We start from the raw sequence: 72089 nt of genomic DNA, 5'->3' as shown, positions 1-72089 counted from the left end.
CCAAAATCTATTTGTTTTTGGGGTCTTAGTTCTGTACTTAGTGGTATATTCCAGATGAGCTAGATTCTTTGCTGTGGAGTGACACACTGCCCCCTGCTGGTGTGATGATCTGGGGAGCCATGGCATATGATAGCCACTAGTAGTGATATGTACAGGCCATCCTGCAGCCACATGTGTTACCTCCATGGCTTCCAATGTCATCTGTCTGTAGGATAATCCAGCAAGGGTTTCCTAGGAATATCTCTACCCGATTGTTACACTTCCATAGCTGCCCTGTCACCAGGTTTTAAGCCAATTCTGTGTGAATAATGAGCCAGCTTTGGAACCTACAAGTGAGAGCAGGATCTACAAATGCAACAGGCTACATTGCTGTGTGCAGATCTGATCATATTCTTATACTGTGGGTGATACATAGTAGTGTATCACCCAGTTACCAGAAACAGCCATAGATCAATCGGCTATCTAGATAAATAGAACCCAGTATTACACATTACACTATTCTGCTCTGGGATATAGCACACAGTGGTTTATACTGGAAAACTGTTGAGAAGATGATATTTTAAGAGAAAACTATTTCTGAATGGCTGAATTATAAATAACCTAGCTATAGTAAAAAAACTAAAAGAAATTTAGTATAGTATATAAAATATAGTAAAAAAGGAATTATGATTCACCAACAGGGGCAGCAATCTACCTTCTCATTGAAGCATCCATTTGATATTGAAAAAATTCCAGAGACATGAAAGGGGACATACTGTTTATAGCATATGGCCTAAGCTCCTCACTGTAACCTTGGTTGGTATGTTGCCATCTAGTGGTCATAAGCAGCACTGCATTTTAGACCAATAATTTTTTTACACATCTTTAGGCCGGGTTCACACTACGTAAAAAAAAACACGGCCGTTGTTATGAAATACGGCCATGTTTTTTCTTTAGTGTGAACATAGCCTGATGATGTATGATGAAAATATAAGTTCTGGGCGGCTATTTGTTCCTGCTGTATGACATTTTTTCAATATGCCAACATGCATGCGCAATGGAAGGCTATTGCAGAACAGTAGATGACAGATGCCCAACATTCTGCAGTGTAATGCCAGTCCAGCACTAAAGTATTAATAATATCATTATTACTCATCAAAACTTTATATTTGTCTATAAAGATCACATGACCCCCAGTGGGTATGACCAAGAGCTTCTGTTTGTTTCTCACATACTGATGTTTAATCAAGTTTATGCTATAGTTATTAATTAAAGTGTGGCTACATTATCTGAGTCCTTACATATCCATTCTCCATAGCATTAAAGCGACTCTGTATCCACAATCTGCCCCCCCCCCCCCCAAACCACTTGTACCTTCAGATAGCTGCTTTAAACCCAAGATCTGTCCTGGGGTCCGTTCGGCAGGCGATGTAGTTATTGTCCTAAAAAACAACTGGCGTGCCTAGAGTGACTATGCAATAGGCTGGCACAACCTCTCTGTCCCTCCTCCTCTTCATCATTAGGAATGGGGTGCAAAGTTAGGGCACATATACTCTAGGCCATGGCAGTTTGGCTCAGGGCTGCAAGTTTTAAAGTTGCTTTTTCTAGGACAATAACTGCATCTCCTGCCCAACGAACCCCAGAACAGATCTTGGATTAAAAGCAGCTATCCAAAGGTACAAGTGGTTTGAGGGGGGGAGGGGGGGGGGGAACAGATTGTGGGTACAGAGTCGCTTTAAAGGGGATATCCAGCACTACAAAAACATGGCCACTTTCTTGCAGAGACAGCGCCACTCTTGTCTCCAGTTCAGGTGTGGTTTGCAATTAAAGGGGTACTCCACTCAAACATATATAGTACCTCCTATCTTTTCCATTCTACCTGCAGGAGCAATGGTGAGTGACAAGACCATGTTCACACTTGTGTTGCTTGGTGGCAGCTTTCTCTGCCGACTGTGCCTGCTGGGTTTTTTTTTTGGGGGGGGGGAGGGGCCTTGGGGATTGGTCTGTGACATTGGGGTTGCAGGGCCGTTGTAGGCACTCATGTGAACCATGGGACCTGCACGTGGTACATGAGGCAATATGGTTTGATCAAATTATATACCAACATCCTGGCGTTGGTTTTTAAATGTAGCCGAGAGAACATAGATGTGAGGTGCAGCGCTCCATTTTCTCCTTGTCCATAACTTATGATATGTTGATGGCCATTTTGAGACTTACAATTTCTTCCATACTTGTTATTATCTATTCAGTCTCCTTCCCCCAGTTCTGATGGAATGAATTGTTAAGGCTTATCATGGGCAGCAACATATGAAAAGTTATGTTTAAATGGAATACCATTTTAAGCTCCACTTCAATGGAACAGAGTTACAAAACCCCACGCAAACTGGATTACCTCTTTAAAGGTGAACTCCAGGTAGAGTTAAAAAAAAGATGAAACTTCTGCAGAAGCAAATAGCATTACTTACCTATCTATTCCAGTTTTGAAACTACCAAAAATCCATTTGTTTTGGGGGTTTTGTTCTGTATTGTGTGGCTGTACTTCCTGGTTTATCAGCTGTACACAGTACTACAGGTTCCAGAATGCAATGCTTTCCCTCAGCTGTTCATCACAGTCCTCCACCCTGCCTATTCTTTGCCCAAAGCTGTTGCAGAACATCTAGGCTGTGTTCAAACATTGCAGTTTCATAGTGTTACTGAATTATTTGCAGTACTTTTATCATTTTATTGTGTTCCCACCCACACAGCACACAGTTACTACCTGTAACACCACACAGCACACTGTATTCTCTACCTGTAACACCACACAGCACTCTGTATTCTCTACCTGCAACACCACACAGCAAGCTGTATTCTCTACCTGTAACACCACACATATATATACACGTGCTGTATCCTCTACCTGTAACACCACACAGCGCGCTGTATCCTCTACCTGTAACACCACACAGCACACTGTATTCTCTACCTGTAACACCACACAGCACACTGTATTCTCTACCTGTAACACCACACAGTACGCTGTATTCTCTGCCTGTAACACCACACAGCACGCTGTATTCTCTACCTGTAACACCACACAGCACGCTGTATTCTCTACCTGTAACACCACACAGCATGCTGTATTCTCTACCTGTAACACCACACAGCGCGCTGTATTCTCTACCTGTAACACCACACAGCGCGCTGTATTCTCTACCTGTAACACCACACAGCATGCTGTATTCTCTACCTGTAACACCACACAGCACGCTGTATTCTCTACCTGTAACACCACACAGCAGACTGTATTCTCTACCTGTAACACCACACAGTACACTGTATTCTCTACCTGTAACACCACACAGCACACTGTATTCTCTACCTGTAACACCACACAGCACTGTATTCTCTACCTGTAACACCACACAGCACGCTGTATTCTCTACCTGTAACTCCACACAGCACACTGTATTCTCTACCTGTAACACCACACAGCACTGTATTCTCTACCTGTAACACCACACAGCACGCTGTATTCTCTACCTGTAACACCACACAGCACTGTATTCTCTACCTGTAACACCACACAGCACGCTGTATTCTCTACCTGTAACACCACACAGCACACTGTATTCTCTACCTGTAACACCACACAGCACTGTATTCTCTACCTGTAACACCACACAGCACACTGTATTCTCTACCTGTAACACCACACAGCACGCTGTATTCTCTACCTGTAACACCACACAGCACTGTATTCTCTACCTGTAACACCACACAGCACGCTGTATTCTCTGCCTGTAACACCACACAGCACACTGTATTCTCTACCTGAAACACCACACTGTATTCTCTACCTGTAACACCACACAGCACGCTGTATTCTCTACCTGTAACACCACACAGCGCGCTGTATTCTCTACCTATAATGCCGATATTGGACTAAAGTAAATAATTTTAAAACTTTATGTAATTTTTTTCTTTTTCATCTTCATACATATATATTATGATCGACCATTTTTTATCTTTGAGGTTGAACCCCACAATAAGGACTTTATCCAATATTCTCTTATATGCTGTTTATTCCTCTTTTTTTTTTTTTAAGCAGGTGGGATTGGCAGTGCCGGCTCTGATCCTCCCTCTGCTGTTCAGCATCATTTTTGTGAATACGCTGCAGTACTGCAATGAAACGCCAACATGTGTTAACACAGCCCTAATTTCACTGCAGAGTTTTGCACAATCAGGGTATGTGCACACTGAGTAATTCTGACAGAAACTTGGTTGCAGAATTCTCAACTTGCGCCCGCTCGCGGCATGTGGCAGGCGCACGCGTCGCCGCCCTTATCATAGACTCCATTCGCCCTCCATCCAAAGAATGAACTTGATAATTCTTTGGACAGATGAAAGAATCCGCCTGTGCATAGAATGGAGTCTATGACACGGGCGGAGACGCGCACGCCCGACGCGAGCTGAGAATTCCACAACAGAGTTTCTGTCAGAATTACTGAGTGTGCACATACCCTTAGCAAAGTTTCAGCAGCTGCTTCTGTTCGGTCAGAGATGGTGAATCACCATCCTGTGACATCACGCCCTGCCCCCTGTCTGCATCATCAGCCTGATCTCAGCAAACACACACAATGTGAGACAGAGGCATGGAAGATTTGTCTCCTAAGATGGGAGAGCAGAGTGATTAAGAGACAATGTGGATTGGCACAGGGGCCATTTTTCTTCACTTCCTGGATGTCAATTAACTACCAGTGTGGCAGAACTGCACAGATATGGTAATACATTGTATGGACACATCTATTTAATGTACTTTTAATAGAAAACAAGTTTTCCTTATGTGGAGTTCCCTTCAATATTATTGCATTTTATAATGCGCTCACCACTGATTAAGAACACATTTTTGCTCAAAAGAAATCACCTATAGGTGGCGATGTAGCTATGCAAATTACAAACAAATGTTCAGTATGTCCCTTTTGCTTTCCTTTCACAAAACCAAGTTCTCTACTACTGAATGCAGCTTTGATAGTTTGAACAGTCTGTCACAAGAGACACAGTCCTTTAAAGCGACTCTGTACCCACAATCTGGGGGGTGGGGTGTCAGAATGTGGGTACAGAGTCGCTTTAAGAAACCCCATAACCAGAAGTCACACAGAGTGATATCAGCCACAGGCCATAGTGTTGGGAAATAATGGTTGGTCACCCACACATCTGCCAAAGCCTCAATTTATGCAAAAAAAGCAGTTACTGTTACAGCGCCACCTATCACTGGATTCTTGTACTAAAATTTAATATATGGTGAATACATTTCCATATCATTTAGAGGAATAGAACGTTCCCCAGAGCCCTCTGAGTTGGGGAAGTTTAATTTCGCCATCCCTGTATGAAAGAAAATAGTATACCTCTCCATTGTACAGGCATTTGCTTGTAAAATTATATTGTAACCCTTTGATTTCTACAGCAATTGTTCCATTATTATCTGGTTGTATATACACCTACAGGGACATACTGGTCGGATTCTTCTGAGGTGCAGAACATACCCCCTTGTACAGCACTGTATTCCCGAGATCTTATGAAAGCTTATAAGTCATCAGGCATAGCTCGCTATGAATAGATGACATGCACACGTACTTCTTACACACACACAAGCAGCCACCACCTCCCTCTCTGCATGTACATGACAACACTGCAGGAATACATTTCAGAGTAATGGCTGCGAGCAACATTCCCACACACATCACTAGTCAAGAGAGCGCTGCAAGCCAAATGAAATGTAAATAAGTCAGACCGCCATCCGAGGACTGGAATAAAAATAAACCTTCTCTTGAAGCACTGCCAACCCAAAGTGGTCCCATGAGTGACGTGGTAGAGGACTGGCATGTGAAAACTCGAGGCTCAGTTACATTAAGCAGATAAAAAAAAAAAAGATTTTAGGATTTGCTAACAAAGAAAATGTCCATTGTTGACCTTCAGAGGCCAATCACCCGCCCATTGCATCAATGACTTGTTTCATGTCAGGTGATTTTACCTGCCAACATTTTCCTCATGGCATCACTTGCAGGGAATGCAAACTAACCTGGTAAAGGATTATAGCTAGCTTTTTTTCCTTTATTCAAGGCAAAGATTAGGATCGCTATGCAATTTTTTTTTCTGCATACATTGACAGAGATAAGGTCTGAGAATCAGATTAGAAAGCAACTTTGCATCTCTTTGATGAGAGATGGATGAGCGAATCTTTCATTTGTTCAGTGCTCCACTCAAACTGCCGGCCTTTCAGCGCTGCTCCGCCCCCTGAAACCCCTCCACGCGTAGCAAGGAAAAGCTGAATCCAATCCAGGGAAACTGGGAGGAGTGGCAGGGAGCGGATCAGCACTGAAAGGCCGGCGCAGATCAAACAAAGCACTTTGTTTTATTTAGATGAGCGATTCGCTCATCTCTCTCTCTCTATCTATCTAACTAACTATTTTTAATAGTGACTTTTATTCAGTGACTCACAGGTGACATCTCCTCTGATGAGAGTCGCCCTTTTTTTTTCCCTTTTCCATCCGACCCAAGCCATGACTTTTCTCTTCAGCATCTCCCAGAGAAACATTTTAGGTTCTTGGCTTAAGCACATATAGTAAGTGGGTCCTCTCTGTGCCTCCTTATAGTAGTTAGACCCCTCTTTAGTCCCATATAGTAGTCAGGTCCCGGTGTGCTTCTATATAGTAGTTAGGACTCTCTGTGCAGTCCCCCCCCCCCTGGCGCCCCCTCCCCCCAAATAATTTTCCTGTAATTCTCCCAGTACGCCCTCCCATGTAGACATCCCCCTGTAGGTAATTCCCCAGTAGGCAGCTCCCCCTTCCCATGTAAGCATCCCCCTACAGGTAATCCCCCAGTTGGCAGCCAAGTCAATGACTCTTTACAGGTTCTGCACCCATTTAGGGTGCGTTAACACGTACAGGATCTGCAGCAGATTTGATGGTGCAGATTAGAATCTGCAGCAGATTTGATGGCCCAGACTTGATTTGCTTTGAATCTGCACCATCAAATCTGCTGCAGATCCTGTACGTGTGAACGCACCCTTACAGGAAGTTATTATAGCTCTGTATAAATTACAGGTTGTATGGAACCGTACTATACCCTTGCACATGCCATGGCAGTTATTGAGCCAAAGCCAGGAGTAGATTCTTTTGTGTAGTGCCCCCGCCTCCAACATACATAATATAATAAAATTCCATTAAAATGCATGTTTTTAAAAAAAAAAAAAAAAAAGAAAAGAAAAAAAAGCATATGACCATTATAAAATACTGTTATTTTCACATGTAGTTTAAGGCACCAGAAAAACACAGTCATGAGGTCTTAAAAGCACAAACCATAGCTGCCATTATTTTGACATTATCTCTTTTTTATGTTTGTATTGCGGAGACAATTGTCTGATCCGATTTACCCGCTCGCTCCCCAGCTGCTGTGGCACAATTAGGCTCTGTGTATGTGATGGGCTTACAGCATTTGCATGTGGCTCAGGTCCTCGGAGGAAATTTGTGTACAGCGTTTTAGGTCTACTGCCTCCTGCCACTGCTCAATCTGCACCCTCCCTCAATAACACTTATATGCTTCCCATAATAACACCCTCACAGTGACATACCTTCTATAATGCATATTACTATAATCAGGCCTCCTAGTGGGTAATGATAGATCTCTTTTCCATGTAATAATAGCTATAGCTGCAGTTATAGAGAAGGATCTGTGCCGGGAGACCATTAATGTTAGGGAGGGCAGTATTTGGAAGGCACAGCTCAGCATGAATGGAGACACTGGATTTTTATGTTGAGCAATATCAAGCAAATATGATTGTTTTCAGTCTACAAACATTATACTAAATTTGTATACAATCACTACTTGTATACACCTATAGTTTTCTGTGGCCCATAATACAGGGCTATTGTTAAAGGGGTATTCCACTCAAACATAACTTTTCATTTGTTGCTGCCCATGGCGAGACTAACAATTCATTCCATACTTATTATGCATTTAGTCTCCTTCACCCAGTTCTGAGCTGAGTTTTTTGCATTTTCAGCAGAAAGCAGCAGCTGAGAACTGGGAGAATGTGGAATGTGAATTGCAGCTGATAGACTCCCTTTAGGGTAGCTTCACACGTACCGAATCCACAGTGGATTTCATGCTGCGAGTTTGCAGCAAAATCCGCTGCGGATCCTGGTAGTGTGAAGGTCTATGGGGTTACATATCCACAGCGGAATTTTCATTCCACTGCGGATATGCAACCAGGCCCCTTTAATCCCCGCTGCCCCCGGCCCGGAGCATACATTACCTGCTTGAAGTCACGGCTTCACACTACCATGATCCGCAGCGGATTTGGTATGTATGAAGCTACCTTTAATCTAAATCTGTATAGTCTGGAGGGAAGAAGGGAATGGGGGGGGGGCACATTATCAAAACCTTTAAATATGTTAAAGAGGGAAATATTTTTAATAAGTAAAAGGTCCATTTACACAGAAAGATTCTCTGACAGATTATCTGCCAAAGATTTGAAGCCAAAGCCAGAAATAGATTTGAAAAGAGGAAAAATTTCAGGCTTTCCTTTATGACCTGATCTCTGTTTATAGTCGATTTCTGGCTTTGGCTACAAATATTTGGCAGATAATCTGTCAGATAATCTTTCTGTGTAAATGGACCCTAACTGAACACAAGAACAAGGACACACAATCGAAGGTTAGTTGAGTAGTAGATGCTTAGAACAGGGCTGTATTAACAGCTGCTGCTGCCCTAGGCACTAAACCTGAAGACGCCCCATCTACACAAACCTATTGGCGATACCAGACCTGACCAATACCACCATACCCCCCACCCCCTGGAAAAGACACCAGATTTACTAGCAAGTCTGAACGGGAGGAGGGAAACTAAAAAAAATAAATAAAAACAAAAAAATTAGTTTTTTCTGTCCCCCTGCAAGATGCTGCCCTAGGCACCGAACCACGGGTGCCTAATGGTAAATACGGCCCTGGCTTAGAACACACTTTTTAGCAGATGTGGTTGATAAATGTATAGTAACTGAATGTAAACCTGCCTAGGATAAACCTAGATCTATCCAAAGATAATAAGAAAAAGGAAATATAAGGGTAGACCAAGTGAACCTTTTCTGTGTCTAGGTTTCCAATCTATGGGAGCTATGCATATGGGAGTATAAAATTTGTGAATGTTAATAGAATATACATTATCTTCATCCATACAAATTTACATAAAGATTACAATATGGATTGCATGATTTCTTTTTATTACATCTGTTTTTCAAAGTAGATTAGCTTCCCATGTCGTATAGAGGCAGCAGTATTAGTGATCAGTAATACTGGTACAATTATTATGTAATACTGATGACATGCTGATGCAATCTGATCCGTCATACACTCCTGTGCTGGAGGTTTAGGTGTCTGTTTCATATATTGGTAAAATTACCCATGAGACTTATTTAGCAGGAAAGCAAATTGATGCCAGTTCTGACCATGTGATTACAGAATTAATGACATCTGTATTGTGTATGTACACATCATGTAATAGAGTTTTATCAAAATGGACCACAGTACTCTCTGTATGCAGCTCTATTCATGGTTGGATCACTTAAGAGCTTCATACAAGTAGATCCCAACCTGTACAGGGTATACATTTCTTATAGGTATGCCAAAATACAGATCTGTCTCCACTGTTCATAACCCACCTTTGTGTGCAAAGTAACAAAGCCATGTTATAGTCGCCCCCCCCGGCTCACATGCCCAGTACCTGTTTCCAGCCTGTGCTTCTCAATTGTTTCACACAACCACAATGAACTGTGATTAATAAGCATTTGGATAAAGGGCTGGAAAAGCTGGCACAGGCTTTGTTACAGCAAATCGTACAGCAGCTGTTCAGACGGGCACATGCCAGGAGCTGGCAAAGCAGAGGGTTTCCCCACCACGAGGATTTAATCTTTGTTTTGTCACCAAGACCCAGGCTGCAGAGAGAGAACCTGGGCAAAAGGGTCAGGAAAACAGCTTAAACCTTACACATAGCAGCAGGTAATCTACAGAACGAGGGATTATCAGTATACGAGCGTCAATGGCTGTCCTCGACGGCGGCTGTCTACCCCACCAGACAGAATTCATAGAGCTCTTTCTCTGTATAAATAGAGATTGATCATTTGGGACCAGTGGGGGCAGACAGAAGCCATTAGGGCAGGGGCGTAACTACCACCATAGCGGCTGCTATGGGGCCCGCCGCATCAGGGGGCCCCATGGCCTGCTCCTGCAATACGCTGGGCCCCCTGAGCAGTCATCATTTGCAGCACCGGGTGGCCCTGCTGGTCTCCTGGGTTTTGCAAATGTCCCTTTAACTGCAAGCACTCCGGACCAGAGCTAGTAGTTATGACTTCACTTGACCGTTTAGTGGTCAGTCGGGGGGGGGGCGCAATCAAAAGTTTGCTATGGGGCCCAGCCATTTCTAGTTACTCCCCTGCATTAGGGATCATGTTCAGGAAGCATTATAAGCTGCCATCGGCATTCATGGGTATTACAGAAAAAGTTAGCTATGGAGCATAAAGTCAATTTAGCTAGAAAAGAAATTGCTCTACAGTGACACCTAGTGAAGCTGGCTGAAGCTCACGGACTAAACATGTACAGTAGCTGAAAACGGGACTCGCAGCTTCATAAATCATAAATGTAGTGAGCTCCTGAACGGCCAGAGGATCAAACTACTGAACTGCCACAGCTTTGTTAGTTTAGTAGGGTAGTGCTCTGACTGTTCAGGAGCTCACTGCTTCATAATGAATTAGGATACAGCGAGTCCCTTTACGGATGACTGTTTAAACCATGATATGCGGCCAGCACGTTGGCTGTACATGGCTGTGTGTCTAAAGGGCTTTTTACACGGCTAGGAGAGTTGCCAGAAACTCTCCTTTGGCTGATAATTGCCCAGTGTAAAAGCAACAGCGATCAGCTGATTACATATATATATATATATATATATATATATATATATATATATATATATATATAAAGATGCTATCAATATGTGATGCACATCTCCCGCTGTAAACAGGTGGTGTGGCTGATAGTAAAAAGCTGACAGTACACATATGCATATATCGTGCTATCAGTTTCCAGATCACACTAGCAGTGCAGACTTCTGCGCTGCTGTGTGATCCGGCAATAGTCTCTTCCTCCTCTTCTGTCTGCTGCTGTGTCTTTAGGCTGCTTCCTCCCCTAGAATGATTGACAGCAGGAGGAGGGGGCAGCCTGAAGACAAAGCAGTGGTAAGAGAGCAGGATGAAGGAGTGGGATGATAGATCACACAGCAGTGCAGAAGGTATGCATACACTGCTAGTGTAATCTGGAAACTGACAGCACGGATATATTCATATCTGTGCTGTCAGTTTCCATGACCGCACAAATTATAAGGATTAAAGTGCGCAGCCTGGCTGCTCGATTGTGCCACGTAAGGGTGCTGCAAATGAGCAAATGTTGCCAGTGGTTTCAGCCACATGTGGTGACCACAATGTGGGAACATGCAAGGCAGCATGAGCCATCAGAGACCCCCTGCTTTTGGCCTGTTTGCACTCCTAATAAAATAGGTAAGACATAAGACTGCGCTGAAAACCCATATAATAAACATGACAGATTCCATGCTGATTTTTATATGGATTTTCCAGCAGTTTCTTGGATACAAGAACCAAAGAAAGTCAGACATTTTTGTACAACAACCAAATTATTTTAGATTTTTTTATTTTTAGCTTAAAAGAAAGTGAGGCAGAAAAAAAACAGTCACAATAACTTATATAAATTAAAGAAAAATAAGAGATTGGTATAAAACAATAATAAAAAAAAAAACACACAAGAAAAAAAAAAAGGTAGAGGGAATAAGAGGAGAAACCTGACAAAAGGATATTTTCCTGGTTAGCACCATCTTAAGTGAAAGAGCAAATAAAAAAAGAAAAAAACACGCATTGGAAATTTAAAAATAAAAACTAAACATTTTACACAAATAAAAATATATATATTTATATAAAACAGCACAAATATAAACAAAAAGGAAGAAAAAAAAAAGATAACACAAGGGGCCATGGATGGAAAGGTCACATCGAGTCAAACTAGTCAATAGTCCCTAATTACATAGACTTCCAGATATGCAGCTTAAATAAATGGACTTACTCCCTGATATAAAAGCTAATAAAGATAGTAGAGTTGGTATTCTGCTTCTGGATCAGTGCATTAACACATTGCTGGGATATTGATCAGAGAGCCAAGATGTGAGGTATTCTTGTAACCCCCTTTACCAGTCTTCCTGCAGTGAATGACATCATATCCGCTGGTGGTATAGATGCATAGTAAAGGGGTAGCCCATACAAGATACAGAAAAAAAAAAAAAAATGAACACAAGAACAATGGTAATCTACAAAGAGGAATAGCAACTCAAAGGAAGAGCAAGTTCAGAACCCTCCACAGCCTGGGAGAGAATGAGGCAGAGAATGAGGCAACAGTTCCGCGGTATTTCATGACCTTTACCTGTAAGGCCAGAGGCAGCAAGACTCAAGGAGATTTCTAATACTTGGGATTTTTGAGGCTCATGTGGGAAGTACAAGGTCATTCTAGAGGAGCAACCAACAAGGTCATGAAAAGGACAAAGACTCCACATGGAATAGCACCCACATAGCAGCCAACACTGTCCATCTACTTTCGGAAAGCTTGTAAGATGTCGGGCAGCATGACGTATAAGGGGATGTAGAAATGTTCTATCAGCCTTGACTACCGCAGGATGAAAGGCTGTCATATAATGAATCGCTCAGGGATTCAGAATTCTCCAGCCCAGTCTGACCCTGTTCATTGTCTCGAGATTTGGCTTCACTTGTACCCTCATCTCCAACCTCAGAAGTGCTTGGTGTACGACTGCTCACACTACCCGGGAAACAAAGAGAGGAATGTGGGTAACCAGACATATCGCAGTCTCTGTCACCTTCCGATGGGATCTGCAAAACAAGAAGTGAGAATAATTGACTATATATCTAAGGTCTATTACCTCCTTTTTACCTAGACTGCCTGTCTATCCCCACCTAAAGCGACTCTGTACCCACAATCTAAACCCCCAAACCGCTTGTACCTTCAGATAGCCTATTTTAATCTAAGATCTGTCCTGGGGTCCGTTCAGCAGGTGATGCAGTTATTGTCCTAAAAAACAACTTTTAAACTTGCAGCCCTGTGTCCAATTAGTGTGGCCTAGAGTGTGTGTGCCCTAGGCCTGCGACGCCTCTCCATTACTACTCCCCACCCCAATCATCATTAAGGGGTTATCCAGTGCTACAAAAACATGGCCACTTTTCCCCCTCTCTTGTCTCCAGGTCAGGTGTGGTTTGCAATTAAGCTCCATTTACTTCAATAGAACTGAGTTTTAAACCCCACCCAATCTGGAGACAAGAGTGGGGCAAAAGTGGCCATGTTTTTGTAGCGCTGGATAACCCCTTTAGGAATGCCCCAGGCAGGACTTCTCCTATTCTTCACTTGTCTAAACACTGCACCAGGGCCTTAACGATCCAACACATGTGCACCGCTTATGGTGCCTTCACACAGATTTATATGCAAGATTTTTGAAGCCAAAGCCAGGAATGGATTTAAAAAGAGAAGAAATCTCAGTCTTTCCTTTATAACCTGTCCCCTGTTTATAGTTTGTCCCTGGCTTTGGCTTCAAAGATCTGTCAGATAAATCTGTTTATGTAAAGGCACCCTTAGACAAGTGATGATTAGGAGAAATCCTGCCCAGGGGCATTCCTAATGATGAAGAGGGCAGGGAGGAGGGACAGAGAGGTGGTGAAAGCCTAGGGCACAGACACTAGGCCACGGCAATTTGACAGGGCTGCAAGTTTAAAAGTTGTTTTTTATTGTCCGTTGTTTTTTAGGACAATAACTGCATTACCTGCTGAACGGACCCCAGGACAGATCTTGGATTAAAAGCAGCTATCCGAAGGTACAAGTGGTTTGGGAGGGCAGATTGTGGGTACAGAGTCGCTTTAACTCTCATCATGCACATGCAAATCATAATTCTGCAATAATAATGGCCATTATTATTGAACGTGATCATTAATAGTGGCTGTTTTACAACAAGGCGGTCATACTCCCTTTTTTACATTGTGGGAACACGCTTTTACAGCTCTGCTTAAAATAAACCATACATAGGTTTGAATTATATTTCAATGTAGTTTTCCATACTTTAAATGTGGGTTGGTGAATTGATACACTTAGGGAAGCCTAAGCATTCTGGGAGAGATCCAGAGACTGCGATATAAAATAAGAACTAATTACTTTTTAATTAAGCTGTTTTCCCTGAACACAAGAGGCTCTGGGTTCTCCTCTCTGGTGACAGCTCGCTCCCTTATTTCCTCAAGGTAAACTGGAGATGTGATTATCTTAGAGTCTACGCTCTGACACTATCTTGCTCATTTGGTTGCGTGGATTGATGTTCCAGCCTGGACTGACTTATATGTGTAGACAGTGATAGAAATGAAGAGATAAAGTAGTCTGCTAAAAGCGGTCTGATAATTCACGAGAGTGCCGGGCGAGAATATCATTACTGCCACCAAGTGGTGAACAAACACCATGATACCGGTCTAAACAATGGCACATGTTATGTAACAGAGTATTATTTTAGTCATGTATATTTGCACACTATAGCTACTCATGTCTAATTATGCTATGGTAATACTATGGCCCCATAAAAGTTCAGAATTGTATAGAGCCGTAATAAAGCAGCCATAATAGTCTAAGCCAATATAGCTTACTGTATATAGAATAAATACAAATTGTCACTAGGGGAGATTTATCAACACATGGGGGGAGATTTATCAAGCATGGTGTAAAGTGAAACTTGCTTAGTTGCCCCTAGCAACCAATCAGATTCCACTTTTCATTCCTCACAGACTCTTTGGAAATTAAAGGTGGATTCTGATTTGTTGCTAGGGGCAACTAAGTGAGTTTCACTTTACACCATGTTTGATGAATCTCCCTCTCCCTCCAAACTTTTTGTAATGGTCTGTATTGGGGATGCTACATGCATCAAAGATTGTACTCACCATATTCACTGGGCCCTGATGGACAGTATACTACACATGAGCAGGGACACCTGCCTTTAAAAGTACATGCTGTACATTCACAGTTTTCACAGTAAAGTCAGGGCACATACAAATTGGAATCTGACCCAAAATGAATCTATGAGAAGAAGGTTTGCTAATCTCAAGTCTGTATGGATTTCATACGGATATGGACACATAGGAAGCAATCAATTGATGAACGGTTTTGCATAATTATGTACATGCAGGTGCGTGTTGTGCAGCCTCCTCCTTATTCAGAGCAACATTATAAAAGGAAGTATGGTTCCTAGTGGGAAAATAAACATTAGTGGAAGGGGTACTCCAGAGTAGGTGATGGAAATACAGATTTGTAAATTTCTTCTGTTTTTAAAAGTTAGGCCTTCCAGTACTTATGAATGCCAAGTACTGGGAAGAGTGGGAAGCCCTATATTCTTTCCACAGTGCTCCCCTGCTGCCACCTCTGTCCATATCAGGAATTGTCCAGAGCAGGGGAGATTTGCTTCTGCTCTGGACAGTTCCTGACACGGACAGAGGTGGCAGCAGGGAGCACTGTGCCCCACTGGAAACAATAAATGACTTCTTCTGGAGCATACAGCAGCTGAAGAGTACTGAAAGGCCTGATTTTGATTTTAAACACAAGAAATTTCCAAAATTGTATACATTTTTGGCACCAGCTCATAAAAAAAACTATTTTTCTTCGGTGTATTCCTTTAAAATTCATTTCATACAGAGTTTATACTTTTTTTTTTTTTACTGTTCACCTACTTCTTCCAGCTCATGCGCTCTAGTTCTGAAGGTCTCAGTAGAGGAAGCGCTGACCTTTGCATTGGGAAAGGTCCAGTTCTTTCCTTGCTGGGGCAGACTTCGATCTCTATTAGAATCTGCAACAAGATAAAATGGATTTCAATGCAGTTAATAAGACAGCTTTAGTTTTCAGTACATCCAGAAATATACCTAAGTACAAGTAACCCTCATCTTCAGTTTGTTTAGAGGGAACCTGACACTACGTTTTAACCCTTTGAGGACCAGGCCCAAAATGACCCAGTGGACCGCGCAAATTTTGATCTTAGTGTTTCCGTTTTTCCCTCCTCCCCTTCTAAGAGCTCTAGCACTCTCAGTTTTCTATCTACAGGCCATGTAAGGGCTTATTTGTTACAGGAATAGTTGTACTGTGTAATGGCGTCATTCATTTTACCATAACATGTATGAGGGAATCCCAAATATATTATTTATGAAGATATAAATAGGTGAAATCGTAAAAAAGAATGCAATATGGTAACGTTTGGGGGGTTCCTGTGTCTACGTAATGCACTATATGGTAAAAGCGACATGATACCATTACTCTATAGGTCAGTCCGAACACAACCATATGCAGGTTTACGCAAATTCTCTAATGTTATATATTTTTTTTAAATGAAATCCTTTTTTTTTGGCAATTAATTATAAATAAAATGGGCCTATTGTGACGCTTATAACGGTTTTATTTTTTTACCTACGGGGCTGTATCGGGTGTCATTTTTTCCGCCATGATCTCTAGTTTTTATTAATACCATATTTGTGAAGATCGGACGTTTTGATCACTTTTTATTAATTTTTTTATATATATAATGTAACATAAAATCGGTAATCCGCGCACTTTTTTCCCTCTTTTCGTGTACGCCGTTTACCGTTCGCAATGACGCTTGTTATATTTTAATAGATCGGACAATTACACACGCTACGGTATATTATATGTTTATCTATTTATTTATTTTTATATGTTTTATTTATATAATGGGAAAGGGGGGTGATTTCAACTTTTATTGGGGGAGGGGTTTTGGGGTTGTGTGTTAGTGTTTTTAACTGTTTCTTTTTTACACATTTGAAGTCCCTTTGGGGGACTTTTACATTCATTAGTTTGATTTCCACACTGATGAATGCTATGCCATAGGCACAGCATTGATCAGTGTTATCGGCGATCTGCTCATTGAGCCTGCCTGTGCAGGCTTAGAGTAGCAGATCGCCGATCGGACCGCACGGAGGCAGGTGAGAGACCTCCGGCAGTCCGTTTTACCGATCGGGACCCCCGCAGTCACACTGCGGGGGTCCCGATCGGTAAGTGACAGGGGACTCCCCCTGTCACTTACACTTAAACGCCGCGGTCGCGCCGCGATCGCGGCGTTTAAGGAGTTAATGACACGCGGCAGCGCGATCGCTGCAGCGTGTCATTACCGGTGAGGTCCCGGCTGCTCAATGCAGCCGGCCCCCACCTGCTATGAAGCGCGCTCCGCTCCGGAGCACGCTTCATAGCGGGAGAAACACCCAGGGCGTACAGTTACGCCCTAGGTCGTCTGGGGACAGACTTCCATGGCGTAACTATACGCCCTGGGTCGTCTAAGGGTTAAGATGCTAAATACAATATGTAATAAAAACATACTGGTGGTTCAGTGTCCCCTAAACTGCTAATCTGACATCCACCAGTTCCTGTAATCTTACATTTATATTACACAAGTGGATTTCCGGATTCTCATTGGGTGGCTTTGGATGCTACTAAAGCTGAAGACACTACACCATGCTTCATTGTGCATAGTGAGTAGTGAAGCAAGTCGTACTCTCCTCTGTTTTATCTGTGCAATGCACGTGTGCCTGAAGCCAATTGGACTTGTCCAGAAGTAAACAATTGCTAATCAATTCATCGAAAAATAGTCACATAATTTTGAAAAAAAAAAAAAACCCACAAACCTTCTGCATACATCCTATGACTTATGGCCGGTTCTGGTTCTGCCAATAGTGCATGGAAAGCTGGCACACTTTGGTGTTGTCCATTTGGAAACATCTCTTCTACACCACGCATGTCTCTTTCCAAGGTCCTAGCTCTTCGGGGTACCTTGGGGAAGGCAGAAAACCTTCCCACTGGAAGGACAGAAGGAGAGTCTAGCCTAGGTTTTAACTTTTGGGTATTTTTGTTAGGAGTCCCTCCACAGTAATCCGGAGGAGGAAATGTCCCAATACCACTGTCCAGAGTCCGAGTGAGTGAATCACAAGCTATAGAGTGGGGGAAATGGAAATTAGTTAAATAAGTATAATGTTAAGAGTCAAAAAAATAGATTTGCAAAGAAATGTGATATGAAGTAGAAGTAATGAAACAAAAAGAAAATATGATGGATGGAAGGAAGTGAGGGTGAAAGGAATTCAAAAGGAATGAGCTTCCATTTAAAAGATTTCAAGACACTTAAAAATTTTGCACCCTCAGGATTATGATGTATTGTTAATGGTACATCACTGCCTGCATCTGTGACATCAGTATGAAGAGCTGAGCATCGCTGCAGTCACTGACTGGCTGTCAGATACATCACATCACTGAAGATGTACAAAAAAAAAAAAAAAAACACTGGGCGGGCCTAAGAACATGGATTCTTTTAGGGCACAATGAGGTGAGAAGATTGATGCGTATTTAGTAAAACTAGTAGTTATTTATTAAAACATCTGCTCATTTTTGGGCATAGGTGTCCAATGGGAGGTCCTACTTGGTGATTGACCGCCATTTCTGCATATACACTTATATGGGCAAGGCTAGTAAGTAGTAATTAGTAAGTAGGACCGCTCACTGGACTCCTAAGCCCAAGATCAGCAGAGGTTTAAATGAATTTCTAGAACCATATATGCCATATCTCATCAGCTCATTTTACTCCATAACATGAACAAGATTGGACTTCGTTTCTAACATGATGGTTCCCTATAACAAATCAATCTTTTGTCAAGTTTTACCTTATGCATAAATGTAAAAGTATGAACAGACTAGTCATGGCTTGAAAGCCTATAAAGAGTCTTCTGAAAACACTTCCCCCTATGAGAAAGTAAATGAAAAAAAAGAGATAACAAGATACCTGCAAAGTGCTGTGACGTAATAGATTCGGAAATCCGCTCATCTGGAGGCAAGACAACCTCCCGATTCTGTTGGGAGAAGACAGGAATAAGTGACATGTTTTAGTTGCAGACACATCATTCACATCAATGAGCTTTAATTCCTGACATTACCTGCTCCATACTCTTCTGTTCACACCGCTGCACGTGTGCCACCATCCCGTTTCTCGGGGGACGGAATGGACGCACTTCTTTGTTCTCTGGCGACAATCTGGGAAAATCTCGAAGGGGTGTCTTCCCTTCCAGGCGTCCTTCAGCAGGAGCTTCTTTTCCATCCACCCTAAATAGAAGATCAATATTTTCTTGTTAGATCTACAGCCTGTCAAACATAAGCCTACAAGGAGTGCAAAAGTGAAGGATGTGTTTACAATATGGGGTACCTGTCTACTTACAGCAGGTTAGTGCACAGATTTATAGCTTGATGTGCTCTAAGATTACTACCATGAGAATATTTTATTCCCCATTTTATGTAGTCTTTATTTACACGTGGACATCATAGAACCATTCACACTATGGTGCGCTCCTTTAGTTGTGGGGACTGGTGATCAGTGGGGGTCCCAACAGGTGGATCAAAAACAATCACCTAGTTATCCCCTATCCTAATTTTAAATTAAGGGAATAATCCTTTAAGTCTTACTCAACTAAAAACAAAATGACCCCGAATGATTAATGGTGTTTAAAGGAAAACTAAAAGCGGGTTAGAAAAATCTAGCCCGCTGTTACGTTTCCATAGAACTCTATAGAAATCTATAATATAGAATTTTCTATAACAAATATTACACTTAAAGAAGCCATCCAAAAAAAGATTCATTAGGGCCCGCCTCTAAATTATGGTATGTAAAGAAAAGTATAGGTAACTATGTATTATTGCTGAGCTATCAGCTCTGTTCCGCTCCCTGTACCACGAGATCAAAGTGACTTCCTAAATCTTACAGTGTTTCAAGTGCACAGGAAGTCAGTTTCTTTATTTAAAGCAACTTTGTATCCATAATCTGCCCCCCAAGATCGCTTGTACCTTCGGATAGCTGCTTAAATTCTAAGATCTATCCTGGGGTCCGTTCGGCAGGTGATTAGTCATTGTCCTAAAACACAACTTTTAAGTTTGCAGTCCTGTGTCAAACTGGCGTGGCCTAGAGTGTCTGCTCTAGGCCTGCACCCTCTTCACTATTAGGAATGCCCCAGGCAGGATTTCTCCTATTCATCACTTCCTAATGGTGAAGAGGGCAGGGAGGAGAGAGTGGCGTCACTGACCTAGGGCACAGACACTCTAGGCCACGCCAATTTGACATAGGGCTGCAAGTCAAGAAGTTGTTTTTAGGACAATAACTGCATCACCTGCCAAATTGGGGGGGGGGGCAGATTGTGGGTACAGAGTCGCTTTAATCCTAGGAGAGGCTGGATGTGCACTGGTAAAGCCAGGGAATAATACAATGCAGATATAGCTTCTGAATAAGGGCACCAGTACCAAAGTAAACTACCATTCTTTTTGCTGGACTGGGAAAAAAAATACATTGTTGTTGTTAATTTATGGTTCTTTCCATTTTCATTATTTTACCTTGTACTAGATAGTTGTAAGCTTTTATAGGTGCTTGGCAATAAACCACAAAATTAACACTAAGACCTTCTAGCAGATTATGTAATCTATGTAATATTGATCCATTCAATGTTTGTCATTGAGTGGGCAGTTGATTTGGTTTTTTACAGAACATCAAGGCCAATATACTCACAAGGGGAATACAAATCATAATAAATAAATGAAAATTCCACTAGTTATAAACAGTATATAAAAGTATACTTCACACAGAGCACTATTGCAATGTATGACAGACACTTCTGCGGTTCCTATATCCTGCATTGCTGCACACGTACATAATTATTATTCCAATGACATTGCCTAGAAATAAGCATCTGTATCAGTTTCTCATGAGTTATTCAGCCTTTAAACATTGATAACCTATCCTCAAGATATGACATCAATATAAGATTGGGGGGGGGGGGGGGGGTTCTGCTGAAATCTCTTCAAAACAGCTGCCAGGGGTCAGACCCCCAGTGATCTCATATTGATGCCTTATCCTGTGGTTAGACTATCAATTTCTGAAGGCTGGATAAACCACTTTTAGATGGTTTTCAACCATGTAAGGTATATTTGGATGACAATAGGAATTGAAGCCTCTTTGAACAAATTGAAGTTCTCTATAAAAGCCCATTGTAAGAAACATACTTTCCCAATGTATGACTTTTCGGCGCAGTCTATACACTTGACCATCTTTCCTGACAGAGCAGTTGAGTATCCTGAACAGCTTAGGCCGGATGCACACTACGTTTTTGCAAAAAAAAAAAAAAAACGGATGCAGTTGTGTGCATCTGTTTTCATCCGTTTTTTCCATTGACTTCCATTATAATCTGTTTTTTTTAACGGACACAAAAATTAGGTAGACTATGTTTTTGTGTACGTTTTTTTTATAATGGTATTCAATGGAAAACGGATCAAAACGGATGCACACACATGCATCAGTTTTTTCCATCAGTTTTTTGCAAAAAACAAAAACAAAATGGGATAGCAAAAACGTATTGTGAACCCAGCCTTGGAAGAACATGAGATATGTAACATATGCACAATCAATGCCCTCAGATCATCATAAGGAATTATTCTTTCAACCAGATACCTAAATTTGGAGTAATCCCTTTCATAGCTAGAATAGAAGGACCAACGAAGAATAGAGAGTTATACTGCAAACCCTTCCCTAAATCTCAGTAACTGACAGAGTTTCGCCCCCAAGAGTATACAGAACCCCACATTTTGTATATCATACTGGAAGAGGTTATTAGAAAAGGAAAGATTGATGAAGCAATTTTTTAATTCTTGATTTGTGAACAGACATGTAAGAAAAGGGCACAACAGTAGAATTACGTGTACAAGTTTGTCTGTTGGCCCACATTTTAGTGTAAAATTATAGGAATAGAGCAATTCATTGTGAGTTTAATAAACCAGTGATTCACTTTTATTGGAATCATTTGTTAGGAGACATTTTACTTTTTTTTAATAAATGCTCACCGATTCAAGAGCTGTTGCATAAAGTTGTCAGCAGTCAAGGGTCTTGGATTTTCCCGTGTCTGATCTACAGATAAAGCTGTGCGATTCTTGTCAAGAGAGAGACCATTGATGTAAGCTCTCTCCTCCTGAAGAGCTTTTCGGAGATCCTCAGCTTTTTCCATCAACATGGAAATATTCAGGCTCTCGCCCTTTGCATCCCTATTCCGAGGAGAGCCACTCGTAGCTCTCTCCCTCTTCTCCTCTTTGACACGAGCGGTCTCGGGCCTACGACTAAGAGCAGGTAGTTTGCTTTTCTTTAAGCCGAACCAGCTTGCAATACCACTCGAATTACGCTGCTTAGGATCAGGGGGAGGTGCACGGTGCTGTTCCTGCAACCTTAACATGTTTTCTTTAATGCCTTTCATCACTTTTTCTTCAATAGCAGAATGCAGAGCACTCAGTGGAAGATTTTCTGTGCCCTGCGGGCCTGGACTACGGGGACATGCATACTCAGGGCAGGGGCTACCTTTCTTGCCTGCACCAGTGGAATGCATCCTCTGTTTCTCATCATTTGGAAGAGCGGGCTGCCTGGGGCTCGGTCTTAACTCTTCACTGAGGGGTCGAGATACAAGGGGTTTTGCAGTTGCCTTACTTGGGGACTTAGCAGGTAGCTTTGTTGGGCTACCATGAGGGCTTCGTGGAGACTTGCTTGGGACAGGAGGTGCACGGGATGGATTACGTGGACCATGTGGTGAGCCTGGTGGGCAATTAGAAGTTGGCTGTCGAGTCCGAGCAGAATCAGATTTTTGCCCATGGTACCTTGGGGGGTAACTCTCTGTAGATCCAGGCTCGGGAGTCCTTAAACTGCTCACACCTAAAGATCTTTTCATAGATGGACGTAGATCAGGGCCATCAGGTATAACCCGGTTTTCATCAGTCCCTGAAACAGCAAGCTCTGTCTGTTGGTTATCAGAGGCCTTTAGCTTTCCAATTCTTTCTTTGAATGGCCCAGCAGACTCCATAGGTTTTCGGGAAGTCACATGCTTTCTGATGAAAGGAGTGCTCATCTGACCATTAAGGTCACTAGAAGAATTTACTTGGGAGTGAACACAAGATCCCGGGGAACAATTAGAGGAGCACACATCCCCAACTAGCTTAGGGGACAGTTCCAAATCCTCAGCTTGGCTTGCAGTGGGAAGCACAGAATTTTTTGCAGGTACATTTTCATAATCATGTGACTTTTTGGTGTAACACTGTATTCCAGGCCTATTTAATAAATTGTTTGACCTTTCTGTTTGTCCTTGCCTACTGGCATCAGAATTAATAAATTCAGACGGAGAAGGTGGATCAGTTTCTGGACCAGGTAATTCTTCAGTTGCCTTCCTGTTGAGGCGCGGCGAGGGAAATGCCTCATAATTATTGCTCCTGCAAGGAATTTTGGAGGTTTGAGTAAGTTGAGGGCTAAGCCTCAGGGAGTTTGGATTCTGTAATTTTTCCCCTGAGCCTGGTAGTTTCAAAAACTTGAGAAACTTAGCTGGAGAAGGAATATGAGGGGTCCGGGGCTCAGAGGAAGGAATAAGTGCATCTTGTGGGTCAGGACAAGGGGGATTCGGAACCACCATCAAGGGCTGAGGACAATCATCCTGTTGCTCCTGGGCTGCACTTTTGTGGGAAAACACAGTTGCATCCCTTGGCAAACTGACAGAGGCTCCAGGGGAAGGAGGACAAGAAGAAGGCGCGTCAGAACTGTTTTCGGAAACAGATTGCTTTCCTGGCGAAGACGACAAGGAGTCCGCTCTCTCTGTAACTGCTGGTGGTGTCACTGGCACATGCTGGTTTTCTACCATATCACGAAGGCTTCTGCTGTAACATGTTAATGAGTGAAGATGCCCAGTGTGGCCCCTAGCAAAGCCAGTTCCATCTGAATGGCCCTCAATAGGGCTCCTTTTATCTACTGCTCCACGGGAGCACATACATGGCGCTAAACCCTTAGTTAAGTCTGTTAAGGGCAATCGTTGCCTAATTTCACTTGGAGGAGGAGGTGGATCTCCAATGTCATCATCTGAAGAAGATGAACTTCCCTCAGCTTGCCGTGCCGATTGCTGTGCATCATCTCCTAAGGCCAAACCAAGGTGTTCCCCTCCTCCCTCCCCAGGACTACCTGCTGGTGGCTCCCTTTGTATTGGCTTCCACTTGAGTAACTCCTCCCAACCACTTTGAGCAAGTAGCAGACAGGAGGCCCAAGGCTCATCTCCGCCATGTTCTGAGGGAGTTAGGCCTTCACCATTCACGTAGTCCAAACCTTGGTCTGGTCGTACACGCAACCCATTCCCACTAGCCGATGAGATTCCCCCAAGGAACATTGGAGGTGCAGTGCAGGATGATCCACTCTGAGATCCTGTGGCCTCTAGCCTCCGCAGGACTTCCAGGATCTGAGCCTTCTTCCTGAGGAATGGAGACATGGCATCCAAAGAGCGACAAGATGACTGTGCCCGACCAGGACGCTGTTTGTCCTAGGAGAGGAAAAATTAGATATTTAATCTAACTAGAGAAAACAATTCTGTACTATTGACATAAGTAAAAAAGTACATTCACAGAATATGTTATGTTTGAGTACTTTTCTTTTTATAGGAGAAATAATGACAACATAACTACATTTATGGTGAAAGGTTCATTTTATACTTCAGTGGCAAGATAATGGATGGTGTATATATTATCTCTTTCTAATGACTCCTTCACTGGCTGAATGTACATGTTAATCTCAATGACATAAGGGGATTAAACTGCTGGCAGACACCTCTGATGGTAGCTTATCTCTCAATGAACAAAAGGTAGACATATGTTAAAACCCTCCAAAGATTGTTGACCAATGCTGAAGAAATCAGTGGCCAGTCATCAAATGTGTATATGGGCTTTTCAACACTATTCCTACATCTGCCATCAGATGCCTGGTCATTTTGTTCTCAGGGAGATAGGCCACCATCACAGGAGTCTGGACGCAGCTTCATCCCATGGTAGAAACATGCATGCTTAGCCTAGCTGAGTGTGCATGTGTATCGGTTTATTTACCTCTCTCTGCACTCCACATTGTCCTAACGGAACGGAGACGGATATCCTATCGAGGTCACCCCCTTGGAAGTCAGACAGGGCCTGAAATGGGTGCAACTAGATTAGAAAACAAACACACAATGAGAAGGGCCTTCTAATTACAAGACACAATATTACAAGTGTCAGAGAGGGACCAGTTCACACTGCAGCCAAATACATGAAACTGAAGGCTGTGATGGGTGCCTAACAGTGGCATCTGTCACCCATAAATTAATGTGGGATCTATTTAATTGCTAATGCGTGGGGCCCCCCTATTGGATCCAATGGTATATTCATATCAACCAATGCCACTATAGTCTAGGGGGTGATGAATGCCACTGTTGTCCATCAGTCATCAAAGTGAATCAAAAAATTACAAAATAGACGGGCCAAGACCATTTTACTAGAATAAAATAACTTTCTGGGCATGCTCTGTGACCTGTGCATTCCTCAGGTTGAGGGAGGCTGAGCTGTGAGCTTTAGCTATTATGTGCAACTCTTATCTATCTACTGCTGTTGCTTTTCACTGTAATCCTGTCAATGAGAACAATGATGACACTGCTACAAAATAATCTGTACAGAAAAGGGAATCTCATCCAATTATTAGACCTAGTGGCCACAATGAAAACTGCTAAATTTCAGGATTATTTTATAAGATTATTCGTAAAATGGAAAATTTGTAAAATGTCTAAATAGGTTTAGCATAAAAACACTAGGTCATTTTCTAATAACATATCTTCCTTTAAAATGGATACCTGTAGCAGATGGCATACAGTGGCACCCATTACCCATGGGCTAATATGGTATTTCATTCAATGGATTTTTGAATATTGAAATATTATAATAAGCTTTTCTGTACTTGGAAAACAGCAGTGTGATCCCAGCATAAGACAGACAGATTCCTATTACAGGTTTGCGAACCAACAGCACAGCTGCTGGGCGTCTACCTCCTAAATCTAATCCAGTGCGATAATCTGCCCTTGGGGCTCCTGTCTCTGAGCAAAATAATGTTTCATACTAATGCAGATGTGAACAAAGGCTTAAAGGGGTTGTCCGACAATGAAACCTTTTTTCATGTATCTGCTAAAAAACAAAAACTATACATTGGCAAAAATAGCTATTTACTACCTTTCTGTGGTCATTCTGCTATTGCCAAAAATGGTCTGATCTGTTCTTTTCATTGTCCCACTTCCTGTCTTATGTATATCCTGCTAAAAATTCCTGCTGTACAGCCTAGTTGCACTTTTAGCCAGCCCTATTTCCCTCTAACTTTATGGGAAGCTCCTATGGCTGAGGTTATAATAAACACTGTATAGTGGAGATAGCTGGCTGAAATTTGAGCTAGTGTGTACAGCAGGAACAGGAAGTTCACTAGACAGGAAGTGGGGCAGTAAAGATAAGTAAACAGACAGTATTAAAAGCTGAAGAAACAAATAAAAGACCACCAACATGTGTTCATTTAATACATTGCTGAATTCAGGTTTCATCCTGGTAATACCCTATTAACCATTACTAAAGACAGATAAGTCAGATGACACCTAACTGTGCTATAGGAACTAGATGTAATGAGAACATTTTCTAATGTATTGTAGCGATCCACTAAGCAAAAGAATGAATGCACAGAGACTACAGGAATGTAAGAAAGTTTGACCATGTGAATGCCTTAGCGTGCTGATCTATGAATAGATACAAAGAGAACAGTCACCCAAATGGACTGATTTCAGCAGTCTATATGTCTCTGAGACAACTTGGGATAGGCTTGCATCACATTGGAGACATCTGTTCTCCTGTACATCGTGTTAGATCAAAGGGAGAATGATATGTTAGCATAAGGAAAGGGGGAAACATTCCCCTATATTTCCTTAGGGAATATTTCCATCTGTCTAGTATTGTAAACCAATGATGTAAACCTTGCGTTATCCCAAAGATATGTGGGAAGGCAGCACATAGACATGTACATGAGTGCGCTAACAAATTCCTTTTTCTATGTCATTCACCGCTTTGTCTAAAAATACAAAGGCCTTATTCACACATCCCGTAAAGTTGTCCGTAATTGCGGATCCGTAATCACGGTTCAACTTAGAGCACGTTGACTTCTATTGGGCTAGTCACACAGTCAGTTTTAATTTTGATCCGTAAAAAAAAAAAGGACATGTTCTAGTGCGGATTGTTACTGCGGTAAGGATTACCAATAGAAGTCTATGGGATCCAGATTTTTTACGGACGTCACAGATGTCACGCCCGTAAAAAAGACACGGATCAAATATATGCAAACTAGTACTGTTCACATTTTACGTTAACGGATGCAAATACAGATGCAAATACGGATGAATTTACACAGACCACGGAGTAAAAATATAGAAAAATTACTGAACGTGTGAATAAGGCCTAAGGCTATGTCCACACATGCAGTATTTTCTGGCTTCTTTCTCAATATTGCAGCCTTCCTATCACTGTCTCCTCTGATTTCTGTTTGCTCAGCTATACAGTATGCGGGGGAAGTTTTTTTAAGACCGGCCACGGAAAAGTGTAAAATCTGTGGCTTCTCAGTGGCGTATGCCCCTATGTGTTCATTAAAAGAATACATTATGACTTATTCCAATAGCAGAATAACATGAGACAACATAAATGACAATATCATTTTCGAAGGCAACTCATTTCAGGGCAACAGAACAAAAGATAGACAAAGAGGTGTTGGTGTAGTAACAGATATACATGACGAATGACAGCAACTCAGCCATGTGCCTCATACGCAACCTGTTCTCCATGGTAACGGCTCTTACCTCAGGGGATGATCCTGAGGAGCGCTGCAACTTCTGGTGAAAGAGGTCACTCAACGCTCTGTTTTGACGCTCAAGGTCAAACACCCTTTTTTTCAGTTTAATACATTCTTCCCGAAGATCCTGAGGAGGGAAAAAATGTTAGTTATCAAAAAAAAAAAAACCCAGAGTAAAAATAAAAAAATTAAGAAATATAGATTGCTTTATTTCATCAGATATAATAATATGGAGTGAATGGAGTCAATTATTGGTAGCATGCATCTTTTATTTAGCGTATGTGTATAAACGCTGAATATATATATATTTATTTTCTTTATTATTATTATTATTATTATTATTATTATTATTATTATTATTATTATTATTATTATTATTAGTGTTTTATAACAGGGAAGAAATTATAGTCCTGTAATCAAACTTGCTTGCAACATAAAAGAGGTAACCAAGCTAAGTCTCTACATGACTATTCCAGAACATCCAATGTACGCAGTATGTAAACATGTGCAAAACAGGTCTCTGCCACATATAAGGAAAGTCACAAGAATAAAAAAAAAACTCCATGTAAAAAAAACTACTTACTTTTTGATTTAAAAGTGCCTGAACAACATGGTTGGCAACCTATAATATGAAATAAAGCGTTAATAAGATAAAAATATATATATTTATGGTACCTCAAAATAAGTAGTTTGGAGTAAATTATCCTTTAAGGTAACTTTTCAGGATAACCCATCATGTGTACACAAGTAGCAGTACTATTTCTGGCCATTATATAGCTTTTATATGATCTTTTCTATCAGATTTCTGCTCTACTGGCTCAATCTCAATTTTTTAGTTGTTGCTATGAGGTTTCCCTATACTGTGCACACAAGATCTTGCTCCCCCTTAACTCTATGGCACATTCTTAGAAAAGGACATTATAGGGCAGTACTGAGTAGTCAAATCGATCAAGCATTAAGGTGAGATTATAACTCACTACAAGCTCCTGCGGTATCTCAGGTTACTCCCTCTTTCCGCTCCTCTCAATAGACCCCTATGGGCAGCATGTAATATAAACTCTCAGTGTGCAGACAGTCCTGTCTCTCTCAGGATGGACTTGAGCTGTTTTTCAGAGTGAATGACAAGCTTAGGATAAAGGGGAGAACAGGAAAGGAGCCCTATAACGGAAGAAAGATATATTTTATTCTAGTATTAGGGGCTTTTATTATTAAGACGTGTTCATTTACACTGTCCAATCCTTATAGAATACATGAAGACACACTGTTACACTGCTATGATTCATCCAAAGCTTTTGACATTTTGAATGAAGTCACCAGAAATAAATCTAAGACACCACACAATTGTGTCCACAGGCTTTTCCGTAGACTTATAATATTAATACCAATTGTAAAGTGCCACTATACAATATAAACGGAATAGAAATGGCACAAATTGTTTTAAGCTGTTCCCTTACAATCCTGCCATGGGACAACTTTGAGCTCAGGATTTAAGAGCGGCGCTCGCAGTCACACACACACACACACACACACACACACATATATATATATTTATTAACTCCTATCTACAAGACTTGAATGCTGGACGAGATTTCTGACATTCCATATGGGTGACATAATAATTGAAGCCAGCCGTGGGTTGTAAAATATTTGCATTCCCCCAGCTGTTCGGAGCATACAGCTATCTTAGCATTTAACCATGTCATCGAAATGCAGCCCCTCGTGTTTCATAAGCGATGCATTGTATGGCTTGTCCTCTGGCTGCACTCACTGCTGGCCTCACTTTTCCACAATGTCATATCTGGCCATTACATTATACATTGATATAGGACGGATCTTGTAAACTGAAATCATCGGGACTCTCATCAAGCATCAGTTCAGGTGTGCAAGGTTAGAGCACTCCAATGGCTGCCACATTACAATAGATTCTATTGAATTGAGCAGTGGATTCCTGTTGAACCAGAAATAAAAATTACTGGACCATCTTTAGACCGGAATTGGCAGGACTCACCTCATCAAGGCAGCGCTCATAGGTCTCCCGTTGGGTTTCATTGGCTTGAGCAAGAGCAGTGTTTTCGGCCTGCAATAGACAGATGGTAATCATGAGAATAGAGGGGGGAAAAGAGGTTAATAGTCTATATGGGGTATATGATCAATGCAGATTTCTGTAAATTGGGCTGAATCTGCTCATTCAGGGATCATGTAGGGGTCTTGTGACTAGTCTTAGTGATTAACAGACAACTTAAAGGGGTTATCCAGTGTTACAAAAACATGGCCACTTACTTTTAGCGACAACACGACTCGTCTCCAGTATAGGTGCGGTTTGCAATTAAGCTCCACTCACTTCAATGGAACTGAGCAGCAAAACCCAGCGCAAGCTGGAGAAATGAGTTGGGCTGTCTCTGGCACTGGATAACCCCTTTAAAGAGACTCTGTACCCACAATATGCACCCCACCCCCCACCTTCAGATAGCTTCTTTTAATCCAAGATCCGTCCTGGGGTCTGTTGGCAGATGATACAGTTATTGTGCTAAAAAAAAATCATCAACTTTTAAACTTGCAGCCCTTGTCAAATTGGCATGGCCTGGAGTGGTTGTGCCTTAGGTTTGCCCCACTTCTCCATCCATCCTCCCCGCCCTCCTCATCATCATTCAGAATTCCCTATTCATCACTTGTCTGAACACTTCACATGTGCTGGATTGTTAAGGCACATTTGCAGTGTTCAGACAAGTGATGAATAGGAGAAATCCAGCCCAGGGGCAATCCTAATGATGAGGAGGGTAGGGAGGAGGGGTGGAGAGGCATTGCAAGTCTAGGGCACAGACACTCTAGGCCATGCCAAACTGTCACAGGGCTGCAAGTTTAAAAAGTTTTTTTAGGACAATAAGTACATCACCTGCCGAACGGACCCCAGGACAGATCTTTGATTAAAAGCTCTGTTGGTACAAGTGGTTTTGGGGGGGGGGTCAGATTGTGGGTACAAAGTCGCTTTAAAGCTATTTTCTGGGCAAAATGTACTGATTGGCATGGTGCCAACACCCAGCACCTATGCCGATCAGCTGTTCAGAGCCTGTAGTGTTAGTTTCTGTGTACCAGTGGTTTCCTGCAAGTCAGCTCCTATTCACATAAACAGGACCTGAGCTGTAGTAACAGGTCATCACTGCTACACAGTAATGCTATGGTACCCTGACGCTCAGAGACTGATGAACTATACTGTGGATTGCTTAGGAGTATATTTCACCCACAAAATGGAAGTCCTACACACCACTATTCTAACACTAGTCATGTGAAAACCGTGAGGCAACAAGCAACTGATAGTTCAACACTATTAAAACTTAACCAGACTCCAATACTTTCACTCCAGTTTTTACCATTTTAAATACTTTTTCTACTAATATCCAAGCACAACCTCGTCGCACTGGCTTGTTTCTGGCTTTAGTCTTGCTAAATCCTTATCCAAGCGATGTTACGTAATGTTTGTGCATTGATAACATTTCTATTTCTATGTGGATTCAGGTCATTTGTTATGATTAGATAGCCGCTTTCTTCTCTCCTCTTAACTACTTCATCCCTATTGTAAAAGTGACAGCTCTGGCTCAAGCCGATTCTGGAGAGACCTAATCAGGTTGCAAGTAACACTCAATGGAGAGATGCAGACAAGCTGCTGCCAGACACATCTGGCAGCTGCTTATCACCCAGCAGAACAAAAGGATCAAGTATACTGAAAGTGAACATTCCTGATCTTCATTTTTCCTCAAATCTGTCAACAGGGGACACGGTTGATGCTAACCTTTGATTTAGTTGGTGATGGACTAATTTAAAAGGGTTATGCAGAGTTAGAAAAACGTGGTTGCTTTCTTCCAAAAACAGTACCGTACCTGTCGTCAGGTTGTGTGGGACATATGTGTGGCTCTATTCACTTAAATGGAAATTCAATACCACTCAATTCTACTCTATATAAAACATTAAAAGTATAACAGATTATTCGAGACCCCTGCACACAGGACGACACTGGCATCATTGGCGTACCATAGAGGCAGGGTAGGCAGCTGCTATGGGGCCAATGAAGCAGGAGGGCCCTGGGGGCAGGGAGAAGGTAAGAGCCATCCTGTGTCCTTCTGTTTAACCCCTTTTGTACTGAAGTGTGTAAGTGACCCAATGTTCACTTACATTCTGCAACACAAAAAAGGTTAAAGTTAAAAACCAGAAGACAAGGAAATCCATGCTTCACCGTTCTGATAAACCTTGACCTTTGTTCTCCAGCTGCCACACATATATACACATATATATACACATACATACATACACACACACACAAACACACACTACCGTTCAAAAGTTTGGGGTCACATTGAAATGTCCTTATTTTTGAAGGAAAAGCACTGTACTTTTCTATGAAGATAACTTTAAACTAGTCCTAACTTTAAACAAATACACTCTATACATTGCTAATATGGTAAATGACTATTCTAGCTGCAAATGTCTGGTTTTTGGTGCAATATCTACATAGGTGTATAGAGGCCCATTTCCAGCAACTATCACTCCAGTGTTCTAATGGTACAATGCGTTTGCTCATTGGCTCAGAAGGCTAATTGATGATTAGAAAACCCTTGTGCAATCATGTTCACACATCTGAAAACAGTCTAGCTCATTACAGAAGCTACAAAACTGACCTTCCTTTGAGCAGATTGTGTTTCTGGAGCATCACATTTGTAGGGTCAATTAAACGCTCAAAATGGCCAGAAAAAGAACTTTCATCTGAAACTCGACAGTCTATTCTTGTTCTTAGAAATGAAGGCTATTCCATGCGAGAAATTGCTAAGAAATTGAAGATTTCCTACAACGGTGTGTACTACTCCCTTCAGAGGACAGCACAAACAGGCTCTAACCAGAGTAGAAAAAGAAGTGGGAGGCTGCGTTGCACAACTAAGCAAGAAGATAAGCACATTAGAGTCTCTAGTTTGAGAAACAGACGCCTCACAGGTCCCCAACTGGCATCTTCTTTAAATAGTACCCGCAAAACACCAGTGTCAACATCTACAGTGAAGAGGCGGTTGCGGGATTTTGGGCTTCAGGGCAGAGTGGTAAAGAAAAAGCCATATCTGAGACTGGCCAATAAAAGAAAAAGATTAAGATGGGCAAAAGAACACAGACATTGGACAGAGGAAGACTGGAAAAAAGTGTTGTGGACGGATGAATCCAAGTTTGAGGTGTTTGGATCACAAAGAAGAACGTTTGTGAGACGCAGAAGAAATGAAAAGATGCTGGAAGAATGCCTGACGCCATCTGTTAAGCATGGTGGAGGTAATGTGATGGTCTGGGGTTGCTTTGGTGCTGGTAAGGTGGGAGATTTGTACAGGGTAAAAGGGATTCTGAATAAGGAAGGCAATCACTCAATTTTGCAACGCCATGCCATACCCAGTGGACAGCGCTTGATTGGAGCCAATTTCATCCTACAACAGGACAATGACCCTAAACACACCTCCAAATTGTGCAAGAACTATTTACAGCAGAAGCAGCAGCTGGTATTCTATCGGTAATGGAGTGGCCAGCGCAGTCACCAGATCTGAACCCCATTGAGCTGTTGTGGGAGCAGCTTGACCGTATGGTACGCCAGAAGTGCCCATCCAACCAATCCAACTTGTGGGAGCTGCTTCTAGAAGCGTGGGGTGCAATTTCTCCAGCTTACCTCAACAGATTAATAGCTAGAATGCCAAAGGTGTGCAATGCTGTAATTGCTGCAAAAGGTGGATTCTTTGACGAAAGCAAAGTTTGATGTAAAAACAATATTATTTCAAATACAAATCATTATTTCTAACCTTGTCAATGTCTTGACTCTATTTTCTATTCATTTCACAACATATGGTGGTGAATAAGTGTGACTTTTCATGGAAAACACAAAATTGTTTGGGTGACCCCAAACTTTTGAACGGTAGTGTATATACATACATACACACACACACAGTGCTTTGTGTTGTGCGTGGGGGGGGGGGGGGCATAAATAGCTATGCCCTTGACTGGCATTATTATATATGCTACCAGAATTTGAGAATAGACACAAACATTCCCAGAATACCCCTCACCTCAAGTTCCCGCAATCGCTCCACAAGCTCCTGGATGACCAATGGTTCAGACACCCCTCCACCAAGGAGCCTGATCTCTTCCTCCACCTCAGACGTCATTCTCTGAAAGCAGAGGATACACCAAAGCCAAGTAGTGAGTGAAATTTGGCATGTAGTCAAAACAATATCTAATGTTAGACACAAAAACAAAAGGAATAGAAAATATGACATTTGATACGGTCAGGAATAGAAAGCCCACATATCACATAGCCATTAAGACACGGACACAAACTTGGAACTAAAAATACCAAATAGCACATACTGTCTTGTGTTGATATGAGACTAAGAATTTCCTGCCATCTGTAGCTTTTAGCATAGCTAACAAATGAAACTGAACGGCAGAAAAATATAATATGGAGAAACATACTATAAAAAAAACTCTTAGTTAAATGTCTGAAGGCTAAATGTCTGAAGTGTGCGGGAGCCTCCCAACTATCACCCAAAAGACGACGGAGCAGAGAAGAATCAGGCATATTGGACTTCCAACTGCCCACTCCTTTTGTTCTTGGTGACAGAAGCCATCACAAGAGTCTGACAGAAGCTTCTCTCTCTATTCACAACACATGAACATTCAAACGAGCAGAAGAAAGTGAAAAAAGGTTTGATGTGTCAAGTTTTGATCAGTTGAGAACAGGATTATCAAGACCCTATAACTAAGTGTGCAGCTGAGCACTTTTCTTTCTGACTCGCTGCACAGGATGGACCCCATAAGCTATACAGTCAATCTTGGGCAGCCGCAAGTGAGACAGGGAGAACAGCTCTTAGCCAAGTGCTTTTCCAAGGTCTTCTAGTGATTGCTAGGGCCTGAAGACCCAGACTCTGGCTGATATAAAAAAAAAAAGTTTGATGGGTCAATTACATTTTTTTTAAGTGACAGGGACACTTTAAAGGGAATCAATCATCTTACAGCTGAAGACCACCATCCACTACAGGAGAGTGATGGATTTCCACTGCCCAACCCCCTTTGTTCTCAAAGAGATAAGCCAACACCAGAGCAGTCTGGCAGTAGTTTACTGCTCCATACTCAATAGGGAACAATGGGAGGGACTGAAGAGATAAATGAGGTGGATGCTTTTATTCCCCGGACCATTACCATGTACCAGTATAGATCAAAAATTATTGCCCGATAAATAATATGGTGAAACGTTGATAGAAATAATGTAAAATAATCTATATAATGTATAGTATAAAAAGTAATATAACGTAGCATGTAACCTTTAACCATTATTGAATCCTACACAAGTCTTCAGGCAAAATTAGGAGTTGTGCGCCACCAGTATACCGGAGTCCTGAATATCTCATTTTCAAGTCATATGATATCATGCGATCTTTGTGTAAGATATATGTATTCAATGTAGAATTAGAAAGCCATGTGAATCTGGTTACAGAGAAGTCTCTGTCTCTACAGCTCTCTGTATACCAGATGTATAGTAAATTCTGAATATAAATTCTGCCTTGCAAGGATTACGTGTACAAGGCGTCCTGTATTTATTCTCTATCCGGGTAATAAATTTAACTTAACCATTCGAGCTCCTTTATGTATTCTGGATACATAAACGGGCCTGCAAACTATGGTTCTGACACGAAGAGGTTACCTTCTAACATTAGCGACAAATAAGTGACTAGACATTCCCCATCTGGTGGTAGGGAGGATTATGGAGATTAGGTCATCCTCAGCATGGCCTGCCTCCGGTATAGTATGTACATGTGGGGAGGCTTTAGCTGGAGACTTGGATGCGGATCATCCTGTGGGGTTTCACTACACAACAGCTGGGGATACACAGGCAAAAGTTGACATTGCTCTCACCTCATTTGTGATGTCATACCCGGAAACTGGATGCGTACGGGGTCCACAGCATGTCACTACACCTGCGCACAAAACAAAGCCTAGGATTATATCAAGCATCAATTATAAGGGTTAGGTAAACAGCAATTAGAGTGAGTGTTCTCGTGTGATCAGCCATATTGGATACCATACCATTACAATGGAGCCCAGGGTCTGACCCAAGACCATTATACCCCGGGGAGCGTAATCACATCTGTTTGTGACCTCTTTAATGATGTGTGTTCTTTCAGCCCTCTGCACGGTACACTGCACAGCATTACAGCTCCAGGCTTCTAGGCCATTCTGTAATTAAAGTGCTTGACTCTGTATAATGTGTAAGGACCTGATCGGCACAGCCATACCAGTTACCTCACATTACCCTTGTGCTTAGAAAGGACACTGCAGATAAGAGTCTGGCACAAAGCAAAGAGGCACAGAAAAAATATGGAATCCAGCTATATAGCAATGGAGTGAAGCAAGACGCTGCCCGGTGGGAATCCCGCCTCATTACAGCTGTGGATATTTACAATACAACACTTCTCTATGGAACCTTCCTAATTGTTCCAATTTTGGATCCATTGTATAGACAAACAGGTTATTGTTAGAAGGCTCACAATGCGTGAGAAAGTAAAGTTGGTATACATACTAATATGCTGTATACTAGCAACTGGCATGGTGCAGAGTACTGAGATCTACCGACCACTACAACCCACTGCATGATCTTACCCCTAGTACCTGCTAGCAAATTGTGCATTGCTCACCTAGTACCTGCTAGCAAATTGTGCATTGCTCACCTAGTACCTGCTAGCAAATTGTGCATTGCTCACCTAGTACCTGCTAGCAAATTGTGCATTGCTCACCTAGTACCTGCTAGCAAATTGTGCATTGCTCACCTAGTACCTGCTAGCAAATTGTGCATTGCTCACCTAGTACCTGCTAGCAGACTCTGCATTGCTCACCTAGTACCTTCTGCCCTATTGTACATTACGCACTTTGAAATGTTGTTTTACCAATTTCCAGGGCACCTCTTATTAAGCTGCAGTGTACACCAGCACATACAATTAATCTCCTCTGCTGAGGGCATATGCCCGGCACCATGATCATCCGGTGATCACCCCCTCTGTAGATCCTGTTAGCAGATGGATCTGTCAAGCACACTTCAGTAAACACCGCAATAATACACATTACACACTACACCTCCTTGGTCCAAAAGAAAGAAATTTCTGACTGCTTAAAACTTAATTTTAACGCAACACTTATTGAGCAAAAGTTTTCTTAAAGTGGAGGATACTTTAGATACCCAGATAAACTGGTCTTTAGACACCCAACACAATCATGAGATAATGATGCCTGCCAAGGGGTGGGATATATAAGGCAGCAAGTGAACGGTCAGGTCATAAGGTTGAGGTGTCGGAAGCAGGGAAATGGACAACGGACTTTTATTCCAAGTCTCACCCTAACAAGTGTAACGTTCTAAAGTGGTCATACATCTTTAATAGCTGATAGCTGGCTTTGACATGGCTAAACGTCCCTGTGCTCTCAATGGAGTGAGGAGGGATAGTTGCAGAAGGGTTGGGAAAGTCCAACATGCCTGACCCTTCTCTCCCATGATACCGTCTGTTGGAGGAGAGTTGGGAGACCACCATGCACTTTGGACAGTCAGCTGGTCCTCCCAAAGACAACTAGCCAAGGAGTTAGCGGATCTGAGCAAAACAGAAGGCATGGTTTAAGGCCCTATTACACAAAGCAATTATCGTCTGTATTCGGTCGATACCTACCGTTACGGCCGATATTCGCTTTAATAGAAGACAACAATCAGCTGACATGCACAATGTGGGCTGATCGTTGTCTTTCAACACGGTGAAAAAACAACGATCACTATAGCAGCGATCTGCTGCAGTCGCTCCGTGGAATAGGAGCAGCAGACCGCCGCCATCCTCTATTGGCTGTCAAAACAATCTAGCGATCACTCGGGCAGCTCCCTGCGGCCCCCACCTACTCTTACCCACTTGCTGCGGACATGTGTAATAGCACCGGCAGCGAGCGGGGAATGAAGAGCAAACGAGCACTAACCTGACAGGTCGGTGATTGCTATCTCCCTCTTGTAGCCCCATGTAATAGGGGCTGTAGTGTTCCAGGTATACGGTAAATAGTACCTACATAAGGTTTTCCTAGATAGTATAATCTGTTAACCAGCAACATGGACACCCAGGCTTCATTTATGTGCAGAGGAAAGAAGGACAACCTGTTGCTCCAATCCAACAGAATGACAATGCTTTGGTAGCATAAACCAAAGGAAGAAGTTACTGCTCAGTAAGAAAAGAGAAAAATGGAATGTCCGTGCATAGCAGCTTTCTGTAACTGCAAACAGAGAAGAATATACATGCTGACCCTAGTGTCTCCAATGGACTCATGGGCATCAGAACTGGATCACGAAGTAATAAAAGTGGCCTGGTCAGATGAATCCAAATTGCTTTTACATCAGGGGCACATCTGTCACTTGACTGAAAAAAAGTGATGGCACCCGGATTCTCTATGGGAAGTTGTGTGATACTCTAGAGTCTAGGCTACCCTGGGTCATTGCATCCACATGGATGTTAAAGGGGTACTCTGGAGAAAAATACTCTGTGTTTGGAACTGTCGTCCAGAGAAGTTTTCCCTCTGGAGTTCCTCCCAACCACTTCTTCATAGCAGCAGTATAAACTAATGGAAGTGGTGTCTTTCAGCAGAATAACGGCTCCCGCCACACTACAAAAAATTGTTCAGGAATGGTCTAGACTAGCACATGACAAATTTTAAAGGTGTTTCCATGGCCTAAAAAATTCCCTAGATCTCATTCTACTTAAAGGGAATATGTCACCTAGACAATGCTATTTAATCGATCGCCGTCATGTTATAGAGTAAAAAGAACTGAGCAGATTGATATATATCTTCATGGGACAAGATTCTGTATAACTTGTATCTTTTTAAATGAAATCCCTTCTCATTCTGTGGTAAGGAGTCCAGTGGACAGTGTCACTCAATGATAGGATCACTCACTGGACTCCTTAACATGGAAAGATCACATATTTCAATCAATAAATTACAAGTTATACTAAATCTTTTTCCATAAAGATATATAGCAATCCGCTCAGCTCCTCCTGCTCTATGACATTATGCCGATAGCTTAGGTAGCATTTTCATGGTGACATGTTACCTTTAAGTGCCTGTTGGAAGTGATGGAAAACATTTCCAATCCATTAAGGACGCACCTCACAACCTACAGGATTTATAGAATCTGCTGCTAACACCTGAGCCTAGTCCTTGTCTTGACAGGTCAGAGTTATTTAAGCAGCACAAGGGTTTCCTGAAGATTATATATAAGTCATATCATATCTAATAAATAATAGAGTAGAAGACGGAAGTGTATGACAAAGTACAGAAATTTATAGCTGTACACATGATGTTAAAATGGGTCAAAGATTATATAATCCAAGAATAGGGATGGGCGATTAATCATATTAATTTGATTAGTTTGCCCATTGCATGGAGCAACCTGTGATCCAGCAGGAGAGTCCGCATCATAGCACAACCTCCCCTAGAATATGGCCACCAGCCCCAGCTTGCCCATGAAGGACCAGGCAGCCAAGAAGCACGTTCACAAGGTGCAAGGCCACATTGACCCCCGATGCGGGAGGCATGGTTAGGCGGCCTCCAGCTGCTGGAGCTGACGCTAAGCAGAGCCTGTGGAGGGAGAGTGTCCCCTGCTGAATCCAGCAATGCTGCATCCTCTTCATCCCAGTCGCCCGTATGCAACAGTGGAGATCTTCAGCAGCAGAAGGGCCCCAAAGAGCCCCCAGGACAAATCACACGGGGTAAAGAGGCGGAGGGGGCAGGAGAATGAGCCAGTCCCAGACCACATCACTGGAGAGCAGAGGGAGGAGGCAGCACACACACTCTGCCCACACCAGCTACTACACCCCTCATCTGTACCTGTGCTACTACCACCACACTCAGCTATACCTCTACTACTACACCCCTTATTCACTATACCTCCACTACTACACCCCTAATCTATACCTGTACTACTACCACCACACTCAGCTATACCTCTACTACTACACCCCTTATTCACTATACCTCCACTACTACACCCTTCATCTATACCTGTACTACTACACCCCTTATTCACTATACCTCCACTACTACAACACTCATCTATACCTGTACTACTACACCCCTTATTCACTATACCTCCACTACTACACCCCTCATCTATACCTCTTCTACTACACCCCTTATTCACAATACCTCCACTACTACAACACTCATCTATACATGTACTACTACACCCCTTATTCACTATACCTCCACTACGCCTCCTCTTATTTGAACATGTACTACTACTACACCCCCCATTAATACCTGTACTACTACAACAACATTCATCTATTAATGGACTACTACAGTGCCCAGTACTACAGTGTGTACTACCATGTGTTCCCAGAGTGGCACATATATTTAGCAAACCTACTTATATGGAGCCCAGAGGGGGCTTGTCTACTAGATGGGGGCACTGTTACAGGGGGAAGCAATATTTTTTTGGCCATATCACCCAGCTCTATCCAAGACTACAAAAATGAAAAAGTTTTGGAAGACGTTTGGAATAAAAAGATGGGTAGAAAGAGAGGATGAGTTTTCCTGCAGCTAGAAGGTTAAAGTAAAGCTGAGCTGTCACTTGCTGACCACAATCACGTAGCCAGCCTCTGCCCTTCCATCACTTTGGTGCTGTTAGGAATGCCAGTGATATATCTCGGAACACTGCATTGCAGACACCCCCAGCACATCCAGTACCACTCCTCCACACCATGCAAGAATACACATCAGAGGCCAGCTCCAGGGAGTTATTGCTCTGTATGCAGGAGTAATGCAGCGTGCCGGTGACATGAGGACATTCTAAAAAGGAGAGAGAGAGCGCCTTTCTATCTGACCTGAAATCTGCACGCAACAAGGGACAACATCACCGTCCAATCAGTGCCCAGACCATATGTGCCAATAGAGAGGAGAATTCCATGGCAGCGTAGCTGGCAACAATTACGTTACCTAGGGAGATGTCATGATCGTCATTGACAAAGCACTTACCGTAAAAACATGATCTACGCCCTGCATAGCCATTCGCTATCCACTGCACTGTTAAACAGTGGGCTGGATGTTACGTGTTCACGCACACTGTCACTAAGTGACTCTACAAATTCTTTATTATGGTGGATAATGCTCACTTTGTAATATGATATAACAAAACATTGATGGATTGCACATGCACTGACTTTACTGTATTACCTATGCACAACCTGCAGCAACGAAAAGCACGGTGCATGGACTCCATCAATCTTGTATACAAGATACTATAGTAAATTGGAATGGGAAAAGCTGCATATGTTCAGCCTTGGAGGTCAGGTCCACATTGACTTGGTATCACTTATATTCAGTTATAAAGCAGAGGCCTAAATAGGGTTCACCTTGAAGAAAAATGTCTCTATAGTAAACAATAGGAACCAATACCCTGGGTCAAGGATGGAAATTGAATCTGACCTAATGAAGAACTCCATCCAATGATGTTTTATATGGGTTGTCCAGGATAAGAAAGAGGCACATTTCCTTCCATCATAGTGGATGAGTTGTAATACCACACACAGTCCATAGAGTAGAGTGGCGCTGTTCTTGAAATAAAACAGGTCCTTTTAACTAATGCTCAATAGTCCTTTTCAAGCATCAATAAATAGTCCTATGCAAAATGCCCCCAGATGTATAAGAGCGATGAAATTAATGGATCCTTTGTATATATAGGTCACCATTGGCATAGACATTTTAGAGACTGAGTTAGGGGTGCTACGAGAAGTGATGACTTTGCTTACTGCAGTGTCCTCAGAGGACCGACTAAACTTCTCAGACACCGCAAAACATCACACTCACATACCACAAGTTCCAGCCTGTCACAGAGACACAAAACTAACGCCACTTTAACTGGTTCTAGAATATAATGAGAGCGTACATTGTGCAATGCTCAGTGTCACCCGTATACCTTACACTCATTACCATTAGACAGTCTCTGCTGCAATGTTAGCCATTCCAAGCATCATCCCTATTAAGAGCCGCACTGAGCCGAAGCTCCACACCATGATTAAAGTACTGTCTCATCCTTATGTTAAAAGATGAATTCTATGGATGTGACCCTATGTATCTGCGAGGCAGGAGACAGGCTTAATGGCTGAAAGTCTGCGGGATTAAGGGTGACACCATTATTGCTAGTATAATCATAATCATTGTATTGCTTAGGCACGTAAACATTAAATCACTGCCACAAGAATTGCAAAGCACTGCAACAGATGTGCTGCTCGTCCATAACATCTCCGACCTTAACCCACTGCAGCTAGAACTAGACAGGCTAACTTCACACATTCAAAGCAGCCAGGCAGAAATTGGCAAAGCGAGCGGGATCTACAAACAATTAGGTGGTTTAGGAATTAAGAATCCGACGTGTGTTACAGGCTCTGCAGCTTCAGCAGGGGCCAATGTACCCAACCAAGGAGAAAAGTAAGTGTAAGAGGCTGAGAATGCCAATAAAACAGGAATGTCTTCTTCACCGGTGGCATCAGAAAGACATGAATAAAAAAAGGAATAAGTGTGTGTGGGGATCGGGGGGGAGCAAAACTGTTATTTTATGGGTCAGAGTACTCTAAAATATGTCTCCCACCTCTTTCAAAACTACAGTTCCTAGCATGTCAGAGCACGCTGGGAGTTGTAGTTTCGAAACGAATGAAGACCACTGCTATAAGCAATACAATCTTGTTAACTTCGAATCATAGCAAACTTTATGATAAATGTCTCCTACATAGGAGTATCATAGATTTATATTGAACACGCATGACAGACAACACGTGGCAAATCTGGAAAGAAGCACACAAGTTCTGAGTAACATGTACATATATCGAACCACCAAGACCGACCCGACTTTGCTGGTATGTACCCATTACTCGGATTGCATTATAGTTTATTGTATCATTGTTTACATAAACACATCAAACGTGGCACATTTACAGCAGTGTACGAACACATGGTTGTGAACAGGGAAAACAGACGTGCAATGTTTTTAGACCACAGACAGGCTTTTCCCCGCCGTTTTCTTACCCTGTCAGCATTATTGGGGAAACACAACATAACAGAGCAAGTCGGACTATAGGTAACGTTATAAGCGGCACATGATATACAACATGCCTATTACACTACAACATGTCTGCTTTCATCACATGGCAAAACAATAAGGCCCTGACACAATACGCTGCATGAAGTTTACTATACCTAAGAGGGCTGCATTGGTGATACATATCTCATCTAGTTTCAGGGCTATTGTTAATATATAAGGAAACAGACATAGAAGTTGCCAGGGGGCACCGTTTGTAGACTTTCCAGCGGAGGGGTCTACACTGCTGAGGGGCATGCAGGGATGAAGACGTGAAGGTCATGTAAATCCAAAAAATATAAGCGGGTAGAGAAAGGAATGGGTCAAAATGGCACTGCCAACTCACCCCAGCTTGGTTGCCTTCTTTGCTCTCACTTCATGGTAGCTCTTAGAGAGCCGGCTGCCTTGGTTATTGTGCTGCATTGTTAGCTAGCACAGGCGCAGCAGGGAAGAGGGGAGGGGGTTGAGGGATGTGGTGACGGGAGGGGGGGCAAGGCTGAATCCCTGCCAGTATCAGCGTGTGCTGATCCCGGCCTGTAGCGCCTGTCCCCCATTCTCCTCTTCTATGATGTAAAAAAAGATCCACGTCACATTCACACACATGCTCTGCAGCCCCCTGAGGGAGAATCCTTATCCTACCCTCATAATAGCAAGTGCTTTCCCTTCTGTCACACAACAAAGGAGGAGGGGGGGGGGGGGTCTCCGACCACATCAGGAATGGTTTCTCTGGTCAAGGTCAGACGTTTAACATGATTCTCTAACATAATCCTCCAAATCTCTAATACTATCTGTTACATTATTATATGCGCCTGAAGAGGAATGGTGGAGTATAATCACTGCTTATCACCCACTTGGAGGATATACCTCTCAGGGCCATTACTCTATGTCTGCTGGTAAATATTAACCATCTCACCGCTCTTAAGAGCAAAGCACAATTCAGATGATACGACTGTTTCCATACATTATTCAACGTACACAAAGTAAAATGCTGACATGAAACATACATATGTATATAGGTTTCTAGACGCTCTCACATCTGAAGATATGCAAGATAAAGTGGTGGAGGCAGATTTCTTTTTTTTTAAATGCAACAGTTAGAGCAAGTTCCAAAAGATTTTTTAAAACACATTTTGTTAACCTTTTAGAAGGGTGATAAGGGGATTCTAAGTCCTCCCATTGCTGTTATTGAGCCCCTAAGAGTAGCCTCAATGGTACACAACTATTTCTCATTCTCTGCAGTCCTAAGGGGTGGGACTAGAGCTAAGCTGTTTACCAGTAGTACTCATAGGGTATTCCTTTCCCTTACTTGTCTGGCCAATCAAAGGAGAGCACCTACATCTCTTATGGCTTATGCCATGACAGAGTTGTGGAAGCACACTTAACTGAACTGGCTGGCATTGTGATGTCAGATGACTTGCACAGATAAGGCTATGTTGATATCACCTTTTCATTCCCAAGTTGGGAACCTATGAAAAAAAGGATGCTGACGTGCAGCCGATGGCTCCACTGACTTTAATGGGCAGGATGGAGTAAGTTTGTAACTAAATTTTGTCCATCTGCCCGACCGATAATTCTTTTGTACAGGATTCAACAGGACAGTCTACCACGTTTTTGAGTCTTGCACAAAAGTAGTATACATCCGGCAAATGAGCAGAACGTTTTTACAAAATGGCTCTGTCCTGCCCAATTTAAGTCAATGGGGCCGTCAGCCACACGTAAGTATGCTTTTTTCATAGATTCCCGACGTGAAGCCCAACATGGGGCTGAAAACGTGATGTGAACATAGCCTAACAAGTAGGGGAGAGAAGGGGGTTACGGATAGCCTGGGTATGTACAATTTGTGCAGAAAGGAAAGAAAAAGCAGCAGCACAGCAAGGAAGAGGTCACAATAGAGTCGTGAAATGCTGAATATTACATTCAGGAGATAGCACTCAGAAATTAGGATGCCTTGATTTACCTTTTAGGGACAGCATGCACCCTCTTCTGTGGGAATATTAAAGTTTATCTGTCTTTTAGGAACACATTTGACACATCACAGGGAAATGCCAAATTTTTAGATCTTTCAGTGCCACTGATAATTCGATCTTGAGGAAATAAGCAGACAGTAGTGTGCTGTACTCCCTGGCTTGCAGCAATCTCAATCCCGATACTCGGGAAGGCCCCCATAGCCTAATAATAGGGACCAATTCCAGAGCTTACATTACATGGTCACTGCTTAACCCTGTCTTAAATGTATAGTTCTCATAGGAACAAAACATACAGTGAGATTATGCAACTGTGGTTGTCGTATTTACGAGTATCACCTGAAGCATCAATTTTCAGATTCATTTTCTTTTCTTTGCCGACGGCAAGTAATTAATCCAGACAGGTGGAGAGAAGTCCAGAAAGGGGTTTGTTCCATCTCCCTGTATACACGATAAGACATGAGATCTGGGAAGGGTACTCCAGTTACAAAGCCCTCTGGGACATCATCACCCCCCCCCCCACCCCCACCAGTGGCTATTCAGCACAATAACCTAGGGACACTCCCTTACTGTTATTATGTACAAATCACTGGTTGCCAGAAATAAAGAATATAGAAAACTCATAAGGCCATTTTATACACAGATGAACTTCTCAGGGTTAATTGCAGAAAACAGCTGTCATGGTTAATAAAACGTCAGTAGACATCCATTCACCGTAGTAAAAAATTCTTTAAGGTAACCAACCTTTGGCTGTCACAGCTTCCTAGTCTTTTCCTGACGCAGAGGTCAAAACAATGTCCATCTCACACATTAAGTGAAGGGCAGAACCTTCACCTCACACATTTCACCCTGCGGCCTGGCTCATACGGGTGACTGTACTCGTGGGCAGCAGCTGTGCGTGGGTTATGTAAGGCAATATACCCCCTCCTATTTCTTTATCTCCAACAGAGCCTAAAGGATTCATTATTACATACATAGACATGTGGGGTCTCAGCTGTACATCTGGAGACGACCAATCCCACTGCACCTTAGCTTGGCATCCATGTGCTTCACAGTTAGATCTCATATTAGGCAAACACACGTGAACGGCTAACAGTTATCTATTATTTCTGCTCACATGGAGCGCACAAATATTTGCACATAATATAACTGGCGAGACCACCTAACGTCTGAGAACAGGAGAAAGACGACCTTAGGAAAACTGCATGGTGAACGCTGCTACCATACAAGTCACAGACCTTCGAAATCAGACATGTGAGACCACCACTACTCTTTTACTGCGTTTCCCCGAAAATAGGACGCCCTCCTAAAATAAGACACCCTTCTCTAGCCTCTAACCTAAAGTAAGGCATCCCCCCTGCCGTCACCCAGGACTCACCTAATCCCCTTGTGCACCTCCAAAACGGGCACCACAGGCAGCCTGATCAATGGAGCCCATGTCCTCCGCACGTCCCGGTGCACGTCCGCTTGATCTCCTGATCGGTACAGGCCAATCAAAACTTTTGACATGTCTCTATGAAAAAATCCAGTTCTGAAAACCTGACCTGTACGGATTCCTTTATATGACACTTGGCAGCTTTAGTTCCTTTCCAACAGGCAAAACATGGCCAACAAATATAAAGCAAAATGGTGCCCAAGCAGAAATCAAAGGGATGATTGCTTATGAATACAGCGCCCTACCTGAGCTACCAATTGTTGGACAAAAGTAGCCATTGTCTGGTCAATACCATTACAGTCTCTGTATGAAAGAGCCTATTGACAAGAAAACAGAAGACCCCCAATTGACAAAGAAATGGGAACCTGCAGCTCTCCAGCTGTTGCAAAACTACAATTCCCATCATGCCTGGGACAGCCAAAGCCTATACAACGTATCTATTTATATTCTATACATTCAAATACAGTAAAATCTATAGCAAAAGAGGAAGCATGTGATGAACAAACCATTAAGCAACAGCTCAGTGAAACCAGAATGTAAAGTGCAGGATGCATGCATGTGGCCCTTTTTATTTTTCCTTTGAACGGAAGTTAAAAGCAAAATAGGGATACTATTGTCTGCCTATATCCGCTCCATGAAGACATCCTTTGTGTTACAATGTAGCAGCAGTGCTGACCGCAGACTGAAATGTGGCGTTTTATTTTACAACCTTCATTGAAGCATCATCAAGGCCTCACTGGACTTCCTCCATAATGTATATGGTTATCATACACAGTGGGTTGGTTGTCTCCATACGCTATTGATATACTATTAAATCCCACATTAAAAGGAAAATATTGACAATAAGGGTGATCCTACACAATGCATTTACCACGTTTATTCTGCAGTTTATTCTTACTGTATCTGTCAATGTCTCAGCCATTTGCTGTGAACCGGTTACAGAGTCACTGAGAATTCATGGCAACTACAGATTAAGTACGAATAAACTGCAAGGCTACCCCCATGCATTGTGTAGGACCAGCCTAGGTCCCTCTCACACATCTGCTAAATTTGCAGATCTATTCATGTCTATGGCTCCATACACTGATCTCCTATCTCGGTGCTATTCTGTGACTGTCCAGAGAAGTAAGGGAAAGGAAGTTTAGGTGAAAGTGCTGCTGATAAACAGCACATCTGTATTTTCCCATCAGCATTTGTATGCCAAAACTGGGAGTGGGAACAAAATATAGGAGGTATAGAAGGTTATGCTATAGTGTTAAAGTGACCATAAATACACCTTCAATAACTGATGGTTGAATGATCTTCCCATAAAAAGAAACGTTTGTCACAGCTGAGCTTTCCTGGGTACTCTTTAGGGAGAGGAGGGTTAATCTGCAGCCAGAGAGCTCTGGCTGTGGCTTATCTCTCCCAGAAAAAAAGGAGTTGGGCATAGATTTTCTGTCACACCAAACCCCTATCTCCATCATCTTAAAAGCCCCATACACCTTATACTGACACCCACTCTGTAAAGCTGCCGAAAGTATAAGGTGTATACTGAATATAATGCATAAGTCTGAAAGTAGCCTTATAATTTGTATTAGTCGTTTCTTCTGACTGATGCAGTGTCTGGAAGAAAGCACTGTTAATGGGTCAACAACTCTCATTGTCTAGTTACCCCTGTAAAACATCTGAGCAGCTGATATAAGCTGGGCTAGGTCTCACTTTCTTTCCTTAGAAGTTCCTCCAAATAAAGTTTTCATCTGACAGCTAAAATTATATATATATATATATATATATATATATATATATATATATATATATATATATAAAAACACACCACTTCATGTAATTCTTCTTTACCTTTTCCAGATATCATTGTCACACAAGCCTGGGTTGTTTTACATAAAGTAATTACTTTGCATTCATTAGCTAAACACTACAGGAAGAACAAGTACTAGATAAGATGTACCTGGAGCCCTGGGTAAAAATTAATTTGCGGTATAAATATGCCGGCTTGCTGATCTTTCAGTAATCCCAATTATGCAGATTACAATGTTTTTTTGCTAATCACAAGGGACAAATTAAGTTCAAAATCACCGTCCCCACGGAGCCAGCACCTCTGTAATAAGCAGCATATAAACATTTAGACAAGGTAATCCTTACTGAGAGATAACACTGCTGTCTATTCTGGGGGAAATTCACTAAAAGCCTTTCAAAAACAATAGGTGTTGTTCGAAATTCCGTAACATCTCAGTAAAGGGGGAGGCCTGCCGTACAGCTTTCCTAACGTGTCAGTCAGTACTCTGAATTTTAAATCAAACGACTACATCTATATTTAGGTGAAATTGGTTCAAATAAGCTTGTGACTCCCAAACGCCATAGAGCATTGCATTTTGACTGCCGTTAAACTACAATGTTAATATTTCTAACTATTAAAAATTTTTTTTGCTAAAAATAAAATTACGAGTATGAACCCTGGACCCTAAAAAAAAAAAAAGTGTCAGACTAATAGGTGCCCATAGTAGTACAAATCTGATATATATTTCATTATACAAACCATATTAGGAAACGTACATCGCATTTTAAATAGGATTTTTCTTTTCTTTTTAAACAAACCCAGGTTAACAATAAACTGATCAAAAAGTGTCAGCAATGCTAGAAAACCCCAGTGATCATTTGCAATCTGTGGAGAAACCTAACGGTAACGTTTCAGCTTGCTTACAGCACCCCCACAGGGGGTATTCGGTATTGCACAGTGCTCATTCAAACCAAGGCATTGTCTGGGTAATGCAGGACAGGACCTCCAGAAAGATAGATGCTCTCTGTAGCTACTTTGTAGTCTGAACAAAGGATGAGGATCCTTAACAGAAGGCCCCCCCCCCCACTTCCCTTTAAATACATCAAGTACTAGAAAAATCTGCCATCGCATTCTAGCTGACACATATCTTTCCCCTTTATTTTAATGGGAAATGCAAAACATAATACAGTATACTGCCACCCTATATGTACGTTTAACATCTAATAGATAACCAAATATTCTCTCCTGTGTTTCCAAATCTTATAGCACAAGGAAATTCTCCTGCAGTTCTAGACGACATATGCAGCTCCACGTGCCTGATTTAGCAATATACTGAAGCAAAACCTGCAATGGACTGCAGGGCAGCAGCAGAGCTCAGCTGCATTGCGTGCCTTCATTGACTGTATTGTTCTCTTCACTCAGGCATTTACAATTATGAGGGACTTCCCATAGCCAGGGTGAGGCATAGGCAGGGGGGCAGGAGACCAGAGCCTTGCCAACATTAGCTATTTTTAGCAGCATTTTTTTTTTCCTTAAACCCTGCTCGTACTCCATATAAATAAACAATCCGCACTGATGAAACTTTTCAGCGTCCATCTAGTCTTTGTTCACTCCATTATACTGCAGCGTGGCGCTTTGATCTCAACTTCAAAAACTCTAAATAAAGGCTCTAGTATTTATTGTTTTGTATCTTTATTTTGAATGTTATTTTTACGTGTGGTTTTTTTAGCTGCATTGTGTGGATGGGTCATAAAACCCCCATCACGGCATCTGCCTGCTGCTGGAATTTACCATGGGGGGTAATAATGCTGCAAAGGGGCATGTGCATACACCTGAATAGTAAAAGGTGTTACGTGAATGTCCTGGACCCCAGTACAAACCCTGTAACAATGGCTTCCACTTACCATGTGTCATCTATAACACTGCTGCATTCTTATGTGAATTAGGGACCCTCTAAACATACTGGCAAAATACTGTATATAGTTGAGCGTTCAGCTAAGCATGCATGTATTTTCAATGGGGGAGGGGTACTTTTTCCAAGAATAAAAGGTAGCTGATGAAGGGTGTAACTACAGGGGGTGCCCAGAAGCCTGAGGGGGCCATAAGGTCTTTCCTTCCCATATGAGGAAACAAATACTTAAAAGTATTATAGCTGTGAGGCCTGTTACAGATTTGCATTGGTCCCCAGCAGCTTTAAAGGGGTGTTCCAGGATTAGAAATACATGGCTGCATTCTTTCAAAAACAGCACCACTCCTGTCCACAGGTTATGTGTGGTACTGCAACTCAACTCACTTAAAGTGAATGGCGTTAAGATGTAATACCAAACACAACCTAAAGACACGAGTGGTGCTGTGTATGAAAGGAAGCTGCCATGTTTTTACTAATCTTGGACAATCCCTTTCGTTAGGGTCCAATGAATGCCCAAACAATATTGTAAATGAGCGCTGATGTGCTAGACCGGTGCTCATATACTGGGCCTATTACACTGCCAGTTAATCGTTCAGCAAGGGATATATGGTTCTATTACATGTAGCAATGCATGGTCAGCGGCCGATGATTGTAGGTCTGGGCCTAAAGAAACGATCAGCCTCTATTACCTTGCCATGACTAAGGATCTTTCCCGAAACGCGTTGGCGTTATTTCTGTACTGCTGTACAACTTTTTAACATGCTGAAATAAAAGAAACAGATTTTAATCATCTGGAGCTGGAACGAGATATCGTTCATTTTGATCTTTCAACATGTTATCAAATAGTCGTTCGTAAAAAATTCGCAGATTGTTCCGTGTGAACAGTCGTTCGCCGATTAAACCAATGTGTGAGATAGGCTTAAGGATCGCAAAACGAATTTTCCGTACTATATATCGTACCGTATAAACGCTGATCGTTATGAAAAAAAAAAATCGTTACTCCGACATCGTTAATCGTACGATCGGGCCAATTATCGTTTCGTGTAAACGCACCATTACACAGAACGATAATGATGTGGCCAATTATTGCTCTGTGTGATAGGCCCCTTACACTGATGCTCATCTCCCCCAATATCTTCCGTGCACCTAGGATTTCACTTTATTAAATGCTTTACCCAGCAGCCGAGTCGTCATCTTTGGCTGGTCCCCTAAGATCAATGATCTGTTTGCCGTAATAGTCTACTAGGCATCGCTCTCACCTAGCCAGAATCCTGCTCCACACTGATGAGGGGCAACACCTCGAAACGTCTGTCTGGGTTTGTTACCTGGCCTTGGTATTACCCTGGTCATATTATCAGACTTTTAATTGAGTTGGGTATTGACTGAAGGGGCCACTTAATATGGTGGTTTTGGTGGTCTGTGTACAGGAGACATCCCTTTGCTAGGTCCTTCCCTGTAGGAATAGCTGGCTAGTCCCATGTTTTGAGACTCGTAACGCTGACCTTTTTACATATTGAATATCTTCCATCAGGGATAGTCAGGGGGCAAACATATATATTAAATGTTTAGCTAGTGCCATTAAAGTCTTTGGGTTCATCCATCATGTATCTGATATGTATGGCCAGCTTAAGGCAGCGGGGGTCAGTCTACAAAACAATTGATATTCAGATGATTGTTTGTTCAACAGTAGTTCAACCATCAACCTACCTATACCTACTCTGGCAACCCTAACACTATAAGTTCTTATACACTTTTAATAAATTGTTCTCCCGTCCTCCCAATACACATGAACAATCGGCATGACCAAGTATTCATGTGCTCTCTAGGAGGGGTAAGCCACAGCCAGACAGCTCTGACACCAACATACCCCTCCCAAAACAATAAGGTCAGGTGATGAAAATTCATTACCTGCGACACTTCTCTCCACCAGGAGTCGGGTCACCCCCATACACCTAATACGGCAGGCTGTACCTGCTGGTGATGGTAAGATTGCCTGACTTTAGCACTAGGTTACAGCTATGTACAACAAAGAGAGTACATACTACTTCACCTCTGGTCATGTTCCACAAGGCTCAGCATGCAGAACATTGATTTTCACAATCCCTCATTGTCACAGGGATAATAATGGACGTGAAAGTCTGACAGATGCTACCTGAGAAGCGGCCGTCTCCCTCCTGCAGCAGAGGTGTCAAAAAAACCTGGCCGGTCAATAAACATATAGATGAACGTCTGATCTTCACAGTCCCCTCCCCCCTTAAAGAAGCAGGAAATAGGCCAGGAAAGGCCACCCCATCAGTGACTATAATCAGGGACAGGAAGTGAGGTGCAGTCTGCTGAGGAAATGGGAGCCAGGAGCACCGGCAAATTCCTCCTCCATTAGGAATGCCACAGCATAACAGGCACGGGGCTCATAATCCATTGCCTTAGGCTAGAACTGACAAGCCATGTAACAGATCAAAGACGGACTCTGCCATGGTTTATATACAGCCTTCCCTACATTGCAAAGGGTATTTTTAGATGAATATTAACAACAACAGAGATGAATGTTCCTTTCAGAACAGAACGAGCCTGGCATCTTAGATAATTTGACTTCTTTCATTGATTTTATTTCCACAATTAAGAAATATTGCTCCTAGCTAACTGCATCAGACTAAAGCATCTCCTTCCTTTATGTGAAGGATTAGACATGCACAGCTCATCCCCCATACCCTAAATCTAAGACGGGTAAACCAATCTAAGTCTGGCATCATATTCTAATTTAAAAGATCTCAATATGAATATAGTAGTGAAGACATTTATAATTGAGGATTATAAAGAGGTACCATTAACCAAAATGGGTGCAGACTCGGTTGTAAACACCACAAGGACTCCAAATAAACCCACACATTTGCTGTAATACATAACACAATACACAGCTCAGCTTAAAAGAGCAGTGACCCCAAGTGCAGCGCTTCCATGCACCCATATGAATACAACAAAAAAAAACTTTCAACAGGACTGAAAAACACAATTTCATGGAGAATTGTAACTTCAAAGGATGAGTCCCCTTTGATGTTTATGAGCCGGTTAATGGCAGGAGCCAAGAAGACAGTTTTTCGCTGTCTGTGATGACTTTCTTCGTGTTGGGTTTGATTAACTTCCTTGTTTTCCTGATAGGTAATGGACAGGAGCTATGCAGATTAGGTGGGGTGTTTTACAGTACTATTTATACGTCTTCTCGGTTCCTGTTTAACCTAACCTCATATGAAGTCTTAAGGAAATGCATACAGCAATGACTAATTTCGATATTGGAAGTGAAGAAAATGTAAGATTATTCACCATGGTGCATTGTTGCCTTCCCCTTTAGCTACAATTTTTTTTGTAAAATGGATGGCCCATAAAAGATAGCAGCAGTCTGCTGCCGCCCCTCCTATTCCACGTAGCGACGGCAGCATATCGTTGCTATATTAGTCGTTTGTTTTTCAACATGTTGAAAGACAAACGACTGCAACGATCAGCCGACATCGTTCAAGTCGGCTGATCGTTGTCTTCTATTACACCAGACTATTATCGGCCGTAACGGACGATAATCGTTTAGTGTAATAGGGCCTTTAGGGCTGGCTACCGCTCCCTAAGTCTCGGCTATATAATATCATACACTGCAGTATATGGCTAAGGCTGGGTTTGCATCAGTTGCGTTTTTTGTCTAAAAACTGACCACAACTGATGTCACAACTGATGCCAAAAATCCTTCTTTTCATTAAAAACCATAATTTTCCATCAGTTCCCATCAGTTGTCACAAGTTGCTCTCATCAGTTGACATTTTTTTTCCAAGTATGTTTATCTGTCCTTTTCAATGGGATTTGCGGGGAGCGCACAGGGGGGCTATATACTAATTGGGGGAGCTCACAGGGGGCTATATACTACAAGGGCAGGGCGCACAGGGGGGCTATATACTATTGGGGAGAGCGCACAGGGAGGCTATATACTAATTGGGGGAGCTCACAGGGGGCCTATATGGGAGGGGGAGAGCGCACAGGGTGGTTAATTGGGAGGGGGAGAGCGCACAGGGGGGCTAATTGGGAAGGGGAGAGCGCACAGGGGGGCTAATTGGGAAGGGGAGAGCGCACATGGGGGGCTATATACTACTGGGGGAGAGCGCACAGGGAAGCTAAATACTACTGGGGGGCAACAGGGGGGCTATATACTACTGGAGGAGCAACAGGGGGGGCGATATACTACTGGGGGACCAAGGGGGGGGACTATAGGGGAGGGAGAGAGCACACAGGGGGAGAGATATGTTTATTTCTTTACACTGTGCTGCTATTTGCCTGAACTCCGGATGCCAGAGCCGAACGACACTGCAAGATGCGTCCTAACGCACTGACGGTCCGGCGATGCGGCGGCCACTATTTCACCGCCGCACATTTTGAACGATCCCATTGAAAACAATGGGATCAGTTCAATGATGAGTTTCCCTCCGGCGCTTTTCTCCTGCGCCGGAGGGAAACGCCGCCGCAACGCCGGACATATGTAAACCCGGCCTAAGTTCACACAACCTAAATTTTCAATAAATAACGTCTGTTCCAACACCGGCCGCTATTTATTGAAAAGCCCTAAATTCTGCAGCGCCTACACAGGCCAACATTACACAGTTCTTATTGATTGTTTGCCATGTAGTTCACAGACAGGATTGGCTCATGTTTAATATTTGCTTCTAATCTTTAACAAAACCAGGAGTGGAACCAACATAAAAAAATGGCACAATTTGCACCTTTTTCTGTGTCTTGGACCAATTGCAGGTTAGTTTCCATGTTTCTCAAGAACACTAAATGCAGTTGTCAACCATTCATTCTCTTCGCAGAATGGTTATACCGACAACTGCGATGATTATATACCTAGGATTCCCTGCTGTCATAGACAACGCCATAGGAGATTGACACCGGATTGTTATTTTATGAATGAGAAAATTGTTAGCATATACTGGCTAGAGAAAAGCAGACCAGCACTGACACAGGTACTATAAGGGTTAATAAGACATTAGTTCTTGAACTGTACCTAGATATACACGGCCATGAGACAGCAGCTCATGTAATTGGATGAAGGCATAGAATGTACATTTCAGGTTTAGACAACGCTTCGGGCACAATTAGCAGCTAATAGTTTCCTAGGATACATCTACATTTGCAGCGTCTGCAGCAGGCACTGTGCACACCCGCTTGGTGTTTACATCCATTTATTTGCATGGAGTTAACCAACTATTCAGCACTCGCTGGTTTTTATCTATAGGGGGTCATTTATGAACTATGCTGCTGAATCGCGTTGGAAAAGTTAATAAAATGTCTCAGAAGGAAGAAGTTGCAATAGTAATTTCACTAGTTATGTATAAATACATTACCCTGTTACAGACAAACCTGTACTGTGCCGCCAATATTAGGGTTTTAAAGGGAACTTGTCACTAGTTTTATGCCACCTTAAATGAGGGCAGCTTAAACTAGTGACATAAATGCTGAACAGATCAGTGTATTGCTTACATCATTTTGTTCAGCCGTTCTCCTAATATGCAGGAGAATAGGATTCTTGCCACACCCCTCCCCCAACCCTCCAGCTGCTGATTGACAGTTGGTGCCTATACCCAGCATGGATAGATAACGGTCAATCAGCAGCTGGTGGGCGGAGTTTTCTGCTCTTCATGAATAATGAGACATGGACCACTTATTGTCCATGTTATTCAGGAGGATAACTTCGCATGAGCTGCACAGAACAATATAAGTGATACATCATTCTTTTTAGCTTCTCTGTCACTAATATATGCTACCCTCAGATAGGACAGTATAAACCTGCCTACAGAGTCTCTTTAAATATTATAACTAGAGATGAGCGAACTTCGAGCATGCTCGAGTCCATCCAAACCCGAACTTTCGGCATTTGATTAGCGGTTGAAGTTGGATAAAGCCCTAAGGCTATGTGGAAAACATGGATATAGTCATTGGCTGTATCCATGTTTTCCAGACAACCTTAGAGCTTTATCCAAGTTCAGCAGCCCCAGCTAATCAAATACCGAACATTTGGGTTCGGATGGACTCAAACCCGAACCCGGTTCGCTCATCTCTAGTTATAACTTACACTGATGGCCAAGCTAAATCTAATCAACAAAAAACATCAAAATTATGACAACCACATACATGTAGGGAAAGGGAAAATGGCTAGAGTTATGAAGTGGAGTAATCCCTAAGTGGTGCCCAGAGGATAAATGTCCATTCGGTCTGAGAACATTTACCACATGACCTGGCCACTTGCTCCAGGCAACAATATCTGTCCTGTTTCATCCCGCGTGTTTGCTTCCTGTAAGTAGATACTTCTGAAGAGCGGTCAGACTAACGTGTCTATTGTTTTAGTGTTACAGCCTATTCTTGTCATGAAAACTGGAATCTAGCGACCCTTTCCTAACTTGTCAATGCGAGGTGTCAGGGGTTCAAGCTGCGGCATACAACAGGTATGGGGAACCTTCAGCCCTCCAGCTGTTGCAAAACTATCATACCCATCATGCCTGGACAATGAAAGCTTAGGCTGGTCCGGCATGATGGGAATTGTAGTTTTTTTTTTAACAGCTGGATGGCCGTAGGTTAGCCATTGCTGTCATACATACTGATACATTCTTCAACAATACTGATGGTGTGGACGTAATGAATTTCCATGGCTTTACGTCAGACATGAGTAAGGTTCTACTGAGGGCTTCAATGGGCAGATTATAGTAAAATTGTTCCTACATTTAGTCCATGCACCATGTCTAGCCCAGTAAAGTCTATGGGCCAGTCAAAAAACACGTCGGGCTGCACATTGAAATTTCTTATGGATGGGACACTATTGTAAAGCTCAGCAGGGCCTTGAAAATATTAAGAGAATGGGCCTTATGATGGATCAGACAGTTTGATGTCATCATGCCAGATACTTTTGTTCTGAAGACCTTTTTACAGTCGTTTCTGATTATTTAAAAAGCCTGGTGATCAGCTGGTGAAGAAGCAAGCTGATATTTTGTGCAAGCACATCTCTCCATGTAAACAATGGAAGTGAATGGAACATCTGATCGACTGTTTATGTGGCTGTTCACTCCCGACAAATAGGCCATCTATGGTCCTTTGAACGACATGCACTAGAGGAGTCCGCCTAGGGCTTATCCATCCCATCCTCAACCAAACATTTTGTTACGTATTATATAGGGGGATCAAGAGAGCGCTATCGACCAAATGAACCGGTGCACAAAACCTGGCGGCAGGTATGATGTTTTCTTTTGGGGGGGGGGGGGGGGGGGAGTAACTGTTTTTCCTAACTCTGGATAACCCCTTTAAGGTTAAATATCTGAAAAAACATCCTAGGCACATTGCAGTTGAGTTGAACGTCATTTTCTCTTAAAATGCTGCATGATATTTAAAGTAACAGCACAGTCAGTGGGGGATTAGGCTCTCTACAGAACCCTCTTCTCATAATCTGTGGTGGTCTTTAATGTAATCTATGGTATATCATGTCTCCTGGATTAGGCAGTGTGCATGTTAGCATTAAAAACAAAATAAAACAGTAATTAAGAAAAAAAACAGGAAACCTAAATTGCATCATTCTGCCGTTCCCTTGGCTGCTTTATATATGAGCTCATCCCCCTAGGTTTTCTTAATGCAAACACTTTCCAGCCATTGCTAAACTAACCGCATATCACCACATATCCACCTCTTCAACACAAAGTGCGGTTGATACACCATATACCCTGCACCCCCACATGCTGCATAGAACAAAAAATGTTAAAGTAACCCCAAAAGGGAACTTATTTTATTTCTGGCCTTTGATGTTTGGAGATTAAGTTACTCTTACAGCAACTCTTTGCAGTGTCCCAAGACTGAAAATAACAAAAACGATGGGAAGGAGTAAAGAGTTCTCCATTCGTGGTTCCGGTAACTTGCTTTTTGGGGGAAGTCGAACAGAAAATCACACGTCTGCCATTTCAGCTACTGCTCAAACCACAGAATACTTTTCTATCCAACATCCACAGATACTCACTGACTCAACGACTAATTCCAGACTGCTAGCCTGCAGCATAAGTCATTTACAGATTAATAATTTTCTGCATTCGAAGCAGCAAGTCAAAATGGGGACAAAGGGCTAGAACAAGTTACGCATATATACCTGGTTCTTTCCTCGTTGGAGGCTCATGTCGGATTTTATTAGTTATGTATAGGCAGTCCCTTTGCTATAAAGGAGGACTGCACCATGTTTTAAATGGGTCAGAGAGTGCCTATTAACTCTTCCTGTATCCATCCTACAGATAGACCACTACCAAGACCCCAACAGAGACGCACTGTAGTCCTAATTGGAACACAGTCCAGCCTTATGTTACTCTGCTCAGAAGCTGCCAGGAAGGCCCGAAGAGTGCCAAATACCACATTAGCAGACTTGTCAACTCCCATTGATGATTATAGATTCATTCACATACCAATGTACAGCAAATAAAGGAAACTGGACATGGACATGCTTCAGAGAAATTCTCATTGCATCATGTTTTATGGTCCATTCACATGCCACAAAGAATTTGGCCATCTTTGTGGCCCTGCCAGTCTTCTACACATGAATACCCTCAAGGCCAAGTGAGCAGTGTCCTTGTCCGCAGCACGGATGGATGAGCTAGATAAAAGTCCAGCGCTAGTTTATGCAAATGGAGAAATGCCCAGGTTCACATTGCTTATTAACGTGAAGATCCTAAAGCTACTGATAATTTGTTGGCCAAACCTTTCAATTTAAGTGGAACTTGACAATTCTCTAATGTGTATAGGGGTCTCCTTTATCACCCCTAAATGAAAATCTCATGGCATACAAGGATCAGGCAGTTGAATTTCAACATGCTCAATCCAGAAGTGCTTTGTACCATGATGGGTCATCGGAAGGTTGGTGTATTTAGAGTCAACCATGCACCCAGCAAACTCCTTGAAATCTGGCCTCTTTCTCTTCTGCGTCCAGTGGTTGTGCAATGTAACTACACTGCATGCAGCATGCGCATCTAGTTTCAAGGTATTTTATAAGCAACAGAGAAGAGGAAGTGAATCACATGGCTGGAAGTAGGAAGGAGTCTGAAAGAGGACATGCTGACGGTGTGGAAACCCTTATTTACATAAGATTCAAGAACAGTCTTGAATGCAATTTTTTCATTAGCAAACTCAATGCTCTATATACCAGTCTGAGTTTTGTATATACCAAAATGGAGGTAAGTAGTTTGCTTTAAGGCTATGTTCACACTACATAAAAGTACGGTCGTTGTTGCCATCGGCAACAACGGCCGTACCTAATGCAGTGTGGAACATTGCCTTTTGTTCTATGGGATCCCGGCCGGAGAGTATACACATCGTATACGCTCCGGCCGGGATCCCATGCCGGCCGCAAAAACTGCAGTACCGGCTGCAGTTGGGACTGCAGTACCAGCCGGGATGATCTTTGCAGAGACCGATACGGTCCGATACAACGTGGGAACATAGCCTAACAGTAGAAGATGAGAAAAGAAAAAAGGACCCCCTTCTTTACAAGAGATAATAGTTGCGATGAAGAAGCAACAGGAGGAAGGTAACACAGGCCAGCTGCAAAGATATTCATACTGTGCAGACTATACATATACATTTTTAAATGGTGTCATTGAAAGTGTGTTTTTTTTAAATGTTAAAAAAACAGCAATAGTTTGTGTAAAGGAACATTACATTCTAAAAGAAATGCTTTTAAAGGGAATATTATGGCATCCTGGTCAGATTCAATTATCACTTTTGGTTTCTTATCGCAGTCACAATATTAGTTTTGTCTTCCTCCGCATAGTCACAACTCCCACGGGGTATTCCTACAAGCAGAGCCCCAACAACAACTTTACTTCAACATTCCTAAGCTTCCTTCACATATCACTATGGCAAATTATTATCAGCTCTATCAATCTCCCTTTGGAACTGCAAGAAGTTTTTTTTTCCGGTCATATGGAATTTGTCGTATAGACACCAGTCTGGTACGATTAACACTTTTACAGTAAACAAAAGAATATTTGTTTTGTTTCAGTGGTAACTATAAGAGTTGGCACCACCAAATATACTGGAGATGAAAAACAATGGGAAACAAAAATACCTTGACAGAAGGAAGCCCTCGGACATCAAAGCGTAAACTGAGAAAAAAAAAAAAAAAGGCAAAAAATATGTTCAAATTAAACATTCCAACAAAAAATGCTGTTCTTTTAGATTTGTTGCAAACACATTACTTCTCTATTATAAAACCTCCATTTTTGGCTACATTACAATCCTTTACCATCCACAGTTCTTTAGTCATTACCTTCTGGCTATGTTCACACATTGTAATACAACAGCCGTTGTTTGACACAGCCGTTGCTTTAAGTGTGAAACAACGGCCGCTGTATTACGTGTTCCTCTGGCCGATAATGCATTATCGGGCGTAAGAACATTCTTTTCCACCCATAGAAGTCTGCTGGCCGTATAGGTGTGAATAAAAATTAATTAACCATTGACTTTCATTTACACTACGGCCTGGCAGGACAGCCACACAGGGTGTGAACAGAATTTCTACTGCCGTTATTCGCGAACTGCAACTATAGATAATAGACACGTTCATTATTTTATATAGCCGCAGTAAACAACGGCCGTAGTTGATGCACCGTGTGCACAACAACGGCAGTTGTTCTATTGAAATCAATACAGCAAAATTAATTCAGAAACCTACGGCCATTGTGGTCAATGACCACTAAGGCCGTAGGATTCCAAATTCATTACAATGTGTGTACATAGCCTAAAGCAGACAAGTTACTCAAAAAAGTCACTGTCTAGTATGATTCTACCCTACCTCACAAAAAGAAATATTTTTGATTTATTGTCAATGATGTCCCACTTGAGGATACAAAGTGTTTCGGGTACATGGTGAGGATGTGACATCAGTTTCCCAGAGGAAGTGGTAAGTTAAAAGGATCAATGTAGGGTACTTCCTCCACATGTAAGCATTTACAGAGGTCAAGATGATGTAACAATACTCTTCCACCACATTTCATATAACCAATGTGTCACTTATGAATCATGACCGCAGGTCCAGAGACAGAGCAACTATCTATCTAACCATTAGAAGAAATCTATGAGCAGACTGATTCCAGTCTACTGGGGAAGGACAGAATATAATGGTGACAAATCTAAAACATACCTGACGGCACAGAGACATTACTATACACCTATTACACAGGGCGATTCAGAGGAGTAAGCGAGCACCAACCTGTCAGGTTAGCGCTCACTTGCTCCTCGTTCCCCGCTCGCTGTCGGCACTTTTACATGCGCCAACAGTGAGCAGGTAAGAGCAGGGGGGCCATGAGGAGCTGCGCAGGGGGTTGCCCAAATGGTCGTTAAATTGTCCGGGCAGCCCATAGAAGATAGATAGCAGCTGTCTTCTGCCGACGCTCCAATGGAAAGAATGGCGGCAGTAGATCGTTGCCAGGCTGATCGTTTGTGTTTCAGCCATTGTACATGTCGTATGATCATTGTCTTCTATTACTCAAAGCGATTATTGGCTGATAATCGCATCATGTAATAGGGCCTTCAGGGTGCCGTGATTACACTGTATATATACCTCTCACCTGAGATTAGAATTAGGTTCACACCCCTCTGACCATTCCTTCAACAGTCAAACAAACTACAAGCCCACATATCTTCGGAACGGCGTATAAAGAAACTATGAAACAGTGTGTAATCAGGAAACCTTAAAGCATAAATGATTGTTTGTAGATAAGACGGACTAATGACTGAGCTGCCATATTCGATTTCATACTGCAGTACTGTACATTCGTTTATGTGATGAGTGCATGAGTGTTGTGGGCATGCTCTGCAGTCCTTGACACACATGAGCTACAGCTTCCTTCAGACCACCCGCTGCCGATTAACAGCTTTCTACCTATCCACAGTATAAGGGGAAGAAGCGGCAGCTTATGAATACCAGTCCTACAGAACTCTCCTGTGATTCTATACAAATAATGATGACTGCAAGCAGAATAGTGACGGCTCTGAAATCCAGGTTGCTACTTTAAGGCAGTAGAAAGCTGGTTACAAGTTTTCTTAAAATTCTACATATGAATTTGCCAACTTGCAAAAAAAAAAAAATCTTCATTACATACTCCACCCAGACGGAGACTGTACATGTGCGAATATGAACACAAGAAAAAAACCTCCTTCCATAAATCTGCTTTTCCTCAACTTTAATCACTATGGTAACAAATTAACTCCATGCACAACTGTGTCTTCCATCAAAACCAGCAACTCCGCAGAAATGAAAGACCCGTGACTGGCTGAGAACCCAGCGCCAAAACTACGACTCCTCAATGTGAGGTCAGCACCCTGCGAGTGATCTCTGATCCCTACGATGGTCCAGCGACAATCTATAAGCTACAGCCAGAGCAATCAATAGATTGAGGACATTTTGTGATGTGTAAACCTTGCCCGGACCCATGCATTTGCATTGTGGTGGCATAATGGCCTTCAGTGTGGACAGGACTATTGATCCATTGGCAATCGCATTTATCCAGCAGTTTAACACTCGATAAGTACAGTGTTTGTCTGAACAGTCTGTTCCGTGCTCTGCAGGGTGATATTTCCACTAGAGGCACCATTGTTTGTTTTCTATTTTCTGCGACTAATCTCTATAATCAAGCAGACATCTGTTTTACCATTAAAGAATACTATACGTCTGAAAGCTTTTCCATTGTAACAATATCCATTCACAAAAAGGTACCCCACCGAGCATAGAGAGTCGGCACAGGAAGATGAAATGATAGCATGCAGGCAAACACTTCTATTGTTTCTCTAAACCTCGCCGCTCTAGTTAAACCCTCCAAGGAAGACGTTTATTTTGTCATTGTTTATTTTAAGCATATCCATTTGTTAGTTTACGCTGAAAACATAAAAAGAATCTCATCTACCTTTAAATATATCTATGTGAAAGTAGTTCTGTATGGAGTTCACACCACAGTGACGTAGCGATGAACCGGACAATAGTGCTAATCCCATGTATCCTGTGTATATACCTAAGGATATAGTTGTACTCCCTATGTGATAAGGCAGTGGTCGTCCTAGGTATGGCTATATAGTGTAACAGCTGTTAGGCTGGGGGGGGGGGATGCAAATCCATCAAGTTCAACCTAATATCCTGCAAGGCAAATACAAAGGAAGGCAAAAACTCCTATGAGACAAAAGCCATCGAAACTCCTTTCCGAAAAAAAAAAAAAAAAGTATATTAATCAGAATACATCAGCTGATCAATGACTCACCAGAAATATACGACTATACTCAAGAAATGTCTCCAGACCCCCTTTAGGCTACGTTCACACAACGTAACGTTTGTATTAATCACTGCCGCTGTTGCTAATTTGCAACAACGGCCGTGATTAATACAAATATTATGTTGCACAGCTGTTACAAAGAATACACTCCGGCCGGGATCCCAAACGGCTGCACGAAAAACTGACATGTCAGGTTTGTGCGGCCACTATTAATTGAATAGCGGGTGCACAACACTGACAGCTCACACAATGGAGAGTGTGGCTACGGCCGCACTCTCCATTGTCGGCTATGGTGAACTGGAATGTGGGCGCACACAGATGCCCAGTTCAGCACAAATGAAGATCATGCAGTACTGGCCGAGATGAACTTCACTGACACTGGCCGTTCTGCTGGGTCACAGAACAGCTGGTGTCGGACATAGTGTGAATCCGGCCTTAATCTGAATTTACCAGGGCAAGTTCTAAGTGCGCTTATAGTAAAGAATCATTTTCTATGCTTCTTTCCTCTGGACATAGAGGACATCCCTTGTTTTAGTTCCATCCTGGGTATAAACAGATTATGACAGATCTCTGTATTAACCTTTATATAATGGATGCAATGTCACCCCTCAGCTGCCTTTTTGTCTAAATAACCCCAATTACCCTTTCTTGATACTGCTGTCCACCCATTTCATTTATCACTTTAGATGCAAGCATCTAATATTCCTTATGAGGATCCTAAGGTAGATCTATGTCCATTTTGAAGAACCCCACAATCTAAATTGCCTTGGCAGCAGCCGTCTGACACTGGTTGCCACAGTAAAGCTTATTGTCAACTAAAATCCCCAAGTCTTTTCCCATGTCGTACATTGATACTAACAATTAGAGATGAGTGAATTTCAGTAACAGCAAAGCACTTCGTTATCTCTGTAATCCATCAGCCTGCTGCCTTTTAACTGACTGCCGCTCCGCCCCGGGTGCTGGGAAAAGCTGGATCCAGTCCTGGAAAACTTCTCCCAGTTTTCCCACCACCCAGGGAGGAGCGGCACAGAACGGAAGTCAATTAGAAGCAGCAGCTGATGATCAGATTGCAGACATAACGAAGCGCTTCGCTTTGTTACTATGGTAAGGGTGTTATTAAACGGGACGATTTTTCAGCGATTAACGATAAACTCTCTCAAACGACCGCTATAACGAACGATCTTTATCGTTCACCCTGTTACACAGAACGATGATAGTTACCTACGATCGTTCTTGCGCTCGTCCTTTCCTGGCTGATAGACCAGGGAATGAACAAAGGACGCGTTATTACACCGAATGATGTTCGAACGATTAACAATAAAAATAGGTACAGATTCTATCAAATGATCAATGATTTCTCATTGGTCATTTAATCGTTGCCTGCTATTACACGTAACGATTATCGTTCAAATCTGAACGATCTACCGATATTTTTGAATGATAATCGGCCCGTGTGATAAGGCCCTTAATTCACTCATCTCTACTAACAATAAACCCCAACTTAATGTCTGCAGTACGGCTGCAATTCTGCATACAGATACTATTTCATGATACTTACATGTTGCAGAGAAAACGTCCCAAATCCCATCAGCCACTGTCCCTACTGGGATCTGCTGTTTAATTTCCCCATCACATACACACTCAAGGGACAATTTTCACAGGAAACCAATTATCCTATCAGTTTGTTTTAGAGCATGGGAGAAAACTAGAGAACATATAGGAGAAACTTACACCGAGGGGGGAGGGGGGGAGAATTTAGCTTAGGAAACCACTCCAAGCAATCCTGAATTTGGAATAACAGTGCTTACAAAAAAAAAAAAAAACATAGCCGGCAAAATAATAAAATAAGGGATACTCAGCTTGCCCAATGCATCGACGTCAGCAGGAGGGGGCATCATCAGGGTAAGTAAACACAGGCAGTGGGTGGACCGCGGCTGGACAGGCATATATGGATAAAGTTTATAGTTTGTGATTTGCTTTCTAAGTCATTTTGAATACTCTTTAGACATCAACGTCAAAAAGGAGAAAGTTTAAATTCTCTTCAATGGCCTTCTCTATGGTTTTCAAGTATGAAATGTAATAATTTTACTACCATTAGTGAATATTACGGCCGGGGTCACACCTGCATTGTATTTTCCATTGTTCTGTTCCGAGCAGTAAAGAGATCAAATAAAGCTGGGAGATCCATTACATGCCATACACAAACAGTACCTAACAGACGCCATTGAGTTTAATAGGGTCCATTAGAAATCCAGCAAGATGACAAAACTGCACGATATGCTGCACTATTGTTGATGTGGCATACAACGAAAGACCAAGATTACGGTTTTCCTGCCCAGAGTTGACAAAGTTATGGCCTCCTTAGTAACTGCTCAAGCTTCATCACATGTGCTAAACTTTACTGGAGAAATGACTCAACCATCTTTGCTAGAAAGCCTGAGCCACATCTAATCAGTATACATCAAGGGGGATATTTCTGCATGTAGTTTAAGAGGAAGACTATGCAAAACCACCTTGCCCAGGAATCGACTCACATTCCGGATAACCTATATCATGTAGGAACCAACAGCACCAGACAATGTAACCGGATAGGAAAGTTAGACGTACAACACATGTTCCTGGCGCTAGGACTATTTACAAGCCTTTAAGTCAATTTAGAGGCAGTGTTTTGGTCTCAAGGATCTAGTTTAACACTCTTTATATTAGCAGTAGTATGCTGGCTTCAAGAGGACATTCACACGATCTCCGCAATCTGTCCGAAGCACAGATGGTGTCCTTCGGACTGGATCTTGGAGCTCCCCGCATCAGGATTTAGGGTGCGTTCACATGTACAGGATCTGCAGCAGATCCACAGCAGATTTGATGGCCTAGAATTGATTTGCTTTGAAGCTGCAGCTTCAAATCTGCGCCATCAAATCTGCTGCAGATCCTGTACGTAAAGGGGTTATCCAGCGCTACAAAAACATGGCCACTTTTAAACCACTCCTGTTCCCAGTTTGGGTGCAGGTTTTGAAACTCTGTTCCATTGAAGTAAATGGAGCTTAATTGCAAACCACACCTGAGATGGAGACAAGAGTGGGGCAAAAGAGGCCATGTTTTTGTCGCGCTGGATAACCCTTTTCATTATGATGTTGGGAGATCCAACACTATTTGATAGTTCGTGCTAGTGTACTGACAGCTGCATGGCTGTGTCAGTACACTAGTGCAAACATTTAGACAGTATCAGAGCTTCCGACATCATAAATAATCATCTGTGCTGCAGACAGAGTCAGAGATCGTGTGAATGCCTCCTAAAGCGATAATCTTAATTTACAACACCAAGACTGTTCAAATTTAGATCACGGAATTTATGGCAATTACAGTAGTAATACAGATTCTTGATGGCCTAGTTGGGTTCACACAGGGCACATGCTGGACCGATAGGTGTCAGCTATATAAGAAAATACTGCTGTATAGAAAATTGCAACCTATTGCATCTTCCCTTTTTTTTAATGAAATCAATGGCGGATATATGGCTACACAATGGCCTACAATGCAAACCTACGTCATTAGTTCAAATCAGCAGATCCCTGACTTTTTTTTCTTTACACAGTGACTGGCTTTCTATGACACCTGACAAACCATTACAGGTAAATAGGCTTTGAAAGGATTAGGGCTCTTGTGTTGGGAATAATGCAGAAATAAAAGGGACGCTCATTTGAGGGCTGATTCCATGTCTGCATTTCTACCCACTGTTTTCCCACAGGTAAATGCAATGAAGAGGCTTTTCCAGAAGATTAACACATAGGAAAAAGGTGTAGTCCGTTCCATGTAATGACTAGCATTCTGTCAACCCTATTGCTTATGTACGGGACTGTAACTTTGGTTGATGTCATTCACAGCTGACTGCAACCAGCCAAGACAAGCAAGAAATGAAGAGGCATATAGGATAAACCCAAACCCTTACCGCTCATACATATGGCTGTAATACAGTCCTTATCTGTAATGTTTCTTATGTATACACTGTATAAAGCTGGAGGCACATGGAGGCTCCCTGCTCTAACCTATGCCATTAGACTCCACCAGAAAGATAAGGTACCAACTTAATCTCTATAGGGACCTGGTGTTGTGGAGCATGGAGACCATAATACAAACCTAAAGGGATGGGTTTTTTTTTCCTGCCATGCAGGTTCCATGCTTAAAGGGGTTGTCCATAGTGAGAAAATTTCCTGTGGGGACAATGAACCATAAGGACCAGTGGTAATAAGTAGATCCGGAAGCCCTTGCAATGCCAGCTGCAGGGGAATGGGGTAGGGGAGTATCACTTTGTTTATCACATCTGCAGACAAAATTAATTCTAAAATTCTATCCTGCTTAGAAACCAGATAAAAAGCTTGCCCTAAACGTACAAAAAGTTTAGCGCCAATGAATAGTGTGCTGATGTACTATGCTATGTCTACGGCATGATCATGATCTTTTAGTGCTTATGTGGCAGAAAGTGAACACAGCCATAGATTTCCATACAAGAATCATCTACCGTCGTTATGCAAAAATTAGAACAAATTCTAAAGCTACCAAGTGTAAGTGTTCACTCTTGCCACAAGAATAAAAACTGCACTGTGTGACCAAGGCCTTACTATTCCCCCTGTACACAGATTGCATTACTTATTCAGTACAATGCATTTCAGTAGAATGCTCTGCATAGTAAACAAGGCATCAAAATTTTATAGAGCCCATACTACTCCGGGCTTATTGATCCCTCAGGTACCGGCCTATACATTGAACAAGGGCAGAGCTAGAAACTAACAAATTCCTCCAATAACTCTACAGGGGTCGGTTCTCTTCCAAAAACACGCGGAGAATGTACAACTTCCATATGCTTCAGCTACTCACAGCGACCGAACGAAATTCCAGGATCCTGTGACAGAGAAGGAGCCTTACATGATGTCCCAGCTGTTCTCCCTATGTGCAGCCTGCACAGCTCACCAACAAAGCACCACTGTTAACAATGACAACATCTGCTTTTGGGGTGACACTCAGTCTTGTGAAACCTAACCCATTTATTGTGCAACTTCCCTACATCTGTCACAAGGGCTTGGCTGCCAAAGGGCTGACCTCCGGCGGTGAAGGAGGGAGAGATTACAGAAATTCCTACATCGTATGATATCACCGGACATTATCATGTTATTCAAGGGAACAGTATACATGAATATTCAGTTATGACTTCCTCTAAGCAGCAGGCTCAGTCACCGACTATAGACACGTCAGTCACCAGTACATCCAAGTCCTTGTGCTCCAAGTCCTTGTGCTCCAAGTCCTTGTGCTCCAAGTCCTTGTGCTCCTAGTCCTTGTGCTCCTAGTCCTTGTGCTCCTAGTCCTTGTGCTCCTAGTCCTTGTGCTCCTAGTCCTTGTGCTCCTAGTCCTTGTGCTCCTAGTCCTTGTGCTCCTAGTCCTTGTGCTCCTAGTCCTTGTGCTCCTAGTCCTTGTGCTCCTAGTCCTTGTGCTCCTAGTCCTTGTGCTCCTAGTCCTTGTGCTCCTAGTCCTTGTGCTCCTAGTCCTTGTGCTCCTAGTCCTTGTGCTCCTAGTCCTTGTGCCCCTAGTCCTTGTGCCCCTAGTCCTTGTGCCCCTAGTCCTTGTGCCCCTAGTCCTTGTGCTCCTAGTCCTTGTGCCCCTAGTCCTTGTGCCCCTAGTCCTTGTGCTCCAAGTCCTTGTGCTCCAGGCCCTAGGATGAATGACAGGACTTTCTACTGATGCTTCTCCCTTCTATGGTGTAAAACAGCACTTAAAGGGACTCTGTCACCTCCAACCCACCCTCCTAAAAACCCTAAATTAAAGTAATCTGTAAGTAGGATAAAGGAAGCTGATTGCACATCTGTAATGTGTAGCTTTCTCCTCCTTTGTATTTCCCGCTGTAAGCCTACACACTGGGCACGTTGCTGCATAGAGAGGACTACTGAGCTCAGGAACATAATGGAGAGGACTACTCAGCTCAGGAACATAATGGAGAGGACTACTCAGCTCAGGAACATAATGGAGAGGACTACTCAGCTCAGGAACATAATGGAGAGGACTACTCAGCTCAGGAACATAATGGAGAGGACTACTCAGCTCAGGAACATAATGGAGAGGACTACTCAGCTCAGGAACATAATGGAGAGGACTACTCAGCTCAGGAACATAATGGAGAGGACTACTCAGCTCAGGAACATAATGGAGAGGACTACTCAGCTCAGGAACATAATGGAGAGGACTACTCAGCTCAGGAATATAAGAGAGGACTACTCAGCTCAGGAATATAAGAGAGGACTACTCAGCTCAGGAATATAAGAGAGGACTACTCAGCTCAGGAACATAATGGAGAGGACTACTCAGCTCAGGAATATAAGAGAGGACTACTCAGCTCAGGAACATAATGGAGAGGACTACTTAGACTCCTTCATTGATCGGCTTATAACAAAGGAATGCAAGAACATAGAAAGATACAAACGGAAGATATAGAACGAGCGTTGTGTACTCTACTGATGAACTTAAGTTTAGTAGGTGTCTTGGAGGTGACAAAGTCCCTTTAAATAACACCACTCAATCAGAACACTTTATAGGTTCAGTATAGTAAAGTATAGACCAGTAGGGCTACATGGACTCTATTCTCTTAGAAGCAGCTCTGTCCTTTATATCAGTGATAAATGACGCAACATGTATTACCATTCAGGTCTTACATTCTGTAAAATGGTTGTCTGGAAAATGAAAAAAAAAAAAAATTAAATGAGGTATAATCACCTGCCTGATTCCTGATCCCCATTGGTCACTGCCTCCTGATCATGTTCTGACAGGCAGGAAGTGCCCGCTCAGCCAATTACATTTTGCAGTGGTAAAACTCCTCAGTCTCTGATTGGCTAATAGAGTTTTTTGGCATTTAAGCACAGGAAATGATGGAAATGAGATAGATAGATAGATAGATAGATATGTAGACAAACAGCCAGAGAGAGCAAGATAGAGACAGAAAGACAAATAGGAGATAGGCAAATGGAAAGCTGCTGTAGGTGTGAGATAGCTAGCTAGAGATGTGTGAGACACAAGAGATAGATGGGATATAGATAAATAGATGAGACTGGTAGCGAGACATGACAGACACACTGATCGGAGACTGACAGGATATAGATAGAGGAGTGTGCGGTATAGATATACTTGCAGATAATGCACAGATAGACTATACACATACACAGGTATACCTCCCAGAAGGGAACATTCATTTCCAGACATATCTATACACTTATATTGTTTTTGACTCAAATATTGGCACAAACCCCCCCCACCAAAAACTGTTCCTATAATCCCCATTGGACCGAATGATGGTGTAATATACAGGTTATGGTCTACTATACAGTTAGGAAGCAGACAGCTTCTAGGGTGATATGTTATAGTGCATTAATGCACATTATTTCTCAGCTCTAAGAGGGACTTGGATATAAGTATGGACAGTCCCTCTAATAGAAGGACACTTGGGCAGTAATGGGAGAGAGATATATATGTTACATATACATATTACATGGCTATGAGGCAGAGGACTACAGCTAGCTCCTCTCTAGCCATGATACCACATTCTGTGCAGCCCTGGTCAGGGGATTGAGGCTCTGCAGCTCTTAATGCGGCTGTGCAGAGCAGATGGCCGGAGATTCCTGAGCTCAGCTGTGCTGGGTGCAGATTACAGCAGATTGCCGGGCCCCGATGCCAGGCTGGGGATGTGCCCAGGTAGACAGGGCCTATAGATGGAGGCAGGATGCTAGCTGGGCATCCACCGCTGTACACACACAATGGGCAGGCCGTGCTCCCCCGCACACAGTGTCCATCTCCCCTGTAACCACTCCCCCAGCCCATCCTCTGCCTCCCGCGCCTGGCATTGTGTCTGTGCCCCCCTAATCCCCGCTGCATAGAATCCGCCATGCGGCTCTCACCTCCGCCCGATCCCCGGCTGTCCCCGCCGCCCCGCTCCGGCTGCAGTTTGGATTCCCCTCCAGGTCCCCGAAGCTTGGAGCAGCCGCGGCCCGTGACGTCACGGGTTTAAAGCTCCGGCCCCGGCCCCTCGCGTGCAGCCAATCAGCGGCCGCCCCGGCCAGCGCTCCCCAGATGTTTCCCATCGTGGAGGTGTGGAGAGCGGGCGGTGCGCGGGGGGGAAGGGGCTCAGCACCAATAAACTTCTGGCCCTGGGACAAGGCGTACAGAACACACATGTATTATGTCACCCGCACAGGTAACTTCCTCAGTGTACAGTGGGGGAGGGGGCTACAGGACACATCACAGGGTATTCACTACAGGAGGACTCCCCAACCTGGGGCAACACTACAACTGCCAGCAGGACCTAATGCAAGACTACAACTCCCAGCAGGACCTGATGCAAGACTACAACTCCCAGCATGACCTGATGCAAGACTACAACTCCCAGCAGCACCCAATGCAAGACTACAACTCCCAGCAGCACCCAATGCAAGACTACAACTCCCAGCAGGACCTGATGTAAGACTACAACTCCCAGCATGACCTAATGCAAGACTACAACTCCCAGCAGGACCTGATGCAAGACTACAACTACCAGCAGCACCCAATGCAAGACTACAACTCCCAGCAGGACCTGATGCAAGACTACAACTCCCAGCAGGACCTGATGCAAGACTACAACTCCCA

The 72089-nt window shown here is 42.6% G+C and overlaps 1 protein-coding gene across 8 annotated transcripts; it reads right to left on the bottom strand.

Annotated features, from left to right (window-relative positions):
* Positions 1–11748: 11748 nt before the first annotated feature.
* NCKAP5L (NCK associated protein 5 like) lies at positions 11749–71429 on the bottom strand. 8 transcript variants are annotated; one of them, XM_069970118.1, is made up of 14 exons: positions 71363–71429; positions 60236–60272; positions 35794–35855; positions 33948–34049; positions 29876–29944; positions 28451–28489; positions 27875–27994; positions 25074–25169; positions 22026–24517; positions 19085–19250; positions 18934–19000; positions 17789–18091; positions 15833–15948; positions 11749–12955 (listed from the first exon to the last, which is right to left on the bottom strand). In XM_069970118.1, exons 4-14 carry the CDS (start codon positions 34044–34046, stop codon positions 12725–12727), a joined length of 3798 nt encoding a protein of 1265 aa, XP_069826219.1. In that variant the 5' UTR covers positions 34047–34049; positions 35794–35855; positions 60236–60272; positions 71363–71429; the 3' UTR covers positions 11749–12724. The 8 variants fall into 8 exon arrangements, with proteins under 8 accessions (XP_069826219.1, XP_069826220.1, XP_069826223.1 ...); XM_069970119.1 differs by lacking the exon at positions 60236–60272 and having other exon boundaries at positions 71363–71425; XM_069970122.1 differs by lacking the exons at positions 60236–60272; positions 71363–71429 and adding an exon at positions 68304–68371.
* Positions 71430–72089: the final 660 nt, after the last annotated feature.

The sequence above is a fragment of the Dendropsophus ebraccatus genome, chromosome 5, assembly GCF_027789765.1.
Source record: "Dendropsophus ebraccatus isolate aDenEbr1 chromosome 5, aDenEbr1.pat, whole genome shotgun sequence".
In the NCBI taxonomy this organism is placed as follows: Eukaryota; Metazoa; Chordata; class Amphibia; order Anura; family Hylidae; genus Dendropsophus; species Dendropsophus ebraccatus.
The sequence above is the reverse complement of the archived record's forward strand: the minus strand, read 5'-3'. Positions and strand labels throughout refer to the sequence as shown.

Coding starts and splice junctions, on each gene's coding strand:
- NCKAP5L (XM_069970116.1), bottom strand. CDS start 45,358: ATGAATCTGAAAATTGATGCTTCAG. Junction 29,945..33,947: donor AGCGATTGCGGGAACTTGAG/GTGAGGGGTATT, acceptor TGTCTATTGCAG/GCCGAAAACACTGCTCTTGC. Junction 19,251..22,025: donor ATGCAACAGCTCTTGAATCG/GTGAGCATTTAT, acceptor TCTTCTATTTAG/GGTGGATGGAAAAGAAGCTC.